General features: G+C 45.0%; 1 protein-coding gene across 1 annotated transcript; it reads left to right on the top strand.

Moving 5' to 3' along the window:
• The first annotated feature begins 1,214 nt into the window (after positions 1–1,214).
• On the top strand, positions 1,215–57,255 carry LOC119449188 (uncharacterized). Its single transcript, XM_037712370.2, has 3 exons — positions 1,215–2,738; positions 30,678–30,889; positions 57,080–57,255. The coding sequence occupies exons 1-3, from the start codon at positions 2,593–2,595 to the stop codon at positions 57,253–57,255; spliced, it is 534 nt and encodes a 177-aa protein (XP_037568298.1). The 5' UTR covers positions 1,215–2,592.
• Positions 57,256–72,089: the final 14,834 nt, after the last annotated feature.

Below are 72,089 nucleotides of genomic sequence, written 5' to 3' on the forward strand. Positions count from 1 at the left end.
CCGAGAGAGGCCTTCTTCCTGCATTGAGCATGAATAGGTGAACGATGATCGCCGATAAAGACGATCGATGACGTGAGGGGAATTACGAAATTTACTATTCGCGAATATTTCTCTTATATGGCAAACAAAGAAGTAACATCAGAAAATAACGTCGTTTATGTGATTGTATGTGATGTGTAAATTTCGACAATCGTGCCGATGCAAACGTAATTAAACCTCTGATCAATCGGAGAATAAAATAACGCGCGTCGTGATATAGCCATGAAAATAGCTTCATACGCCCGCTGCCAACGATATTGCTGATGAAGTGGTACGTATGGCCTGCATTTCCGTACCTCCTCAGATCCCAAAGGGGTCACATGCCAACCATCTTGTTTAGACGGATTACTTGTTTTTTTATTTTCATACACAAGCGTGATATTATGCCGCGAGCTCGCACCTTCTCCCACGACCACGTCTAATGCTCGCTGCGCAGATGTTTATTCGAGCAGAGCGCGGCGCGCGGTCAAGCGTGCTACAAATCACCGCTCGGCCCCGGCGGCGGCGCGAATATGCGTAAACGAGATGGGGCTGCGCACGGCCTAGCGATACGGTAGCGCCGCATTCGTGCGAATCTTGCGGTCCGGCTTCGCTTCGTGTATTCGTCTTCCCTCCTGCAACAGCCTCGTGCGTCAAACAGAACCGTTATTCACTTTCGCCCTCTCATTTCAGCACCTCGCAAGCGCTCTCCCAGTCTCCCGTCCTTCGGCATCGAAACGCCACCGCGTCATGGCAGCAGTTTTATTTCTCGCGTGAAGGCGCTGACAAACTGCCGCATTGAACAGCTAGCTGACCGTCAAGCTCTCCGCCTCGTTCGGCTCATTTTCGTTATCCCCCAAAGACTTTGCGAAGCTGGCTTCTCTGTTCGGCCGTGTCGCAGTGCCGTGGAGCCGCCGCTCGAGCTTGCTAGGAGTGCACATTGTTCTATTTCGTGTCTCGACCGCGGTGCCCTATTCAGCGTCGCTAACGTCGAGAGTGACGGAATTTGCGCTGGGCTGCCGCTCCTCCTCCAGCCGGTCGACCCGGCCGCGGCTGGAACCCTCCCCCTCCCCACCTACGTCCCGAGCGCCAGTAGTGGCCGCGGCGACTTCTGCGCCATCTAGCGCGGAGTTCTGCAACGTGGGTCGTCTGCTAGCTCTGGGAAACGGCGCCATTTTTGGCAGGCCCCCGCCGGTACGGCGGCACGCTTTCGCGCGTCCCATCCAGCCCGTCTCGCGCGCGGCTACGCGAGTCTTCGGCACCGCCGCGCCTGGCGTATCGTGACGGACGACGTTGGGCCGCGTCGCGAGAGGGACACGCTAAACAAAGTCATTAGAACAGCGGCGTGGCACCCTGCAACTGACCTGTGCGCAAATGCGCCGCTCGCTGTTGTTTAACCGCTTGTATCTATCATTTGAGGACCCGAAGGATCGTCTGCTCCTCGCTTTCAGCGTCGCATTCTCGTCCGCTGCTGCAGTGACTCCGACACCACGACTGGGGTCGCTGCCAGCGCGATGGAGGCCACTGAGCGCGCACGTCGTCAGCTGCTTGATGTTGCCAGCGTTGGCGTGTGTTCCGGCGATGTTGCCGCTGCGCCGTTGACACCGGCAAAATGAGCCACTCCAAGTTCGCCCGGGATCGTCGTCGTCGTCGGTAGCGCGCGGCACCAGCATGCGATGCCGGCGTAAGCGGCACCGGATTGCGGCCGCTGCATTCGCGGCAACTCGGGAAGGTCGTCTAGAACACCGCTACGAGCTACGTCCTCAACCTTAGGCAGAAACGGGAGCGGTTACAACAGCGTCTTCCATCCTCGGAGAGAGGTGCGCGCCCAGGATTCGAGCTTCCCCGACGGGTATACGTCAGCGGCCCACTTGTTTCCCCGAGTGCTTCCGGGAATAAACTGCGGGCCACTTGTGCAGTGAGTGATCGTGCTGTGTTCACCGATAAGAACGTCGACGAAGTTCAACGTTGAAGCTAATCACAGCAATTCTGCTCTGCCGCGTTTTCATCTATTTCGCTGTGTATTCGCTTCTAAACGCCAACTATGTTATGCGCTTCTGCCTGTCAGCTACACGGGCTTCAATTTCTTAACCGAGCCTGCCGTAGTGATAGTTCGTTGCCGTTTCTCCAGCTTAAATTTCAACTTGAAAACATGGCAACTCCGGCTAATTCATGGCGTAAACTGTACGCAAACCACAAGGCAGCGTTTTAAAAGGCTCTTCCACTACTCTGAGCATCGTCCTTTTATTGGAATCAAACGGAATTCGTGCGTCTAACTGCCAGTTTGTCCAGCACGCCCCACGCTGGGCGCGCGTATTTACAACTGTGCGCCGAGCCCCGTAACGTGCCGCCAGCGGCTGTTGGTGTTTCGGTGGGATACGTGCCCGCCGTCGGTGCTGTGTTCGTGTCCGTCGGTCGACGGTGTCCGTGTCGCGCGGCTGTGAGCCCTGAGCGGTGCCGGCGACAACGTCTGCGCGTCGGGCGTCGGCCGGTGCTCGAGGAGGCGAGGCTACGGCTCTGCGCGGCGGCCTCTGCCGCTGGCTGAGGACGGTGGTGCGCGCCCTCGCCTCCAAAATGTTACGCGGGATGCCCGGCGCCGGGGGCCTCGGTGGCCCCTGGGACAAGCTCATGTCCAAGTTCTACCGCCACCAGCAACAGCAGCAACACCAGCAACATCAGCAACAGCAGCAGGGGTCGGCTTCCGGATCCAAGGATTCCAGGTTCGAATGCTCATTCTTGGACCTTGTCATTCGTGCCTCAATCTTGCAGTGTGTACCGACGCGCCTTCCGATGGCACATAGCAGAGCACGATTCGAGCACTTTTCTTTATTTCAGTTCGACAAAAGTTCCTACGGCGCGTTCACAACGTTGTGCGTCCGCCGCTTGCCTTACGTTCTCTTCTTCTTCTTCTTCTTTTTCTTTTTGACGACTCAAATACTTCTTTCCTGCTGCTCCTCTCTGCAGAGCAAAGTTTCCCGAAACGCTTTTTGCGATTTGCATGTCAATGCACCGGTAGGGTTCGGGTATGCCACTGTAGGAATTTCGTTGCGAATTAGCTATGTAAGGAGTGAAATCCGATTACCAGCTCTGCAATGCAGCGGGAAGAGTTTAAACGCTGTCAGCTTGGAGGTATGGAATTACTAGCTTAGACTGATTGTTATCGTCCTTCAACCTTACTTGTATGCCTTATGCAGTTCAAAATTTACAATTTGGATATTTTGTACTCACTTCCCGCGAAAACCGTCTGTACTGATATGGCGTATTAGTTTTATTGCGATAGCATTTATATGGACACTCCAAAGCGGATTTCTGCCGTCGCCGTGAGGTTCCGTGTGACGTCAACGGCGATGAAATTGTCGCCGCGCTCCGGACGCTGTATGTGCGAGTGAAAGGTTGCGAGGGACGCGCGTTTTCACGGGGAGCGAACGCACGTCGGAGAGCAAACGCGCGTTCTGCGCCGTGCTCCCTGAAGGGCTTCAGAATTAAGCGTCTCTTTCCTCCTTTCCATATATAGAGAGCAAACGCAACTTTTTCCGTCGCGCGAAAGACTGTGGGGGGACGGGAGGGAGAGAGGAAGGGGAGGCGAACGTTTAGCTGCGGCACCAAATGCATATTTATATAAAAACGCCGCGGGCGTTCAGTGCGAACGCGGGCAAAACGTCGACGGCGCCGACAACAGTTCTGCGCGTTGCTGGTGCTGCTGCATGTCCAAGTTTATACAGCTGATAAATCTACTATCCTTACTCCGTCTAGCTCTCTACTAATTTGCTATCGCAATTGATGCTTCGTCTTTCGGGTGAAACTGCAACAATTGTCACCCCTAAAATAATAGTGACGACGGACGAACGTTCAACTTGCTGCGTGCACCAACTTCTGGAACCACACCGGATACGGGCAAAGCGAAATCGTTTGTATACAACAGCGCGCTCCAGCTGGGTCTGTCGATAAGTGTGGTATTGTATGATAAATTTGTTACTACGATGTTTGAATAGTCAGATAAATACAAATCATGAAGACTATATAGTTTGAGTTTCCGTTGTGCAACCATATTCCTGCCACGCCAGATCATATGGTTCATTGGGCATTGAATGGCACATTCTGTGGTTTGATCGTCACTAGAACATGATTGTAGCATCAAACAGCACCTAAGTGGGATAGAGTTAGACCAATGTGGCGGAAGCTCTTCACAGACACGGATACAGCGATGTCTGACAGCCATTATTTATTACAATGCGAGCGCATGATACGCACGTACGTGTTTTGTAACTGCAATTTTCTGTGAAAGTTGTCATGCTTACTAGAGGCATAAGTCTGTGACCATCCATGTTTTTAGGATAGGATAGGAATAGGCCTATTCTCAGAAAAGCATTAATATTATTTGATATTACAATTTGTGCGCCTGACTGGTAAGCCTAGGCGAATAACAGTTTACTCGAGCTAGTGAAAACGGCTACAACATTTATTTGTTACAAGAGTCACGCAACAACATGTCAAGCAGTACGTCTGCAGCAAAGGTATTACTAATCTTACTGATATTACCAACTGGTTTCTTTCGCTAGCGACAAAAGTCACTAAATGTAATGCTGCGCACAGCTTTTTTTCCGACAGAAATCTGAAGATTTGTTATCTCCGTTTCGAATAACAGCAAGTTCAGCAGTATTAGCTTACGCAAATGTTGGTAAGCGTATTCGCACTCCTCTCGCTGTTGCTCAGTAACTCGTTTCCTTACATTCTCGTATTTTTAATCCATCCGCACCAAATTGTGCGAAACGTCGGTATATTTCTCGTGCAGTGCGGAACTCTCGCGTTCGCTTTAATTCATATGTTTAAGTATGGTGGCATGGGGCAGGCAAGTCTTCCAAGTTCAAGCATTTTAAGGACGCTCAGGGGGCATTTAAAATTTTTAATCTAGCACAGTTAGATGTCTGATTTTTTTTTGTTAGTATGAAGAGTCCTCAATCTGCCAGTCATAGAGTAAAACATCTCGTGGTTACGCAATGTGTAATCTTCCTTCATGCCGGCGTCATTATTGGTTTTCATTATGTCCGCCCTGAGCTTTCTCTCGGGCACGAGTGATGCACTCAAACGTTGTCTACGGAGAGTGTAGGTATATATAATCTTTATCGGGACGCGTTGCTTTCTATGGGCCATCCGCCAGTAGTAAATCGTAAAAAATACATTTTTTACCATGGCCTCCATGGACACCTGACTTTGATTTTCCAGGTATATTACTTTCGCTTTGAATTCGTGCTTGTCATTGTTACGGAGATTTGCTGCATATTGTCATGTATTCTGTAATAAGAGTTGTCCTTGCATAGCACGCTGTGCGCTACCTTTGGACTCTAAAGAAAATACGAGCTGTAGTTGCTCAAATTTTGCGTGAGCCTACTTATGCGACCGGCTGTGCTAGTGTCATCTAGTGTTATTTCTGAAAATAAGGATTAAAAAAGCAGTTTTAACTTGTATCGAAAAGCCAACACAAACCATCTTGCTTTTCGCACTGTGCCTAGAAAGCTTGACTATCATTGGAAGCGCTACGGCTTCTCAGACCAGTGCTATGCTTCACGCGTAGCTTAACACAGCAACTGAACTAAAATACCGCCGCTGGTATGGCCTTCGCCAAATTATATGCAAATACATGCTCCGGTTTTCGTCCCCACTTTTGAAACTTTTGCCCTTGGAATGAAACGAAGAATATGGATATTTGGAGAACGGCTGTTAGATATGCTAAAGAGTAGTAAAACTTGCCGTTTCGTCCATCCCCGACGATTCTTATAACGCAGCCTTTTCGGTGTTTGCATATTCCGGTTTTTCTACAGAAGGGACGAGTGAACATACTAGGTCCCCCACGCACAGAAAAGAAAAAAAAAAGGGGAGGGGGCACAAGGAACTTTGCAAGCTGCAAGCGGTCTTTGTCAACGCCGTGTCTCCACTGTGGTTCCTATTCTGACGGGCTGTGTTGCTTTCGCTCTTTCCGGCTCGCTGTGAACACGAAATCTCAGACCAACCTGCGAAATCGTGTTCCGTTGCGCGTTAGATGGAGAATATTGTCGGAATATTTGTGAGGGGGCCTTTGACGGGAGCCTGACACAAGAAATCATATCGAGTGAAACAGCCAAAGGATTCCCGAATGTATTCACTGGTATGAACGATTTGTGATTGATTGCCGCTCAGAACCTATAGTTACTTATTTCAACGACATCGATGTGACGGAGACTGAGCGTCTTTGTTTGTAACAGAAGTGTATAATAAATGTAAGTTTAAACACGCTGTTCTCCTTCTTTAGTGTTTTCATACAAGACGCGGAATACTGTGTGACAGCCTTTGGTTGAGTGGGATACTTTCTATAGCCTGGGTACTCCTCGTTTCTTGCGCGCCGAATATCAGCCGGGACGATAGAGATGCTGACTCATTTTCTGTTGAGAGTGCCACCAAGGCTGGTAAGGTTTTTCACGTTGCGCCACGTGTCGTTTAATTAAAATATCTACTCTTCAGGTGCTAAAACTACGATCTGGCTATACTTGACGCCGCCGTGCGGCGCTGCGGAATAATTTTGATGACATACGTTTCTCCAACGTGTACTCAATGTAGGGCGCGCGAGCGTTTTGACATTCCGCCTCTATCAGAGTGCCTCTTCCTCGGCCGTGATCGAACACGTGATCTCGAGCTCAGCAGCGCAATTCCATAGCCACTGAGACACCGTGACGGGTGCGTGACGTATCTAAATACGTCGGAGGGAACCACCAGCAAATGAAAAAATAATATATCTAAGCAGAGCATGCAAGGTCGATCCAAATGGGTCACGAAGCTTCGGGCGAAAAGCGGTTCAGAACAAATTGTCAACGACATCAGAAAGGGTGGTTTTAGGAGCAGCGACTGAAGCGCAACTATGTGAGGAGGAAGCAAACACTGGGAAAGAATAAAGCATTTGTTAAGTAAAACGAGAGACAGTTAGATTCATTGAACGAAAATAAAATTCCTAATCAGTTTTATATATGCATGACGTGAAAAGAAAATAAAACTCTATTTTACTTTATTATTATCAATAAATACCATTTTTCAGCGCCCGCCATAAGAGAGGGTGTTGACACCGCTATCACTTCCAATGCAATGCAGCACTTGAAGTTTGCAGCAAGGCGCGCTCGTAAAATTGAGCTTTTAGAATAGGCCCCCACACATGCTGTGTGGCTTTTCCTGCCGACGTTTGTCTCAATTTGGTGGAAAGGGCAGTTTCATCCTTTCTTAACCTGTTCAGACAAAAATAGGGAATTACGACCACCAGATAATTGTTTACTTTAGCTGTTTTCGTGCGACTGCGCTGGCCGACGGGCTTGGCGTTGGACGATGGGAACAGCACCCTACACCCAAAGATTCCGTCTGCCCCCAAAGAAAGTGGGTTCTGTGCAGGGGTGCGATTTCGACACCCGTATGGCTGACCTTTTGCTTCATAGCTTTCGGCGTTGAGAGCTCGAAACGCCCATCAAGTTGAATAGCGGGGCATTTGAATATACAACTTTAATGGCAGGCCACCAAAAAAAATTCGTGCCTTCGAGAACGAAATTACGTCACTTCTGTTTTTAATGGATACGGCGTGACATTATTTTTTCTTCCGCTAGAAGTGTTCCCTCGTCACCCAGATGGCGCCAAGCCCCATGAACCGCCGATGAACCTCCATGTTTTGAATTCATGGGCTTCTATGGAAGCTTCGCTAGCAGGTATATTTACCTTGAAGCGTGGCCGGCGGCCTGCCTATTAGAATGTAGAATAGACAGGCCGCCTATGGCAGCTACCTCATTCTGGCTACGTCACGAGGGTGCGCAGTAATGTTGACAATTGCACGGTATCGACGCGGAGTGACGTCACAAAAGAAGCACGATAGATACATTGCAAGCTAAGAGAGTAAACCCCATAGCGTTAAACCGAAATGGAGAGGGCGGTTGGGAATTGGCGCCAGAGGAGCAAGAGCGCTTGGATGCGGAAAGCCCGTAAATCTGAGACGAGCGACGAGCTACACAGCCCAAGATTTAGCAGCGACGAGACAGCTGCCCGTATTATGGGGATGAGCGTATACACTTGACGCATCGTGCACGCCCATCGCATAAGACAACAGTGAACGGACACTAACGTTTCCCTGGGGTGTTCGAGTGCCGCTCCCAGCTACACTGCTGTCGCATGCTGTTAAGGAGCTGAGCATTCTTTGGGCATCGCAGATCTAGACGCTTTCCTTTTCATGTTTGGTGGGCCAATCATCCCCTCAACGGCAATACATAGTTTTGCTCTATACCACTTGTAGACATTTGGATGTGGTTAATTACATTTTTACGAATGATGTGGTTGAATGGTTTTGGTACCCTATAACATATTTTATTAAATAAGGCGAGGCATGTAAGACGAAAACAGGCAAGTAAACAGGACTGGCGTTAATTCGCAACTGCGTCCAGCTACCAACAGCGCAACGGAAACGTACAATGCGCATGCACGCATGACGAGCGGAGAAACACCAACGAGGTAAGAAAGAATGCGATCGACAGCCACCCAAAAGCTTGTACACGTCTCCCCGTAAGGGCAGAAAATGTGAAAACTCTAATATGCCCTCTGTACATACATTACTCACGTGAGCTGTCAATTCTTACACAAATAACACATCTTTCCTCTCGCTCACATTTTTTTTTCAGTCTTTTAGCACTCTCCTTGTTTTCTCTTCTTTCTATCCCCCCCCCCCCTTTTTTTTGACGCACATGACTGAATGATTTGCGGTCTTTCGTTATGGCCTGGTGCATACCCAGAAAAGAACTGTTTACCACTGAGGGCCACAGAAGGTTCACTGACGCAATCACGGTCTCCCTTTTTTTTAATATGGTAGGCGATGAGTATAATTCTTTTCTTTTTCCCTTTATGTTTATCTAGCAGAGTAGTTTTATCCGACATTGAGATACATCCACACCATGCAGTGTGGGCAGGCAAGTGCGAATACCTAGCTATCCGTCCTCTGGTGCTATCCTAAGCTAAGGATGACGCAACGGCCCGTCTGTCCAACCTACGCATTCCCACACGACAGGGGCACCCGATATACTACATTAGTAACGTACGAAATAAAACGGTTTCAGTGCTTAACATGGTACGGCAACTTCTTCCCTTGCTGGCTTTCTGCATTTTTGCCGTATAAGCCGGAATATAGGTCGACCCCTACATGAAGTGAAAAAAAAAAAGAAAACGACAAAACGAGCTTATTTTTACAACGGCATCTCGCTTCCACCACCGGACCTGCAGTCTCTTTCATCTGAACTTGCAGAAGTGTCGTCAGAAGACTACCGTATGTCGCTGGCCGCCTTCCACACTGTATCGTCTTCGCTCGCATCAAGTTAACGCTATATCATACCGGTAATGACGTTTTGAGTGGGTTGCACGCTGACAGTTTTTTTCTTTCCGTGCCAGCCGATATAGGAACGCTTTTTTGCTATAGTAATTATAAGAATACTCCAAGCGCAATTCTGCCGTCGCCGTGAGGTTCTGTATAAAGTCCAACAGCGATAAAAGCGTCCCCGCGCACCGGACGCTGTGTGTGCGAGTGAAAGCCTACAAGGGTGAGCCGGGAATCGCGGCTGAATGTAGCGCACGCGAGGCAGGAAGTCAGGCCGGAAGCGCGCGGTCTTTCGCGTGCGAGGCACGGGGGCGAGGTGACGGAGAGAGAGAGAGGGATCGGGGGTGCGTTATGCTCCGTCGGCTGCTGCTCACATCGCGGGTGCCGTTTCTTGAAAGCGATCTGCGACGTGGGCGAAGTGCGCGACCGCGCGGGCCTTATCTTCAAAGTGATCTGCGACGGGTACAAAGTACAAGCGCCGAGGGCCAGTAGCTTCATATGCGCTGTGCTTTCGACGTTTAGTTCGCGTTGAAGCGAGACGAGAGACAGCGCGAAGGTCAATTTGCCCGCTGCTGCTGGCGCGATTTCTCACTCCGGCGTTTCCACAGCGAGTTTCCGCGGTCATCGAGCGAGATGTGTTCATATTCACCTGTGCGCGTGTGACACCGTGCTTGCCTATTTAGTTAGTAAGCGAATGTTGACAAATTTATACGGCCCATTAAACTACTATCCTTGCTGCGTAGAGCTCTCTATTAATTTGCTATCGCCTTTCGCGCGAAACTGCAACTTTTTTTTTCGAAAACGCCAAACTGGTGTTGAGTGGCCATGTTGCCGTTCGCTTCGGCGAAGTCTACGACTTTTATCTTGAGCGCCGCTGAAAACTGTCTCTGCGTGGTAAACAAATCATACACGAGGTTACCTGGAACAGTGCACACGGGAGGACACAGAAACAATAAAAACGAAAGAAAAAATGCCAGCAACCACGTTTGCATATGGATCCGTGTTTGGTAAGCGTTCGCCAACATGCACGATGTGGGCGGCCAGAGGACAACCCCCAATATATTAGAGACCATTATATAATGCGAGCCTGCTTTTTTTCTTCAGGAAAACATCTCGAGTTTTATTCCGGTTTATATGGTACTTTACCACAGATGCTATCCACTTTGTCGCTGAAAACACCACCGGGATGTCACATTTTTCAAGTAGTCAACCAACCTGAGGACATACGGGGTTACGGCGAATTCATCTTTCGAATTCATTTCTTTGTCCTCACGATCGCCTCTTGTCTTAAACGACTTTACCACCTTTTTGCAGGTTTTCGCAATCGCAAACTCTGGGCGGCCTGTATTTCTTCATCTATGCGCATCGTTCCTGGCCTTACGCGTGATTCCTTACTGCGCAGATTGGTGCAATTGACAGGCTCTCTTTGCATTTTCGTTGCACTGTCGTTGCTGCCATATTGCTTGGTTGTCACTTACTGCGACTAATCGTGTTGCGCGTATCTGTACCGCTTTGCTGAATTCTGCGCAATGCCTACTGTTGCTGAGGTGACCAAAAGTTCTTGAGCTTAAAGCCCGACTCGACGAGTGTCCTGATGATTTGGTTGACGCTATCCTTAATAGGTTCATCGTCATAGCATAGCTATCTTGCGTGAACTTGTCTGACATCAAAAAGCAAATGGATGAGCTGGTAGCTAGCGCTGAGCACATTAATGACCTCGTGGAAAGCTTGCAACAGGATAACGCCTCTCTGATTGGGGAGAACAAGGCGTTAAAGGCACAAAATGTGGTGCTATCTCATAAAGGGGCGCACATGGAGCAATATTCATGGGTAAACAACGTCGTGATCAAGAGAATCCCGGTAACGGAAGGGGAAGACTGTGCAGCAATCATGCAGACTACAGGTGAGAAGATTGCTTGCAAACTGGAACCCTCTGATCTTGACGTTGTTCACCGTGTTGCGACCGTGAAAGTGGGCGCAAAGAATCATGCTTGCTCACTTCTGCCCCCGGACGAAAAAGGCCGAATTCGTGAGCAAGGTGCGGAAGACTAAACTGTGCCTAGAAGACATCGAATTGTCTGGAGCCGGCAACAGCCGTGTCTACATTAAAGACCTGCCTCACACCCGTAAACAAGGCATTCCTTTCTCAGGCACTCTCCCCCAAAAAGGTTGAACGATTGGAAGTTCTTATGGACCGACAACTGTTAAATCAAAACCAGAAGGACTACGGAGAGCAAGGTGCTCCGCATCACTTGCGAAACTGATATATTCAAAATCTGCTAACAAATCACATTTATTTTGAAATTTTCGCTCTGTTGCAATTAAGTCCATCCACTTATGCTTACATACTTCTCAACAGACCAACTCAACAACTTTCTTTCGCCTGTCTCCCGCTCTGCTATTCATATGCTCATATTCATTATAATGTTCATAATGTCATGCAGTTCATAATGTCATGCGCAACCTGAAAACCACAAGTGCTGGTCTTGATGGTATTCACCCCACCCACATAAAAATGATTGCGCTTGCTGTTTCTGATATTTTCGTAACCATTATCAACCTAGCTTTCAAATCGGGCATCTTTCCTGTAAAAGAAAAAGTGGTAATGTCGTTCCTGTTATAAAAAAAGGTGACTACACGCCAATATCCATCTATCGACCCATTTGCATACTAACTTTTTTCAGTAAAATATAAAAAAATTACTTGAAATTCGCCTTACCAAATACCTCAATAAATTTCAGATTCTATCACTTTCCCAATTTGGTTTTCGTGAAGCATATTCAACTTACCTCGCTTTGTTATTTTTAACCGAAAAGCTGAAGAAAGCAATTGACGGGGGCCACTACGCAGGTTCTGTGTTTATAGATCTCAGCAAAGCATTCGACACTATCAACCACCACATTCTTTTTATGAAGCTTGACGCAATAGGTATAACTTGTCCCAAAGTTTTATTAATAAAAAATTACTTACTCGACAGAAGTCAGCGTGTTAGTCTGTTAGGCTATAAATCTAGACCTAAAGTAACAAATATAGGAGTACTCCAAGGTTCTATTCTCGGCCCACTTTTTTCATAATTTATATAAATGATCTGCCAACTTGTCTTACTTCTTCAGAATGCTTACTATATGCAGATTACACCACAATGTTTCACACTGATAAATGCCTCCAATCTCTTACATATAAACTAAGCAATGACCTGGCAAGCTTGGCGGCTTGGTGCTTCCATTATAAATTGCCAATTGGCTCACTAAAACAAAGTTCGTTGTCTTTCACTCTCACCAACGTGTACATAATTATATTCCGTCAGTATTCCTAAATCAATTTGCAATTGAAGCAGAACAGGGTACTTTTTTGGAGAATTAAACTGGACCGTCACTTGAAATTTGACTCGCATCTTGCTTACCTGCGAAGAAAAATGGCTTACGGCATACGTGTTTTAATTCAATCGCGTGGTATATTTTCTCAGCCTTCATTGCTTTCGTTATACTACGCTTTTATTCATTCCCATATTAATTTCTGTATCACATCTTGGGGCAATACCTACAGCAGCCACCTTATCTCCCTTGAAACTATACAAAATCAATTCATTAGAGAAATTAATCCGGAGACCTCCATTACGGCGTGCCTCATAATCAGAACTGGTTTTGGCACGTAAAACCCCAGAGAGAAGAAGAACAATCCATTAGAATACTTACCCGTATTCCTTATCACAGTGACGCGAAAGCACTCCTACATGCCAACAACATCCTAACGGTTGATAACACTTTCAAATACAAGCTAGGTATATTGTTGTTCAAGCAAATCAGCAATCAGCTTCCTCTGTTCATTATCCCTCAATCCAACCTAGTGAATACTAACTTGACTAGGTTTGCGCGAAATAACTATTTTATTTTAACTTTAGTTTATACTAACTATTGCAAACAAACGGCCTACTTCACCGGTATCCGTCTCTGGCAATAACATACCACTGGCAATCAAAATCTCTCAATCAATTGGCAAATTGAAAAAAGAAGAACTGAAAACTTTCGTCACATCAATGCCATATTCTGCGTAATTGTGGTTACTTCTTTTTACTTCTATTTGTTGTCCCGCTCCCTAGCATACCAACCTGTTCACAACCTTTTGTCGATGAAGCATCTCATCAAAGGTTGTTTTACATTGCTAAAAATAGATGTGAGTTAATTTTGTTTTCTTTTTTTCGTTTATTTTTACTACTTTTTGCCCTGTAACCATCCGACAACTGCTTGGATTTGTTGAATTACCTTTGTTTCTTATTCTGTCTAATTATTGCTGTTGTTTTCTTTTTCTGCTTTTCTTTTTTTTCGAATACTTTGTTTTGCCTGCGAGGTATTTTATTGCTTGTTTTCGCTAGCGCTGTTTGCTGCCCTAATTTTTCTACATTAACTACTGTAGGAGGTCCCGATTCAGTCACTGACTATGGGACCTCCTTCTGTATACACAAATTTCGTAATTCATTTAATGCCCAAATAAAACCACTTCTGACTCTGACCTTTATACTTGGTCAATAACACTAGCACCTCCTGCGATTATAGAATGCTTGGAAACAGGAGCTTCCATGCACAATACAAAAATTCTGCATTTGACAATGTTAGAAGGGGCCGAGATAAAATATTAATGGGGCTTCTCCGCGTTTGGTGCATATTTCCAGCACACATGATCCGGGCGAAATTCTTTTAAAAGGTTTAAAAATTGAAGCGTCTCTTGCTTTGGGACTTCGAAAGTGAAATTAATCACCTGACGAGTCAGGTGATTAATTTTGTTTTGCGAAATGCAAATCCCCGTCGCAGAGATATCTCTTTTTTTAAAGGTGGGGGAGGGCGGGAGGGACAACAAACAGCTCTTAGGCTCAGGCCGCACCAAAGCCGACGAACTGTGTCCTGTTGTAAGCAAGAAAGTATTACCACCCTGTTGTCATGACGAGGATAGAGGGAAACATATATAAGAAATGTATAATTGAAGGGGCCGTGACTTGTTTTGAATTTTCGTACTCCCTTGATGAAAATGCTTTTATTGCGATAGCAATTACATGGACAATCTGGGCGCATTTCTGCAGTCGCCGTGATGTTCCGTATAAGGGAGATAACGTCGTTGCCGCGCCCCGTATGCTGTATGTACGAGCAAAAGCGTGCGAGGGTGAGTCGACGATGTTGGCACAATCTCGCCCGCGCAATGGTGGAAAGCGGGGAGCGAACGCACCGTCTTCCGTCGCGCGCAAGGCGGAACGGGGGAGGGGAGTCAGCAAGAAAGGGGGCGTTCTACTCCGGCGGCGGCTGTGTATGGCGCGGGCTCTTTCGTGAAAGCGATCTGCGACGGGGACGCATAGTGCTGATAACTTCGTGTGCGCTGTTTTGTCGCTGCTCTCTCACCGCGAAGCGAGAGGCAGCACGAAGGTCAATTCGCTCGCTACTTCCGCCGCGCTTCCATCCTCTAGCGTTTTGACAGCGAGTTTCCGCGGTTATCGAGTGAGATGTGTTCATGTTTGCTTGTGCACTTGTCCACATAATGCTTGTTACTTTAGGTAGTAGGCGAATCTTTACCTGTTTATACGGCCGATAGAACTCCCATCCTTACTTCGTATAGCTGTCTACTGATTTGCTTTTGCAATCGATGCTTCGCCTTTCGGTCAAAACTGGGACATTTTGTAGCCAACGTCGATAGAAGATTTTGTGCGTTATTTGATGGCCTTTTTCAATCGTTAATAAAGGAACATATCATTACAGTAACACAGCCGGAAACTCTCGCACGCAAACACCCAGGACACGCCCAACACACACACACACACACACACACACACACACACACAACGCATGTGCAATGATTGGTTGATTCACGGGGTTTAGCGTATAAAGAACACTGGTGCTATGACGGGCGCGTAGTGGAGGGCTCCGGATGAATTCTTACCACGCAGGGTTCTGTGAGTGGACCAACATCTACGCACGCAATTTTTTCTAATAATCGTTCGGGTGAAGTTCTCTGAATAGAACTTGTTATAAAAGCTTGAGTGGTCCGTGGAATTCTAAAACGACTAAAACATAACTGGTTTCAAATGTGCGCGAACACACTACGGGGAAACATTAGCTAGTTAATTATACATATGATTATATACAATAAATAGGTTGTACAATACTTTAGCCTTTGGTTGGTTTTCAGACAATTAAACTACAGCTGTAACATGACAAAATGAAACAATCGAGGAGGTGATGCAAATGCAGCATCTACATTATGCGCTTGAGCAGTATGCTCTTGAAAAACTATATTACCGCGGCCGATGCCAAGCATTGTAATACATCATGCGAGATCTCCGAATTGAGTCTAGACCGAGAGGCATGAATAAGTATTGCGGGGGAGTAGCAGTTTTCCTTCAAGGCCCCTTGGGGAATTCCTTGGAAAGTGTGCAGCGCATCCGATGAACGCGACCGCTTGCCGCTACAACAGCTCACGGGACACGGCGGCTCGCGGCGCAGTGCTCGAGACAATTGGAAACACGAAGCGACGTGAAACAAGCGAAGGGGAAGAAATGCAGTGTTCCGCTGTTCTCCTGAGGCACAAACGCGGATGGCACTACGCCTGAGAAACAGCTCGAAAGGGTGCGTGGCTTGTTTCATGTCCACGAAATCTGTCTAGGCACGGTGGCTACGTTCGTAGACGCCACATATTGTTACTTGTTCCAGGTATCAGCAGGGGAAACAACTGCTACCGTAGCTTGAATGGAAATGCTGCTTCCTGGTAACTAGAGTGTACTAGAATATGGTCGAGTGGGACGAGCGGCTGGGGCGGCGCATGCTTTGCAGTGAGGCGCCCGACGTGGAAAAATACTGGGGCGGCGCTGCGGTCGAAGTGGATTGGGCCGCATCAAGGTCGCGCCGTTGGAAACTGCTGGCGAACTGCTCGGCAGGGTCATTCGTACTACTTCGCGCGCTGGTATTTGCGTTCAGACCGATCAAATGGGGTTCATAATTCCATATGACATGTATTTATGCCTTAAAAATAAATTCGTTTAATTTCTCCTATTTATTTTTTTAATTATTTTCTAATGCCGCTCGGTGATTGCGCGTGCTTTGCGGCCGCAGTGTCGGCTTTCATTCTATGTTATTGTACGGTTCCCTTTGGACAAAAAATTTTTTTCTCGTTCTTCAAGCAACATGCATCTCTCGTGTGTATTGTTGCGCATATAGTTTTCTATCAGTAGGTCTTGCGAAACGCAGACGAAGCAACATATGTAACGTTCCTGCTTGCCGCTTCAAAGAAGTAAAGCATATCTGCCCCATCCGGCGTCTTGTACTCAGATTTACTGGAAGCAATGGTATAGATTTAAAAAAAAGAATAAACTGCAGTGCAACATTCCATTCAAGTTTCCGCATTTCTCGCGTAACAGAATGCGGAGTAATTGGTGCGGGGTCATTTATTGCAGTCGCACCTTGAGCGCCGAAAACGATTTTAGTTAGCCATTCTATTTGCTAATCTTTGGCAGTGAGCCGTACGTGGAATTTTTTTCCCAGTCGATACTTCAAAAAAGAAAATAAAAAGAAAGAAAGCCTGTGCGGTAGCCTAATTAGTGCCTATATCGTGGATACGGCGTTGCGCTGCTAATTCTGGAGCTCGCGGGTTCAATCCAGGTCGCGGAATTCGATGGGAACAAAATGGAAAAGACTCGTGTACTTCTATTTAGGTGCGCGTTAAAGAACGCCATGCAGGTGGCAAAAACTAAACCGGGTGCCTCATATCATATCGTGGTTATGCCACGTAAAACCCAATAATTTGCTTATATATATATATAAAAAAAGCAGGTGGCTGCGTTCTTCGGCTTATTTCTGGGGGTGTAAACAACATAAATTATTCTCGAGTCTGATTTCCGAGAAACACATGTTACGCTTATCCTATACTTCATGCGTAAATGTAATGCCGTTCCCAAATGTATGACCGCTCAACTCTGTAGCATTCAGTTATCCGGTGCACTGTCATAACGACCATAATGAAACAATTAAAGGAAACGGCATGTCTCGCATACACGTAGAGATATATATGTGCAGATCTGTTGCGTTCATTGAAGAAGATAAGTGTGGTACCACATGGGGCACTCAGTTTTAATGGATTGCAAACATGATGAGACTGTCAAAAATTCTTGTATGAATCAAGTTAGCAGATTTACAGGCTGCCCCAAAACGGGGCGTTTGTATTGAATGAGAGCTAGGAACTTGTTAAGCAGGACTTATTGACAGCCGTCCGTTAATTCTCTCAGGAACTGCGCCTCTGTGCAACAGCCACGACTATCTGGCAGCAAAATTATTCGGAATAACAGTTCTCACTTGCATGCAGTCACTCACCTTTGAGATTTCAATAGTGCTGTTGTGCGTTACATTCGAACGGAAATGACTATTCCGCGTCGTACAGTATAATAATAACACTTGCACACACACAAACACACACACACACACGAACGCACACACACACACGCACGCATGCATATATATACAGGGTGTTTCAGCGAACACTTTCAAAATTTATTTAGGGTTGCCTGTGGCAGATAGCCCGATTCTAGTTAATGAGCTGGTCTACTGGAAGAGGTGGACATTACTTGCACAAAACATTGAAATGCATAATCGACTAATTACCAAAAATTTATTAATTCAGTTTTTAACTAATTACCTGATATTGCAATTTACAAATTGTAGCCGTGGAGTTCGCAAAGCGGATCCACTTGGAATTAATTATCAGGATAACACCAGTTTCAAGATATTAATTCCCAAACTTTGCGGAGAAATGCATTGGCGTTCCAGTTAGTTTTGTGCATCAATGCGTAAATCGACGTTTTGTTCAGAACTTAACTGGAACGCCAATACATTTCTCCGAAAAGTTCGGGAATTAATATATCGAAACTGGTGCCATTCTGAGAATTCGTTCGAAGGGGATCCGCCTTGCGAATTCCACGGCTAGAATTTGTAAATTGCAATATGGGTCATCAGGTAATTAGTTAAAAACTTAATTAGTAAATTTTTGGTAATTAGTCGATTATGCATTTCAATTTTTTGTGCAAGTAATGTCCGCCTCTTCGAGTAGACCAGCTCATGAACTAGAATTGTGCTTCTCCGCCACAGGCAACCTTTCAGAATTTTGGAAAGTGTTCGCTGAAACACCCTGTATATATATATATATATATATATATATACAGTTTTGCCTGCTTTGAATATTATTTCTGTGAATGAGAGTTTTATTACGAGTATTCACTAATAAGTGTGTTTGTTACTGCAAACACGTGCGCTTATTCCCGGTCGGGAGTTCTCACTTTTTCAATTGTTGCATTTCGAATATTTGTTATTTTTCCCTTATATATATATATATATATATACCTTTTGATTTAATTGCGTAGAAATACATTGGTCATTCTTTGCGCCACGCAGTTAATAAACCTGGTTTATTTCACTCTAATATTGTTTTCTTCGATCATTGTCCCTGATCAATATCCACCAACAAGAAGCGCGTGTAAAATGACACGATATCAGTAATAAAATTTTCTTACGTAGCCTTCATGGTGCGGAAATACCAGTTACTTTTAGAGGACAGTGGTAAAAACAGCAGTTCACCTGGCTAAAGCTACATTTGGTACCGGTCGTCAAGAGTCATGGGCGCACCGAAGCAACTAAACCATTAAAAAAATGTACTGCACAGAGGTTCTGCGAGAAAAACTGGGCGTGCGCCAGCGTCCGCGTAGCGAACGCGCGCTCGCTAGCAGACGACGCGCTTGACAACGACAGCAAAATTGAAGACGTCGCGTTGTATAATCTCTGCCTCAAATATATATTTTTGGCAAAATGGTGTAAACATAAAGTTGCAGTTGAAATAAAGCGCTAATTTAAGAGCGTACTATGCGCAATCGGCCTCGGCGCCCGCAGCGAAAGTACGTTGAATATGCCGCGGAGCGCGTCTCCGCCCCAATCCAGTTCGCTCGCAGCGCCCTCGCACTATTTTTCCACACGCGGCGCCTCACCGGCAGAGCGCCGTTCGGCCCACTCGACCATAGTCTAGTACACTCTACTGGTAACGAAGAACAGTGTCATACGTCGCCATATTGCCGGCAGTACTGCCAAGTAACGTTGTTTAAAAAAAAGGCTGTACCGCGTCCCAAATGACATTGAAAGTGCTCCTCTGTATCATAGAGCTGGTCACTGCTAGGGTTCTTGTATCAGAATGCCATAAAGTTGTTTCTTTCACCAACCATGAAATTGTAGCGGACATTTTAATTTTTCGTGATGTAATGGACCATCTAGTACAGCACAATATCTGGAATCAATTACTTCATTTACTTGCAATGACGATATGATATAGGTCACTCACATATTGACTGCATAGACGAATGTTTTACGTGCCGACTGCGCTGGTGTTTCCAGAAAAGTATATAATCATACAAGATCAAACAACTGTAGTTGTTTGATCTTAATGATGAAGTGGCAATGTATAGAATATGACCACTAAAAGAGACGGACGAAGACAGTGCGCAAAAGCTGCAGCGAAGCGCAGCACGAAGATGGTGTGTTGCTGCTGAAACAACTTTACACCTTTCCAGCGTTCATTTTCCTGGTATGCACATTTATCGTAGTTGGTTATAATGAGTGCTGGTTATTTTAAGATGCTACTAATATGACAAATAAATGGATGTTGAGTACACTTATTTGTGGGTACTTCGTAATAAGGAATGGAAAAGGTACGACAGCCACTGACGGAAATGTGTAGCGTATCCGATGCTCGTTTGAAGGACACGACTCTAACTCATGCCAAAAGAAGTTCTTCTTAGGAAAGTTGGTCTTGAGATTTCTTAGGTATACTTGACTGTGGTGCGAAATACATTTCGTGAAAAGGGGACAGAAGAGCACTTCACTGTCTCCTTTCTTCTGTATACCTAGGAAAGTATACCTAGGAAATCTAACTCATGCCTTTTGTTAGTAATATGGATGAAGGGGCAACTCAGCTGGTTCTCGAGTACCCCAATCGCTTTCTTTACGTATAGCGGAATGTAAGCGCTAAAATAAGCGATGACGTAACAGCCGCAGGAGCAGCCCTGACAGGCTGCGTGGGAAGGCACTCTGTTTATGCCTAATGTGTATTCCCATGCATCTTCCAATTAACAGGCGCACCCTTGACAAAGCAATGACATGGAGTAACCTGGCGATTAAGGCGACCTCTTTCTTCCAAATATCGTCTGTCTTAAATTCCGAAGCAATTCAATTCTTGCGCCGCTTAAACGCCGTCACACACTAGGCAGGGGGGCCCACCAATTACGTTTTATGGCTGTAGGCTTATTAACATACAGGGTTGTATACTGTCAGACGAAACACCGAATTATTATTTAGCAGCGCTAGCCGGTGATGGGCAAGAAAGCCAAAACGAAAAATAAATTACAATTTTTACGAAGTCGGCTGCCGGGCAGCCTAAATTTTAAATAAGGATTTACAGAATAACTTTTGATTAGAGATTCCCTAATGCGGACTGCCTCTCGTTTTCTTTTTCATGAATCTTTGAAAGTCTTAAAGTTCAAAACGTTAGTGAAACTAAAACAAGTGGCTTGTGGGAGCCTTTACGCAGTTATCTGTAATGAAAAGCATTATATGAAAGAAATATTTAAAGCACGTCCAACTAAATATCTGTGCGCGGGCGTTTTTCACTCGGCTCCGGCTCTAGTGAGGCCAGCGTGGCTAAGAATCGATCGCGCAACCCCCTACAAAGAAGCGAAATGAACGCTACAATGACTGAGCCACCTAGTCACGGCATGTTTTCTGGGCTGTCTGATCAAACAGATTGAACTGTTTGAGCGAGATCAACCTGATGTTTGTTTATTTTCTCGTTTCTTTGGCGATCGATTTTGCAAGTAAAAGGGGGGAATGACCTTGGGGGCTTTGGCGAACACAACTACCGAGGCACGTTTGGCAAAACAAGGAATTATGAAATAGATATTCCGGTGATATATCGTCTGACCAATAACTTAGCATTAGCGAAAATAAATGAGGCTGCCGCCCGCAAAGTTGTAGTGTAACAGTCAAAAAACGAAGATGACGACCTGTCGGCTTCTACACGGAATGTAGTCAAGGAATCAAGGAACATTACATTCGTCTTTTCAGGTAACATGATGATGCAACTGCGATTGCTGACCGAGTCAAAGTGAGATAATGCAGAGAAATTTAGGACCTCGTACGTGTTCCTTGGTCACGTCTCTGTGTTTTCTCGCCTTGACTTCGTTTCGTCTCCTTTCGTTTCCCTTTACTGATAGCTCGTTAGTGACCGCAACTTCTTGATCTTCTACACGGAATCCTTTTTTGGTCTCTGTTCTGTTTCATTTCCGTTTATTATGACAATTTTTTTAGAATGACACTTCGTGCGTGTCATCTTTACACTTTGCGGCATCTTTATTAACACGTAGCATTATATGGCTACGTGTTAATAGCCAGAAAACCCATTTCCTAATACAGGGATAGAATGCGCAGTTTAAGCGCATTGTGTGTGCGATTGATAACTGGCATCTGGAGTGCTGTGACAAACGTCCGATTGTCCACGATAACAATAGGTGCACCGGAGCAAGACAATCTACGTGCTCGCCCGCTTTTGCCGTTCCCCATACGCCATACATTGAAAGGAGGCGTTAAATATAATTAGAAATGTCTAAGCCTATACTAAAAGGCGGATAGCAAGCAGTGTGGGACACCCTGGTAATCACCCGACCAGGGAGGATGGGAAAATGAAAAGGTGACAAAAAACAAGACGATGCGCCACCTGTGCATAAATTAAGCATGTGCACGCAGCCGTCCCCCCTCCACTGTCTATGACGGCATTAACGCGTTGGTTATGCCGCATCGGGCGTCGCGCAAACAAATTAAGCGATGATCTTGTGTCCTACACAAGATCATTCACCAGATAGTACACCACGGCCAGTACTCAGGCAAACCCCTTATTCATTTTACTTGTTCCCTACATCACCCAAAGAAGTATCAGATTCAATCGCTAGTTTACGAACTACAGGTCCCGGCCTTGATGATTTGCAACCATCTAAAATCAAATTAGTATCATCTCATATCGCCGATGTACTCGCGCACGTTATTAACTGCATGTTCATAACAGGCGTTTTCCCCGACGAATTAAAACACGGTAAAATAACTCCTATATTAAAAAAAGGTGACAAAGAATTAATATCAACTATCGCCCTATCTGCATGCTATCTTTTTTTAGCAAAGTTATTGAGAAACTACTTGTACACCGCTTAACAAACTACTTTCACAAATTTAATCTTCTCTCGCCTGAGCAACACGGGTTTCGTAAAGGGCATTCAACTGAAATAGCTATAACATCATTCACTGACAAAATAAAACATGCCCTTGACAACGGCCATATTGTTGGTTCAGTTTTCGTTGACTTCAGTAAAGCATTTGATACCATCTGTCATAACATTCTTTCTTACAAGTTAGAAGCTCTGGGCATTCGTGGCCCAGCTCTTACGCTCATCCGCAGTTATTTGACTAACAGAACACAAGTTGTAAATTTCGGAGGTTCACTATCACGTACTAAATCAGTCACTAAGGGTGTCCCACAAGGCTCGCTTTTAGGCCCTTTACTATTCCTGGTGTACATTAACGATCTTCCTCACTGTTTAACCAGTACTTCATCTATACTGTATGCTGACGACACCACTATATTTACTAATAGCAAATGCATAAATACCGTAATAGACCGACTAAATTCCGACCTAAGCAACTTGTCTGCGTGGTGCACAACTAACAAACTTCACATCAACCCTTCGAAAACTCAGTTTATGCTTTTTCATACACATAAACGCGTCATCGCGCCCGCGCCACCACTCGTCTTACAAACTCATGTTCTCTCACCTGCACATGAAGTTGTCTTCCTTGGCGTCAAACTGGACCCCCAACTTAAGTTTAACTTGCATGCTGACATGCTGTCAAAAAAATTGCCTTTGGAATAAGAGTACTAATTCTAACACGTTCATATTTTCCACAAAACGTAAGAACTTCACTTTATTACGCATTTATTCATTGTCACTTGCAATACTGCATCTCAGTTTGGGGAAACACATATTGCTCGCACATAATACATCTGCAACATTTACAAAATCAAGCCTTGAGGATCATCAATATCTCCAGTTACATGTCACATGCAGTACTAATTTTCAGTACCCTAAAAATACTACCATTACGTTACATGCTCCAGCTCAAATTGGTTTTACTAATATACCGCACACTAAATCATGAAATCATTTTAGATACATTTAATAGGCCTGCTCTTACCAACACTAACAATACGAGATTTTCCGCTAACAACAATTTTTTACTCCCTCGAATAAACACTAATTATGGAATGTTTACTGCTCTTTTTACTGCCATTAAATACTGGAACAAACTACCCCCCCATATTAAAGCCTGCCGCACAACATTAACATTCAAGAGAGATACGAAGAAATATTTACTAACGACACTACTGGCCACAGACTCATTACTATGAGTCTATATTGTATAAAGAATTATTTTCCAGTTTTCAATGTTTTGTATTTATCTAAAGTATTGATTGCTTTTATTTATTTTTATTCAGTATCTTCCTTTGCCTTCTTTTTTTTTCTCCTTCTCTTTAGTTGTTTTATATTTTTTTTGTCACATAGTCTATATAACACTTATACTTTGCGTATTGTGAGCATATATTTGTTTCTAATTATCTGTTAAATTAACCTCGTGTTCTTTGTTATGTGTCATTCCTATGTTTCCATAACGTGTCAATTTATTTATCTATTCATACGCTGTATGTATTTAATTTGCCTATATTTTGAACTTCAATTATTGTAAGCACCTTTCTTGTATTTGATTATTTGCTTCACTAACTTTGTGTATTCTTATGTCTGTTGCTGTTATGTTGCCATAATGTATTAATTATTCAATTGTTAAATTACTAATAGGAGGCCCCCCTGACAGTTCTTGTAACTCCGGGACCTCCTTCTGTACTAATGATGAATGATGTGTACTGAAGGGACTGGGCCATGGTGCTGGTGAAGGAAGAAGAAGACAAGCAACGCTTGCTCGCCCGCATCGCCATAGCTCCCTTTTGACTTGTTTCAGTCTGCCGTTCTAACGCCAGATCGAGTGTTGCAAGGAAAACATCCCCATTGCATCTGGTGGAGGTGCTGGGGAGCTATGGCGATGCGGGCGAGCAAGCGTTGCTTGTCTTCTTCTTCCTTCACCAGCACCATGGCCCAGTCCCTTCAGTACAGATGAAATAAAAAGAAATAAAAAGGATCCTTCCCTGAACGAGAGCTGTCGATGATATGCGTAGCATTACACGTTGGTCGGCGTGGTGCGGAGTGTATATGTTCGGCAATGAATGTAAATATGTGCATCGCTCTCCTGGTACTCTCACGCATGTGTAAATAAATAACGCATACTACATCCTGCATAACCACCGTACACATAAGTATCACGCACAACACATTCCGCAGCACGCCGACAGCCATATAATGCTATGCATATCTTGGACAGTTCTTGTACAGGGAAGTACCACTGTTCTTAAATTATGTATTTATTTATTTATGCTGCACCCCCAGCGTCAACAAGGCGTTACAGTAGACAGATGGTGGAGGTTTTACATGAAATCTTAAAGACGTCTGGGTTGGCTTTCGCACAATTTTGTTGAGAAAAATGCAACATGTCTTCCACACACAACTAAGTAACCTAATTGTCACAGTGGAGAGAGAATGATATAAAAAAGAATGAAACACGGCAAACTTGTGTGACCGTTAAGATTGACATCGCAATTTCCAGCGAAGCTCTTTCTTTGAAGAAGTTGCACTGAAACCTAGAGGTTGCTGTAATTAAACCACAAACTTTGAAACAGTGTCCCCATATGGCTCGCATCTTTAAAACTTGAGGGTATATAACGCCTTCGACCACTTGCTAAAGAAACTTTTGACAAAGTCTGCAGTTTGACCAGACACGCTAAGCTGTGCATTCTGATTTGACTTAAAGTTCACCGCATTTTTACTGAATTTGATCTCGGTGCTACTTACCAGTGCTCCGAATGCAGTGGTTTGGATTATGAGACGTTCATAATACACTTTTTAACGCCCTGGAGTGGCTGTATAAATAATTTATTGCAGAGATTGCAACTATAGCCCACACACTTTGAACTCCCCGTACGCATCACCCTAAAATGTCCCTTCTTTCAACAAAAATTGGCTGAGGTTTAACTCCTGTAAGCCTAGTTATCACGAGCGAAAAGTCTGTTTGGCTTGATTTGACAAAGACTGCAAACAATGTTTCATTAATACACGCTTCCGCGCTTGGTAAGCTTCTCTATAACGTGCTAATCTGGCCTCACTTTGCTCCGGTGTTTCAGCAGCCAACTTTGCCTTTGCTTGAGATTTCGCAGCCTGCCGTCTAGATATTTCTGCAGGATGACTGGATTCAGCCTGTCGCTTGCGCTGAAACGCACGCACAGACGGCCCAGCCGGCACGCCATCCATGGCGAGACTGAGCGACAAAGCGCCGGCGAAGCAACCGTTAAATCCTCGCCTAGTCACGTGGTACCGCAGCGGTCAGGCTCCGAGCGAGTACAGCTTCGACGCCTCTCCGCAGCGGATCACGTGGCGTGACATCACGCCTCCCACACTTGCGCTCCGAGGCTCGCGCTCGCTCTGGCGGCTCAAGGTCATTGCGACGCGATGAATGGCGTAGTAGAGCTTTCGTTCTAAAATGTAAACAACCGACGTGTTTTATTTCATCGAGAACGCCGGCGTCACGTTGTGCGAACTCGTATAACACATGAAAATAGAGAAAAAAAGACAAGGCATCAGTAATTATTTGCAAAGCTGCTAAGTAAACCAGAACCGCTAATTTGTCGCCGTTCCATTCAGTTTATCATGCCCAGTTTTTTTTAGCATTCTGGGAAACATTGCTGATAATGGCCACATAGATTTGTCGAACATTTCAATAAGCAATTTCCAACGAAAGCTATAATTAACCTACATCGATAAAACTTTTGTCTGACGTCATGCATAACATGATATCTACGTTATGGAAATATAAACAATGTACCTCGCATGGTACACCATGGATGGATGGATGGATGAAGAACTTTATTAGTGTCCTTTAGGGCGCGTGCTAGCGCGCAGCGGGCCGCTCCCACGTCGGGACAGAAAGGCCGAGCCTCTCCGCCGCGTCGCGGGCCCGTTGGACAGCCCATAACTGTTCTTCGAGGTTGGGGCTGCGTAGAACCGCATCCCAACGTGAAGAACTGTTGCTTTCATCGCCGCGTAACGCGGGACACCGCCAGAGCATGTGAGGTAAGCTCGCTAAGTCATTGCATAGTGCACATGTGTTTGTTGTCTGAAGTTCGGGGTACATTTTGTGAAGAAGTAGGGGGTTTGGGTATGCCCCCGTCTGTAGAAGCCTTAGTGTTACCATGAGACCGAGAAAAATACCAGATGACGACAGTAGCAGCCCACACTAACGTGATCTTGCTGGGGTCCTCCAGGCAGCCATATATTGCATCTGATCTCGCGGAACTGGCAATATATTAGGCAGGCAGGCAGGCATGCAGGCAGGCAGGCAGGCAGGCAGTGAACTTTATTTTAGGTCCTGAGGAGCGACTCCGAGAACCCCTTACCGGGGAGGAGCCACCGCGGGCCGCTCCCACGTTGGGAAGGGCAGGCCGTGCCTGACCGCCGCGTCGTGGGCCCTCTGGACAGCCCGTAGCTGAGCGGTGAGGTCGGAGCTCTTGAGCGCCTCCACCCACTCTTCTTCCTTGGTGAGATTATCGTGGTCCCGTAACGAGTGACACCGCCAGAGCATATATTAGGCGCAGCAAGTTTTTCCGGTGTATACGCGTGCAATTTCACACTCAGCCCGACTGATTAAGCCAGGACGTCCCACTTAGCAAATGTATGTAAAATAACCCATAATACGGTTACATATGCCGCTTGATCGCAGCGCTTTAGAGCCATCTTGGGCAGGTGCCGACATGGTGCTCGAGCCGGATGCAGACGTGTTCACCTTTGGCAACCATAGTATACATGTTTCACACACCAAGTGTAGCAGCAGGTCATACTGGCTAGTGATCCGAACAGTCTGACGCAGTTGAGCTTTTATTACTTATTGCCTTCGTTCGGCCTCTTTTTCCGCAGTGCCAAACCTTGACGCGGTCTCGTTGTGCCTCAGCCTGTTAAGCTCTTTTGTGCTAGATCGCTACCCTCGCCTATTACACTCGACAGCTCTGTCGGGACTGATGATCGATTTGCCTTATTGGTACCACGATGCAAAGCTGCGCCAGTATATCCCCCTTTGTAGGCCTCTAGGAAGGGGGGTAAGCGAGTCCGACCGACGCGAATTAGCGACTGTTAAGGCGCTCCCTGGACGTGCTCCTTGCCGCCTCATCTTGACCTGAAATGAACATGGCCCGTATGACTAGGTTTCGCTCCGATCGATACCCGCCCTCGCTTTGATTACACCCAGTGGTGCCCAGCGATGTGAGATCGGCGAGCGGCAGACATGAAAGGATGTTACAGGCCGTGCTGCCCCATCGTTAGAGACCCGTCTCAGTCACGGCTATGGGTACACAGTTTGTTTATGTAGTTCTGTTTTCTTCTCAAACCATCAGAACCTGCGTCTCTCTTACCGGCTCCTTTAGGCAAGGTCCAAACACAACGCGTCACCCCGCACGCTACAATTTGGAACGTATATATCTACGGCTACACATATAAGACACCGCCTCAGCGCATAGTGCATACTCAGGTGTAGTGCGGCAGACCGCATGGCTCGTACATGGTGCGTCGTTACTTTGTCTCGATAGAGATGCGGGTGTGCCTTTCATTTGCATAGTTTGTACTACCGCTTTTAAACAGAAACTTTTTTTGCCTTCCATTCCATGGTTTCGCCTGGGTGGTCGGTCATAGGCCGGGTTCTCGCCGAGTAGATTTTCACTATCATGAGCGATTCCACTCTGTGAAGGTGGATGATCCGCGAAGCTGTTTAGAACATGACACAAAGGTGGCACAGTATTTGGATCAAAGATACGAACACATTTATTGTCTTGACAGGTTGTCATCGTGAAGGTAGACACATTCTCGTATGACCTCCGTTATGAATATATTAATTCAATCATATTCGCGTATAGTCCGGACTCCCAAGTAGAAAAGAGCCTACGAAGAGCGACGGCAGGAACGGAATGCAATCGTCGCTGGCGGGCGGGAAACACCACCGATGAAGATGGTGCTCAAAACGCCAAGCGAATGGCAACTTGTATTTCTTGTTGTTTATATGCATTCGCGCGGCCGCGAGTCCGCCGCCCCGCGGAGCCGGAGGAAACTAGACACGCGTGACGTTTCGACGACACTGCCACCACGGTATAGCGGAAGGAAAGGAAACTAGGTGCGCAAGCGCTTGTAACGCCAACAAAGAGAAGGCGGTGCGAACGTGGACATGGCTGACGCGGGTCGGCCTTTCCGGCTAAGATTCGATCGTAATCTCAGTTCTTACTCTTGTGCCTGGGACCTCTTTGGGTCGCAGGCATGAGAGTAGTTCAAAGGCGCATTACAGGTCCCGGAGCCCACCACTCGGAGATCACATGGATATGCGCCCCTGCGCTTGGACCCTTTCTGCGCTATCAACAGGATCGGCCCACATTTTTGCACACGCACAACAAAAATGCACGGAAGCCTAGCCATAAATAGCTTCGCTGTAAAAACATGAAGCACGTCTAGCAGCAGGATTCGAACATCTGCCCTCTAGAGCGTCAGCCCGATGTTTCAAACCACGACCTACTGTATATACTGACCTGCTCAGCCAGCGGCGCTCTACGGAGCCGCCTGCGCCGGTTCTGATTCCAGACGTTGCCGCTAAGTTACCCCTCCCGAGCATCGACGGGTGTATGGTTACAGCACATGCGCAGGCGCTGTACAAGTGCTTCATTCGCGCGGCGTGCTTAAATTTGGCGTATTTTGATTTATTGTTATGTTTGTGATAGTGAGAATGTTTATCTGCACTTCAGCTAACATTTCAAAGCGTGTATTTGCAAAAGAAACAAGTGCGCTAAAACTCGCGCACTATTCGGTTCTTCAGAAATAACTACTTTTGAGTGCATTTCTTTCTTTGTTGACCGTTCAAGGGAGAAACGGGCTTACTTGTCGTGCGTGAGCTTAGCGAACCTTGAGCCCTATAAGGTAAAACTATTCTAATCTCTTTTTATTCCAATCTCCTGAAGTCAAATTTACGTAACCACCGGCGCAAGCGTCGGGCCGTGACCAGCATCGTTGCCAGGATAGCCCAATCCAACGCTCTCCTTGTTTATAGGAGGTCAACTTTGTTCGCTTTCAAAACGAATAACATTGCCTGCACTCAGCGGTTTTTCTTATCTAATTGGCTGACACGAGGCGAAGAGTGCTCTCTAGTGAAGAGGGTTTCGATGGGGCTGAGCCAGCGCAGTGAAAATAGATAATCGGACGAAGAGGGTCGTGCCGACGTCTCCGATTGGCCCGCTTCCCCTTAATTAGCTTGAGGTGGCTGATCGAAAATCGCGGAGGCGTGCAACCGAAGTTTAAGAATGCCGCTAAAACGGATCACCAGCAAGGAAGAATTGGCAGAGCGATGTCGTATAAGTGCTGAAAGGGCTCGATTACGTTTTACTGCCACGCAGAAAGATTTATCATACGCAAATAAATATGCTCATGCCAGGTACCAGTAGCGAGTGCCTGACCGATCGACGGGCAGCCATCTTCTATTCCTTTCGGAAGAGGGCAGTCTCTGGCTATTCGGGAAAAGAAATCAGTTTTGTTGGGCATATTAATGCATCTTTAACGCGTACACGTAACTTAGACGCGGCGAGTTTTCGCGGTTTTGTGACGTCGCATGACAGATAGGCGAAGTGGGCGCAGCCCGAAAACGTTTTACCAATAGGAGAGGTCTAATGGCGAAAAGGCGTCGTATAAGGGATAATTATTTTTGTTTTGTTCAGTTTAATCATGCATAATCAGTGTCGACACTTCACTGTCTAAACAAAATCTTATGGCCACGCTCCCATACAACTACTTTTTCTTCTTTTTTTTTCTCGCACAGCATCAGACAGGAACGCTATTCCCCACCACGTCGCTGAAATCACTTGCCCGACATCGTTTGTCGAAAATGCGTCTTTGTTGGCTGAAAAATAATCTGTTCTTTCATGCGTCATTTCATTTTATTTTTTTCGTTCTCACCGTGCCACATCTGCGTCACACGATGTACGCTGATGACATCACACTCTGCAGGACCAGAGCTCCGAACCCTGGAAGGAAAGAAAGCGCCCTACAAGAAGCCGTAAACACCATCGAAAGCTATCCTAACTATGGCCTCCACGGCGCCCCCGAGAAGTCTGAGCACCTCGTCCTGAAGCAAGAACGAGAGGCAGGCCACCCAGCTACGAAAAGCCCGACCCCTGCCTCACCCTCAACTGACACCAATCTTTTCGTTCCCTTTCGTGGTACTTTTCGTTCCCTTTAGTGCAACTTTTCCTTCCATTGCGTTGTACGTTTGCTTCCCTCGATGCATACATTTATTAAACGTTTATGTTTTATTACCGTGACATGTCTTTAACATTACGTTGCCCTGATGAAGGTCAGATACACACGTGACAAGCTTCGCTTACCCCCATTTTCTCGACAGCGGAAGGGCTGGTTAATTTTTTCTTACAAAATACATATGTTGTCATGTCGAAGGAACGGTTGGCTGTCGAGACTGGCAAGAGCACAAAATTATATACTGTACATTCATGCACATGGCGCAGCTCACAGCCTGAAGAATCGGTGTGTTGCATTAAGTGCACGTAATGACGCGTAAATGCCACCGCCAGGCACAGTTGGCGCAGAACACTGGCACTGCTGTGCTGATTTCTTGACAGTGGCCTAATTGTTATAGTAGAGTCTTTGAATAGACCTGTGGCGATTTTTAGGATGGTTGCCAGTGCTTTTTCTGCGACATTCTATATTAAACTTTAGAGAGTGTGGTTGGCTTCCGCTATTAAAATTGGAATCATAAGCAATTGCTGGCCAGTTCATTTCCATGTAGACCACAGTGACCGTGAATTCGTTAAAATGTTGAATGATCGCTGCTGTTTTCCAATTGAGTGCGAAGTTCTGCTGTATGAAGAACCAGCACTCTGTAGAGGCTTTCTTTCATTGCACCTATACTGTTATGTAGCTGAAGAGCTGATTTCGCGTTACTGAGTACTACCCAGGATAGGGGGAGGTTGCCACGAGATGTGGAGAACTGTATCTCAAATTGGCACTAGTTCAGTGGATGCTGATGCTGTTTTGTTGCGTAGTTAACACCGTCGAATAACACGATGTGCCGTAAGTCGAAAGCTGATGCGGGAGATCGCACCGAGCTGTCTATACACACATGTACCGATGATCCGTACTCTTTAGCCATAAATTAAAGCGGGCTCTCACCGAGGCCCACGGTGGGTGTTCTGAGTTTCTCGGAAATACCGGAACTGAGAGGACCACCCATACTGTGCACATGACCCATTAGGGCCTGTTTGGAATGTCAGCAGGGGCAACGTATTACGGTAATGTTGTATTCGTCGCTCTTTACCGCTTTGTTTAGTTACTTTAGAATTTCAGTCCGTCTACATTAACACCCACCCTTCTAGCAGCTCGTATTGTTTTCTTTCTTTTTCTTTGGTACATCACATTATTGTAACTCACCCATCACTGTATATACTTTTTTATCTTTTTAGATGTATTTAAATGTAATTGAAAGTCTGCTATAAGACAAAACTTGGATCAAACAATTAATTCGATACATGTAGTGTAGACCTCTAATCGTTTTTCACTCACGACATCAATTCCGCGCAACATTCAGAAGAGCAGAGAGTTGGGCAAGTTGGTTTAGATTCATGGTTGGGGACAGTGAAGAATCAAGGACGAAGAAAGCGAGACGACCATCAGTGCCGGGAGTCGAGCAGGAATTGACATGATGGAAGCTAATATTCCACTGTAAATAAGACATGCGATTATAGTTTCGTACTAGCCAAATAAAATGAGCGCGGTAATTTTTAAACCGCTGCGAACGAGAGTCCTAATGCTCTCGCTGCCTTTATCGAGTACGGATCCAACGAACCTTTGGGCGAGATCACGCGAGCTTTAGGACGCGTCGTGGTGTTACCGAGCAGAGCCTTTGAAATCACGAAATAGTGATACGCGCAGATATTTTCCACCCGTTTTTTTTTTTCTCACGTGACGGCGTTGGCCTGCCTCCGGAAGCAACGCGACCTCTTCCGCTGCTTTTCGCATCGCGCGCCGCACGCGACAGGCTCGAGTAACGCCGCATCGGCCAGACACGGATAGCGTGCAACCGGCCCATTAAAGGTGGGACACGACAATCACATAAAAGAGGGACTGGGTATCCACCAAAATGCTTCGACGTATATAGGGCGGGAAGGCTGGCTGCGTCGCACGGCACGTGCCTGCGCCTCCGATGTTCGCGCCAAGTGCGTGCGCGCTTCGGCCCGGAGCTTTGGAGCGCAGCCACGCGCGTGTTATTGAGTGGCCGCCGGCGCTGCCAAGTTCTAAGCGGTCGTTAAGCTGCCGACGACAGCGCTTTGAACGGCCGATGATGACGACGTGCGACAATGCGATGCCTGCCTTTGCTCCTCCGTTTCTCTCGGTGCCGGGCACGTTTTGCCGACAGGCGGCTCCGACGTCGCGCCGCTGCGGCCTGGGCCGTGGCCGGTGCCTGCATTGTTTCGATTATTTCGCTGTCTCGCTTTGTGACTCGAAATCGGGAAAAAAACTGGCTGGAAGGTGCTCAGGTCGCTTACGATTCTGGTGCTCGCCAAGGGTAGCTGAACACGAAACATCAAGAGAAATGTAGGAGTGTTCGTAAACTGAGATCAAAGTAAGAATTCTTTTTGCGCCCACTGCCGTTGGGATTTATAAGTGAACGTAGCTTGAACCGTATATATACAAGAAAAGAACCGTGCACGTTTTAGCGTCGTTGCCGAAACGTCATCTCAAAAAAAAATTAAAAAAAGAACCGAGTGAAGTAAAAATGTAAAAGAATTACTCCGTGGTGCATTTATGCTTTTACATTTCTTCTTGTTGTACAGCGCTATTTTCTATGTACTACAATGAATTTATAAGAGCGGCATGTTGTAATGTTACTTACCCACGCGAATTTTTTCTGCGAACAATTCATGCTTTCTGGTTTGTCGGGTGGATGCTCTGTCTCCAAGAGTACAGCAGATTGCACATTATGCTTGAAGCAATAACATTATACGAATGGAAAACTGTCGAAATTGTTGTAATTAACCTTGTAATTAATTTTTTGGCGTAAGTAATGATGCACAGTCGGAGTTTCCCGCTAGGCGGGGCTCGTCAATTTTATAATTGTTTTTTAAGCAAGAGAGATATATCGAAGTATTCACTATATAAATTTGAAATAAATTATTTGGTTGTGACGCTCCAAAATACTGGCGTACGATCAGTTGCCCATGTTCCATTTGGCGGACAGGTGTCCGAGCTACGTTCATAGATAGCACTAGCCGTGGCCGCATGCGATGCGGTTAAACTTCGATGTGGCATTAACTCATGCGGCAAACTTTGCACGATACTGCGGGCCCAATAGGTGGTTTCATAGCCTCCATCTCCCATGGATGAATGGATGGACGGATGCTATGAGCAACCCCTTTGAAACGGGGTGGTGGATTACGCCACCAAACTCTTGTTCTTATTTTGCCTAATGTCCTACCTATCTTTGTAAAAATAACATGCTAAGAATTCCCAGCATCAAACTTTCTGAACCACTATTGGGAATTTTGTTTTTGTACGCATCCGTTATTTGTGGTCTCCCTACTTTTCTGCCACCAAACCTCCAACTGCCTGCTATCCCTGAGCCCAAGGGTTTCAGGAGGCGAGCTGAGCCTGAACCTACCAGTGGGTAGATATCTTCACATTCTAATAAAGTATGCTTCGTCCTTTCCCTAGCTATACTGCAGCAAGCACGAGATTGTTCTGCGTTGGTGTACCTCGCTTTATAACTACGTGTTCTAAGGCATCCCGGTCTCGCTTCGAAAAGTAACGAGCTTCCCCGTGAGTTAATATAAGTTCTTTCTTTCCTGATTTCGTCTTTACCTCTTAGGTAGTTACTCACAGCAAGTTTCTTTTCCATCACCACCACTCAGAAGATTGCATCAGCATCTCTGACTTTAAGTTTGCTGTTCTTTGTTGCCATGTTGCTTACTATACCGGTCGCATACTTGCTGGTAAGCTCCCTAGCTTTCTTCCTCCACTGTGAGTCAATATTTTTGCTGTACAAATACTTGACCATTTTCGCAACCCATTTACTTTCTTTCACATTCCTCAGTCATTCTTCGAAATCAATTTTACAATGAGCTTCCCTCACTTCAAAACTTGTCCAGCCCATATCATCCTCTACAGCTTCATTTGTAGTCTTCCCGTGAGTGACAAATGCAAGGCGTCCCACTGACCTTTGGTTGCCATCCAGTTTTTATTGTACGCCTGACTTCAAGCAAACAACGGAATTTCCAAATGTAAGTCCGTCAACCCTTACACCTGATGCGCCGAGAGCAACACCATCTGGTGGTTGTTGAGGGAACCGAGCTCTGCGTCACGTGACCGAACTCTTATCTCTGAATCGAAGCACTTTCTGGCACGCTGCTCTGCTCTATTTTTGCTGTCCTCTCACTCTCGCTGAGGACGACTATGAAGCTGAGGAAAAAAATAACGAAAGCAGACGCTTAAAGACGACAGTGAACACGACGGGCTACGGTAAAACAAATCGAAGGCCCACTAACATTTAAAATTGGTTTCTATATATAGCACTACAAGTGCAACCACACGTGTCGTAAACTGGAGATATATATATACATCAGATAAAAGGCACCATTAAAAAGAAAACCAGAACTACTGCAAGATCATGCTGGATTTCTAAAAGAAATACAAATTCTTCATAAATAAAGTTATAGAAGGCATGCTGGCACATGATTTCCCGGGCCTCTACTGGTCTGTATAGCATTACGGCTTCTATAATAGCCCTTGTCGTCCAAGCAGCAGAGCTGCACAAAACGTTAGTTTCTTCGAACGACACGAGATGACTTATTTTATACAGTAATTGTTCAATTTGTCGTTTCAGTTATTCGCTTGCAAGGCATTTCTTGTTCTACGTGATCAGGAAATGAACGTTTAGATGCTGAAATGCACGTTTCTCGCGCAAACGCTAGACTTCAACTACTTAATTTACAAGTCGCAGGAACATTCTTTACGTACACAAAACACGTGAAACAGAATCAACAAAACAGACGGGGCTACGCGTGGCAGCAGGCATGTCTTTAAGGAGATACCGCATCTCTCTGTCTGTTAGAGATATTGACGCCATGCTTACACACGTGTCTGCTTCTTCGTGGGTACTAAACACTTAGAATGTTTCTCTTTCAGATTCCTGTGCAAATTGTAGCACATGTCTAGCTGCAAGGTTCGGAGGGCACCTGCATCTGGAGATATACCGGAGTTGCTAGTCCGCCTCGTGATATCGTGTTGCAGCTTCCTGTGTCTTAATTGCATTCTGGGGCTGTTTACGATGATCTCTTCTTTGGGAACTTAAAAAGAAATCCTTCTGTATTACTATTACTTTGTAACTGTAATAATGTATAATAATAAATGATTGATTGCTTGAAAAAATAAAAAATAAGAAATGTCTGCGTGTCAAAAGCACGATATGATTATGAGACATGATTACATGATTATGCCGTAGTGGGGTGCTCCGGTTTATTTGGACCACCTCGAGTTCTTTAACGTGTACCCAATGCATGGTGCACGAGTTATTTTGTATTCCGCCCCAATCGGAATGAAAGAGCCGAGGTCGGGATTGAACCCGTGACAACTAGTTCAGCAGTGCGACGCCATAGCCACTGGGCTTCCTTGGCGAGATTTTTGAGAACTTACTTAGTTTTCCGTTATACCAAACAGGTAATGATAATCTGCTACGCAGATTAAGTTAAATCTCGGACCTCGCCGTAAAATTCAACGCAGAAGGACAAATTGTGCCTCCGCTTCACGTTGTTTCTTTTTTCTTCAAATCATTTCACATTGCAGAGTGATAATGTGCAAATAGTGTTTCGTTACAGCTTTGTGCCTTTCGCTTTGCCTGAAAGCGGTTCAAGAAATTATATCACGGTGAAAAAAATTAATATAAGCTAGTGACTCTCACGCGCTCAGTTCCAAACAGCGCTCGCAGGTGACATTCGGCGTTTATGCATGCAATTTTAAGGAAAATCTGCGTTAAAACAACTGCATGAGAATGTAGGGCCAGGAGAAAGAAAACCTTGCATGGGTTGGCGATGCCTGCATTTCGACTTTTGAGATTTGTATCGTGCAGTGAATTAGAAATGGGCCGGTGTGTACAGGACAAGACAGTGCTCACGTTAGATTTCTATTCTTTAGAATGTGTGGTGTATATGTCGGATCAGGAACATGAAGCTTATTTTTATTCAATAAACAAAAGGTAACAGACCATGGGAGAGCAAGGCTAAATGTGTAATTCATACCTTACTGAGGCCGGCCCTCCTGAAACAATAAAAACGCGAGCATTGGCAGTTCATCGAGTCAATATCAACCAGCCTCCGGCATTTCATTACAGCTGATGTGGCGAGCGCCGCATAGCACAGATGTCGCAAATGACCAATCAGTGTTCCCACTTGCACGGTCAAGGCACGGTAATCGGCACTGGTGTGTCTCAGAAGCAATGCCATGGGCCCCTGAGTGTCGGCGTATCAGCGATTGTGAAACTGGGATCTAGAATGCAATTATCATTTTATTGTCTAGAAGTCCTCTATGAACTCTAGAGTTTAGCAGTGATTCACGCAGCTGTGTGGAATGCAGTAGTTTTATTGCGAGAGCAATTGTATGGACACGCCAGGTGCATTTCTGCCGTCGCCGTAAGGTTCCGTGTAAAGTATAAGGGCGATTAAATAGTCGCCGCGCGCCGTATGCTATACGTGCGAGTGAAAGCGTGCAAGGGTGAGCCGGCGACTGCGGCTCACTCTTGCGCACGCAAGGGAGGGAAGAGGGAAGTACGCGCGCCGTCTTTCGGCGCTTCCTGTCGCGCGTAACGCTTCGGAGAGAGGGTAAGGAGTGTGTGTGTGTGGGGGGGGGGGGTGGATGTACAGACAGAGCGCCTGCTCGGGCCGCTGTATCTTGAAATCCATCTGCGATGGGGCAGAGTCCGCCCTGCGCTGTGTTTTCGCGGCCTCGTTCGCTTGATGCGAGCGGCAGCACGAAGGTCAGTTCGCTCGCCGCCACGCTTACTCACTCCAGCGTTTGACAGCGAGTTTCCACGGTCATCGAGTGAGATGCGTTCATGTTTGCTTGTGTGCGCGTGACACCGTGCTTGTTAATTCAGTTAGTAAGCGAACGTTTCCAAGTTTATACGATCGGTAAAACTACTATCCTTAATTCGTATATGTGTCCACTAATATGCTATCGCAATCGATCCTTCGCATTTCGGGCGAAATGGCGACTTTCTTTCACGTTGCAATCTTACTTCTCTTGACTTCCGCCTCCAGTAAGGCTCAGTAATACGAGCAACTTTCGCTCGTCAGAAATTCTTCAGAAAGTTCTTTAGGACGCCTTCATGAGGGCTCTACTGACGACGGACTTCCGTGCCCATTTCCTGTCTTCTTCCGCGCGCATTTTCTACGAGTCGGACGGTGCCCCTTGGGGGCTAAGATCCATCTGCAGCATATACGTGGTGGATGAAGTAGGTATGTACGAAGCGGCGAAACGCTAACGTATTTTATCCGACCACACAATGTATTACGGCTCGGTTTTACTTGTAGTCTGATTAACCCAAGGATGACAAAACAGGCACACTTTATTTAACTTTCTTTCTTGCTCAAGAATTTTGGAAGGAGTGTTGTAGAGGGTAATTGGAACTCATTTATGACAAAATTTAGCAAACGAACTATAAGCATGTCTTATACCATGCAGTCGAAATTAAATTGCACCGAATTAGGTCTCAGATTTCTAGGTTTCATAAATAGTCGTGTGGGGAATCACGGTTAGTTTATCAAACAACTTGAAATACGTGACAGTTCAAGGGTTACCGTGAGGGCACAGGGCGAATTAAAAAACACCAGAAATGAGCAATTCATAATTAATGGGGTTTTATGGCGCAAGAGCCAGGGAAGGGCAAAAAGCGGCAAAAAAATTATACAATGTAGTCGGTGGTGAAAAATTTGCACTTGGCAGGAGACTACAGCTGAGAGGAAACGCTCGGTTTGGAGCGAATGGGAAAAGTAAACATTACCCCCTAATTTGCGTAATTATGAAGTTCTTTTGAAAAGTTTCTACACGAATAAATTAATTGAAATGCATCGCACTTGCTCCGGCGTGTTCTCAGGTTGGAAGAGAAGGTGTCGCAAGGGGCGAACTGCCGTTAAACTTCACATCCGCTAAATTGCGTTAAATGAGTAGCATATACGTATCGAAGCAATTTAGGCAAAGCTGCAAGACTGGTCTAATTTTCTAATTAGCAGCCTTGAACTAGCGCCTAAGCTGATGACGCGTGTACGTGGTTGTTAGTGGATATGACGGAAATACCACCACGTTGTCTCCGCGATTCTGAACGCATTGTGGGGGCCTTCTAATCTCGGAGGTAAAGCCGAAGAGCCGTGCTGGTTCTAGATCTTCTTTGTAATGTCTCTTGAGGTGAACGCTAAATACTGCGTATTTTATTTCAGTTTCGTTATCGATGATGTCTATTCTTGAGAGCTGTTCGTGATGTATCCTTTTCTATTCAAAACGTAAAATTTCGCACGGAGGCCTGCTTTATATCCACAATATGTGAGACTAGGCTTTTTACGTGGTCGAAAATTTTGTTTTGAGTTGTTGACCAAATTCCTTCCTATGCAATGTCTGGAGCAAAGCCATGGTCCAAGAATAGTTTGTAAACAAAGCTTACGACTCACCGGTGCTCTAAACTTGATCTACGGTTTGTTTATTATGGGCATAAAGGGTTACAGCGCGTACAAGGAGCGGCCCCGGACGGTTTACTTCGAAGTAGACTTCGAGCGAAGCCAGCCGTAACTTTTGCTTTAAAACGTTGACGTGGGTGGCGTGACGCCTGCTAGTGATGCCATCAAATGACGGCGTATATACTGCGACTCGTTGTTCTTACATTTTCCTGCGTTCCTTAGTATCATATTTTTTTCAGGGTTGTAACCTAGTCTTCCACGGCTGTTCAAGTCGAGCGTATACTGGGAAACCCAGTCCGGCATTCTCAGCACGGTCGCCGCCCTTCCGGTGATTACATTCTTGCGTGAGACGAGGCAAGACGCGGGCCCGGGTGGTCTGCTCGATTTCAGTGACGCACAGTCGGGGGCAACGAACACTGTTAGGGAAAAGCGGATGAGAGCGCGGGAGCAACGCGGCCGTGCTAGGGTTGGTATACGGAACGGGGCCGTTATCTGATTTCGCTGGCATCCCTGTCACACTTAATGCACCAAGAGGGGGGGGGGGGGGGGGGCAGCTGTGCAGTAACAATAAAAATAAGAGAGATTGTAGTTCTGTCTCCCATTCTGTCTTACGAGAGAGCGAAACAAAAGAGGCGTAAAGTACTGCATGCTCGACGTTGCCGTAATCACATTCTATTTGCCCGACGTGAACTATGGGCCCTTATTTACGGCGCAAGAGCTGCAATTCGACATGCAACCGACTGTCTTGTAGGCCGAGTCGCTGCGCTAACTTTCTCGAATGAGGTGGGAAAGGGAATTGTTTTCTGTTTTTCTGTTTGTTGTACCTTGTTTGGCTACACGCCTACAAACCAAGAAATTCAGACGGGGCGGGGCGGAAGCCGTAAATTACTGCAGCACAAGGACGACTTTGCTCTTGCTGATAAACTGCCCGTTAAATAAGAAGTTTGATTCGACTATCCAGCTGAACGCAAATTCGTATAGGTGTGACAAGTGCGAGTAAGTATTCATCACGAAACAAATCAACCGAAGTTTTGCTTGATCGAGTGAGTCCCCATGTTGATCTTCTCGGCATTGAAAGTGAGGCCTTTCTCTTTACACTATATAATTAATAAGAACAGGTCAGATTGCGGAATAATAAACTCGTCGTTGTCATTTTGCTTATTGCTTATTGCATAACTCTTATATAGTGCGATGTTACTTTAGAACTGTGACGTTGTTTGTGTAATCAATAAATCAATCAATCAAACAAATTTATTAACGCGCCCAGGAACAACGTGGTGGTCTTTGTGCTGGTGCACGTAAGATATGGTATAGCATACACAGATATATACACAGGGTGTCCCAACTATCTACAGTTTAGACACCATAGTTATTTTTCGCGGTATTTATATACTAACGTTATTGAATATTTATGTACAACCAATGGGACAACTTACAAGCTTGAATAAGAAAGTTGAATCAGTTTTCGTGCGTCGGTGGTCCAGATCTTCTAGACCGAGTGAGCAGTAAGAGCGAGGCTTTTCACGGTGGACCTGCCTGGGGCACTGATATCGATGTATAGAGACCAATTTCCCGTGAACTCTGTCTACTCGATATTTGTTAGACGGGCAAGTACTGTTCCAAGCGACAGCGGTATATTCCAGCAGAGGTCGGCAGATGGATATGGGCAGCTTAAGCAGCACACCTGCATTTCTGAACTCTCTAGAAATTTGGCTTGCTGTGCCGAGGGTGCAAGCAGACTTAGCCATCCGATTTTTGTAAAAATAATTGAAATCACAAAATATAAAAAATGAAACTATCATCTTTACAACTGTACAGCTCATATATTGAACATATTTCACAATTCTGAAAATGACATTTACTCTTAACCAAAGAGAAACCGAGACATCCACCCAAATGTAGCAATCTGCTACAATGGAAACCCGACCGGGTTCCTCGAAAGAAAGCCTCGCAGTTGAAGAAAAATTCGTCCTGGTCCGGGACTCGAACCCGGGACCACCGCCTTTCGGGGCAGCCGCTCTACCATCTGAGCTAACCAGGCGGCTAGCAGATGGCAGGGCGAAGTCGAATTTGTCGACAACTCGAAGCAAAGGCCAGTGTATGACGTAATAGTTCAGTGGAAATCCGCTAGGTGGAGATAAGCAACCAAAGGGAAACCGAGACATCCACCCAAATGTAGCAATCTGCTACAATAGAAACCCAACCGGGTTCCTCGAAAGAAAGCCTCGATGATGATTTATTGGTGATGATTTATTGGCATCCCCTTTGAAACGGGGCGGCGACAAATAGTCACCTAGCCTGCTTGAGTTAATCAGGTATATTATACATGTTCTTTATCCATCATTTATGTATATACCTCTCATTATTTTTATTTTTCAAAAATTTACCTTGTACCGCTGCCTATGATTTTCAGAGATCAGGTCGTATCCATCTTTTACCTGCTTTTTTTCCACCTGTATTCTAATCATCTCTTGCTGATCTCTACGGCTGATCTGTTTATGTTTCCTTCCACTTTAAACCCAAGCGCTTCTGGGAGTTGCACGTTACCTACGGTTCTCGCTGGGTGGATCCCGTCGCATTCCATTAGGATGTGCTGAGTGGTATCTGGATCTTTTCTGCAGCATACACATGTCTCATCTAGTTCCGAATATTTGTTCCGATATGTTTTCGTCCTTAGGCAACCGGCTCGAGCCTCAAATAGCAAGGCACTGCCCTTTGTGTTATCCTACAAATTTTCCCTTCTAATTTCTTGCTTCTCATTCTTGTAAATCTCCATTGTCTTTTTTGTTTCCATTCTTTGCATCCAATTCATGGTCTCTATTTCTCTCACTTTCTTTCTGATGACCCCTGGTTGTCTATTTACAGTTTCGATTATCCTGTACTTGGTTGCCAACTTCCGTGACCTCTTCCTCCATTCTGTGTCCACGCTTTTCATGTAGAGATACTTGTGCACTTTAGCCGCCCATTTATTTTCATCCATGTTCCTGAGCCTTTCTTCAAAACTAATTTTGCTCTGTGCTTCTCTGACTTCAAAAGAGGCCCAACCCATGTCACCCTGCACTGCCTCATTTGTCGTATTACCGTGTGCTCCCAAAGCCAACCGGCCTACTGATCTTTGGTTAACTTCCAAACCCGCCAATATATCCGATTTTAAGCATATAATGGCATTTGCAAATGTTAGCGCTGGCACCATTACTCTTTTCCAGATTCCACGCACCACCTCATACTTATTGTGGCCCCATAGTGCTCTGTGTTTCATTATTGCTGCATTCCGCTTCCCCTTTATTTTCAGATTATCTTGGTGGTTGCTTGAGTAATTCTTTCCTTCGTTTATGTGTATGCCGAGGTACTTATATTGCTTCACTATGGGTATTACTTGCTGTTGAATTGACACCACGAAGTTACTCGTGTGTTCATTAAAGATCATAATCCCTGATTTCTCTGTGCTAAACTTAAGACCTAGATTTGTCGCTGCGTTCCCACAGATATTCGCAAGTATCTGTAAATCTTTTTTATTGTCCGCTAGTAGCACAATGTCGTCTGCGTACATCAGTCCAGGGACCTTCTGTTGCACCATTTGTCCATTACGCATGTAGGATAAATCGAAACCTAATTCGCTGTTTTCCAGTCGTCTTTCTATACCCTTGACGTAAAGCGTGAACAACAATGGTGACAGAGGGCATCCTTGCTTCAATCCTTGGTGAATTCCCACCATTTCATTTCCTTTTCGGCCTTCCCATACCACTTGTACTTGGTTGTCTCGATATATCTCCTTTAGCAGCTCCACGAAATCGTCATCTATGCCTTCGTATTGAAGAATATCCCACAACAATTCCCTGTCTACGTTGTCATAAGCTCCTTTAATATCTAGAAATGCTATCCATAAAGGTCTTTTCTGAGCTACTGAAATCTCTATGCACTGAGTTAGTACAAACATATTGTCTGCTAAGCGTCTGCCTGGCCTGAACCCATTCTGTAGTTCCCCCAATACATCGTTTTCCTCCACCCACTTCGACAGTTCTAATTTTATGGCTTGCATTGCCATTCTATATATCACCGACGTTACTGTAACTGGCCTGTACGAGCTCGTGTTATCCTTATCTCCTTTGCCTTTGTAGATGAGATTCATCTTGCTTTCACGCCATCCATCTGGAATATTCTTTGTTCTAATCACTTGCTCTATGGCATTAGTCAGCAGTGCCTTGCTTTTTGGACCGAGGTTTTTGATTAGCTGTATTGGGATTTCATCGGGTCCAGCTGCCGTGTTGTTAGGGACATTTTCTGCTGCCTTTTTCAAATAAAAGCTTTCTATGCTAAATTTTGATCTCTCAGGCCTCTCTGTTGTTGCTGGATCTGTTGTCTGAACTACGCTTTTTCTCGTGCCGAAGTTATGCCTGATAACGTCTGTGATGTACCGCAGCGCATCATCGCCTTCATAGATGTTACCATCTTCATCCCTTATAGCCGTTTGCGAGTTTATAGTTGGAGCTCCGAGTGCTTTTATATGGTTCCAGAATCTTTTCGGGGCGCCTTTGTCTCTTTTGTGAATGTTATGCACCCAACGTTCACTTGCGCATTTAATTTTCTCTTGCACGAGCTCACTCGCAACCCTTTTCTTTTCTCGGTAAGTATTCCATCTAAGGAGCACCTCTTCTTCTTCTAATCCCAACTTTTTGGCTTCTCGATGAACCCTAGATGCCTTTTTACGCTCTTCTATAGCTTGTTTAATTTCCTTGTTCCACCACTTACGTGGTTTCCTCTTTCCAATCCAACAATTGTTTTGCCGTGTCCGCCTTATTTCATGCTGCATAACCTCCACCAGTTCCTTATATTCCCAGACTGCTGTAGGAAAAGCCTCAATTTTCTTCTCTATGTTGTTTGCGATCTCTGTTATTTGCTCGTCATTCATTTTTAAAAACTCTGAGGCTATTGGTTCATGTTCTGCGCTGGTATCTCGCCCAAACATTAATGCTAAACATCTATGATCGCTTCCCAGGCTATTTTTTCCATTTTCGTCTATTATCATTTGGTCTAGTTGTTCGTAGACCATTTCTGAGACTAAGGCGTAGTCGATACATGACTGCCTGTTTCCGCATTGCCACGTTACCTGTCCATGACACTTATTCTCCCTGTTAACTACTATAAGGTTCTGTTCATCACACAGATCCAGCACTAGAGAGCCGTTGTAATCAGTATAACCGTCTAAATCGTCCATGTGCGCGTTCATATCTCCCACTAATATCACATGGCCCGATTTACTGAACTCATTAATATCGCTTCTAATGCAATCAACCAATTCCTTATTTTTTTCTCTGCTATCACTACCTGTCCATAGGTAAGCTACTCCCAGCCACGTCTTTTTACCTTGCCATGTCCCACTAATCCATAAATGCTCTTTACATGTCTCGTTTACCCTTCGCCACTTCAGACCTTGCCTAATTAGTACGCCTACGCCTCCGCCTTTCCTTGACCCGGTAATTCTGTTGCACCCTTCCCATACAAAGTTGTCAATAACAGGCGGCTGCTCCAAATCTCGTAGATGCGTTTCGGTCAAGGCGTACACGCTAATCGCTTCATCATTCAATTGCGTTTGAATTTCCAGCCATTTTTCCTGCTTGCGACCACCCTGCATGTTAATGTAGCAAATTTTGCCTTCTCTATTCTTATCCTTTCTGCGTCTTTTCCTGACTCCTGGTCGCCTAATTCTGCCCTTTACTGCTGTTTCGCTATGTTCAATACTTAATACTGCTTCCTGATTGCGTGGGGCCCGCCTAAAAAAGCTACAGCTCGTGCCGCGAATCGACGTCCGACCGGTGTTGCTACACTTTCACTAAAATGTATCCCGTCACGCACAAAAGCGTCTTCGCGGCCTGCTCGGCGCACTTCTCGGTTGATGTCAATGACCGTAAAATTAATTGCTTTAGCTAGAGTCCAAATTTCCCTGTTTACTGCAAGAACTGCCCTTTCAATTTCATAACCCTGCCTTTCAACCTCTGGCACCGTGCACACCGCGATTTGTACTTCCTTTGAAACATTCCGCAGGTCGGTGACCCCTTTGACTATTTGCTTTGTGATCCCTGTTCCTTGTCCGTGCAGTACGTCAATCACTGCACCCATTATCGCCACTAGGTGTCTCTCCTCCATTGTGTCCCACATGCGTTCCTTGGCCTTCGCTATCACCTCTCTAATCGGCTTTCCCGGAAGCGCGCTAACCTGGACTCGTTCGCCTGCACCTACCCTCTCTGTTATCGCCGGTTCTACTTTACGCATGTTGGAATCCCCAACAAAGACAACTCGACGCTTTCCTTTCCCCTCACCGCCGAAAGCTGCCCCCGAAGTCACAATGCCCTCCCCTCCTTTCTTATCCTTGCCCTTGGCTTTGTTTTCTTCCCCGGCCGCGTCAGTGGTATCCCCTTCGTGACTATCACTGACGTTTCCGCCACTGCTTCCCGGCGTGGCGGGTTCGGCTGTCTCTGCACTCGCATCGGAGCCAGCTCTGTTCGCAGTGCTCGCCTCGATGCGTTCATCATTGCTTTGCAGAATGGTGGCGCTCAGCTGGATTTCTGCGTTAGCTAGCTTTTCTTCTGCCTCCTTCCTCTGCTTCTGCTCGATTTTAAGTTCCTTTTCTAGCTTTCCAACCCGCTTAGCTAACTTATCCTTGTCTTGCTCTAGGCGGTCTAACCGCTACCGTAGCACACACATCCTACAGATAAAATCTGCACCATTCGCTTCGCGTGCTGACTTAAACCGCGTTTCTTCCAGCGCGTAGGAACGCTCGCCCTCAGAACAACGCACGCGTGGGTTCCCCCTAGTACCAACCATCATCTCGTACTAACAAGGCGTAGATGTGGCAAAAAAAAACACAACAATTATTCTTTACCTACTTTTATCTAAGCGAGAAGACCGAGAAAGTGAAAAAGCATTAAAATAATTTATAAAGATTGCTTGGCTAAGCTAACCCTCCTAAAAACGAAACCAAAAAGTGAAATATAAAATAACAAAACTTATCTCTTTGGCACGCTGCTCCTGCTGCGCTGAAATGGCACCTCAACTCGACACGTCCGCTCCCGTCGGCTTCACTCGTGAGAGTGAAGCCGACGGGAGCAGTTGAAGAAAATCTCCACCTAGTGGATTTCCGCTGAACTATTACGTCATACATTTATTCTTGCATCTAAAGCCGACAAAATTGATACATTATACATCCCGGTGAAATATGCTACTAATTTGTGAATATCACTATTACTACACGGTTGTGAACATTGTAACCAATCCATGTGGGCTCTAAAATATTGTACTAAATTTGTCTGATTTAGGTGTTTTAACGGATGCTGCTTGCAGAACTGCGACAACTGTTTTTGGTGCGGACCTGCAAATTTGCTTCATGCTTCTATTGTTTTCAAACTTACCCATTCTCGGCAAGTTTGATAAAACAATTCAAATACTACGTCAGAATTCCGCTTTCTACACTCAGTAGAATTTGACTTCCTCTCTCAAATGCTACAGTTAATGGGGTAATTGATTGGGTGAATCGCAGAAATGCTCTTGAGATAAATACTGGGCTACTTTTAAGGAAATTTGTTGCATTTAAGAGAGAACGTTAAATTCTAGTGTCTGTTTAGGTGCGGAATTTCGGTTAATGGCCTGAATTTTTCACAAAGATACCAGGGGTTTCACACGGGTTGTGCAAGAGTCCTACATCACATATTGCTGTACTTAAATTCCGTGTATAGTATGTCAGTTTTGTCCACTTTGGATGTTCTATCGGATGCAATTTGCAGAATGGTGATATAACTATGGTTTTTCCTGAGTTCAGATTTCTAAACTTGCTAGTTTCGATATCGACGGCCTAAATCAAACATCCGCTTCCAACATTCACTAGATTTCGAGTGTTTCTTTGAAATGAAACGAACCTCATCCAACTCGGTGCTGTGGCTGCCGAGAAAAAAGATTTCTCCTTTCCCAAGCATTCAGATATCGGGCTAAAGCTTTCATTTAAGAAAGCAATTCGATATTCATGAAAAGAAAATTGGGATTAAGAATCAGTTTACTCAAGAGCTTATAAGATGTCTTAATGAGAGGTTTCGAAAAGTGTAGAAAAATAGAGAATATAAACTGAAGCATGTTGGGGGGAGAAAGCAGCCGCGTTTTAGGGAACAATTTTCGAAATCCACGGTGTACAGATGGAAGCAAATCATATATTTTCGATAAAAGTTCACCAATTGCGCCAGCAAGACATGCTGATATAGTTTCAAGATAATACTGGCTAGAATATTGGGGCGATAGTTATCAATATAATGTTCATGCCAAGTTTGCTATCATCAAGAGAAGGGCTTGGGGGGAGTGAAAGAAAGAGAGAATATAGAAGCAAACTGGACAGAGTCTTCTTCTTAGCTTCCCTGCGCTTGCTTTCTTCTCCCTCTCTCTTATTTCCAGACTGCACGGGGAAAGGGTACCATAAATTCAAGCACAGCGCTGGAAGGCACGTATCTTGGCTGAGCTGAGCTCTGTCGATAAAATAGCGCTGCTGTGAGCGTAGTACCACCACATATATATATATATATATATATATATATATATATATATATATATATATATATATATATATATATATATATATGTATAGTTCCCTGCATCCTAGCATATGAGCACGCGTTCGTGCTCAAACTCAACTCCATAAATTTCTCGTTGCTGGGTGCTATAAGTGCTTGTATCGTAACTAAACTGCAGCTTATCCTGTCCTCTCTTTTTTGCTCCTGGGCCCCTTTGACAAAAACACAATGGCTTCCAATTTCACCATTTAAACGAATAGCCCTGAAGGAGCAAAGTAGAGTAGTTGACGGTTCTGTGTAGTTTTTTATGTTATTTACCTTGCTCCAGTTTAAAACGAGCTGGGGAAATGCGTAGCCTTGGCTCACGAGTCAACGGCAACGTCGCCGTGCTGTTTACGCTAAACAGTCATCGACCAGCACCTGGGGCGAAAAAAGTTAAGCGAAATGGGTGCCGTGATGTGACAGATAAGACAGCGCAAGCAAAAGCCGTCGTTCTTCAAAGCAGATTTTCTGCGCGTTGTTGTGAATTTGCTTTGTAATGTACGAGGCGCGAAACACTTAGTTTTGTTTAGGATAATTATTTATTTAGTTAGTACATACTGCAGTCCGAAGACCAAGCAGGACGGGCGAAAAAATGAAACTGCACAAATTATACAACAGAGTATAGCAAGCATTACCACTCAGAGAGAAGCATAGACAAACATGATTTAAATATATTGGAGACAAAAATGCACAACTCTGTAAAATCACTTTTATGCGCACAGAGACAAAGCAAACACAAGTTAGCTCATTAGTTGTCAAATAATGACAAGAGTACGGCGTTATCAACAATGAACTTTACACGAAAGGACACACGTGTTTTTTGAAGTCAGGAAAGCCACGTTCTGAAAAAAAGAAAAAATAGAAAAAAAAGAACATTTGAAGGCAGTGCAATCCATTTCCTGATGGTTCGCGGAAAGAAGCGAGTGTTTGAAAAGGCTGGTACGTGCGAAGTATGTAGTCAGGTCGGGATTGTGACTATGTCTGTTCTGCCGGGGACGAGTGGCTGAAAAGTATTCACCAGGATAGACATTAAACTGCTGAGTGTGTAGCAAGAGACGAAACTTCAACCTGGCGATAGCGCTGCATTGTTCCAAAAGTGGGATATCGTTACTAGCCATCAGTGATGAAGGCGAGTTAAGATTGCGATAAGGTTTATAGATGAATCGTACTGTTGTACTCTGAACCATTTTTAGCTTATAAACATCCGTGTTTTAATACGGGTCCCACGACGCGCATGCGTACTCTAGACGGATCGAATAAAAGTGTTCGTTGCAAGAAATTTGATCTGGGATGGCGTGTTCTTTAGTATGTGTCTATGAAATCCCATTTTTTTTTAGAAGCAGATGAACAAACATCGTGACTATGGCTAGCCCATGATAGTCGACTGGTAATCGTGACTCTCAAGTATTAAACTTGTCGACTTAGATCAAGGGATTGCTATTTAACATATACCTAAGTATGCCTGGACTAATTTTATTTGAAATTTTCGTAAAAACTGACTTGGTAATGTTTAATTCCATCGACCAGGTGTAATTACACTAGCTAGAGAGATAATGTAGGTGGTTCGTTAACCGCTCTTGGTTCTTTCCACTTTTAGTTAGCTTGTAAAGAATGCACTCATCTCCAAAAAGCTTTAAGTTGATGGCGGAGGCGTCTACTGATGAAAGATGTCATTGATGAAGATAAGAAACAAGGCAGGGCCAAGGACACTAACAGGCGGAACTCCCGGGGTTACAGGCTGAATTTCAGAGTTGCAAGATTCGACCCGCACAAATTGTTTCTGGTTGGTGACGTAGGAGCGGGTCCAGTTAATGAGATTAGTGGTCCGACCAATGCTAGAAAGCTTCGCGAGTAGTTTACCATGACAGCCATAATCGAGGGCTTTTCTAAAATCTAAGATGGCATCTATTTGGCCAAGCTATTTAAGTGCTAGTGCAAAGTCATGAATAGTTGGGACCAGTTGGGTAGTGGTCGAAAGCCCTTTCCTATAACCTCGCTGGAAAGTAATCAAAATATTTTCTGCTAAAAGAGACATTATGCAATGTGTAATAATATGCACTAAAAGTTTACAGGGACGGGGAGTTATCGATATAGGCCGGTAGTCTTCAACATCCAGGCGATAACCTTTCTTAAAGGGCCCCTAAACCACCCAGAGGTCAAACTGTAGTTGTGGTGTTGCAGCTATGCACGAGTCGAGACCGACCACGTAGCCGCAAGATTTTTTGGATATGGTGCCGTAATAGCGGAGTTACAAGCGTTTGATGATCGAAACACGGCCCTCGCTCGTTTCGCTCTTTCCTTCGCTACTCTCCTCGTCGGCTGGTCTCTCCTCCTCGCCGAGTGCTCCTCCAAATGTCACGTGACATATGTCATCGCCAACGCACTTCTCAAAACACTGTCAGAGGATAGATATAGCTCTGTTGTTAGTAACTGCACTCTAGCACCCGCTTTGGGTGTGGGCCCTACCTTGCTACCTTCCAAGCGCTAGCAAATTAACGTCTCTCAGTTATGTTTTATAAATAACTTACTAAACAGCCTTCAGGCAAATTCATTGATTTCAGGTATCTTATATTAATAAGAATATTACCAAGTTCGTATGAAACTCCAAGTTTCTTCTGCCTATGGTTCATTCTAATTATGGAAAAATGACATCGTCAATCACGGCTATAAAACTATGGAATGCTTTACCGAACACAAATAAATCTTCATGCATGTAAATATGCCCTTAAGCTTTTTTACAAGTAAAACTAAGTTAACATAGCTCATTAAAGTACCTTTGCCATTTGCATGTGTGGGCAGTATCATTATGTACTATGGGATCCTATACTGACAATTGTATTTCATTTGTTTAATTTTTCTTTGTTGTATTTTACGCGATTGTGTTTGTTTTACCTAGCTTGAAAATTTTCCATGCGTCTCTCAATTTTTATTATTATCCGACGGTCCCGTTGCAGTCTTTGGCTTTGCATGGGACCCTTGTCTGTATGTTCTATATAACCCATTCACTGCCGTAAAGAATAATAAAGTGAAAGCTGAACGTATCGCAGCTCGCTAATGCGACCGCTTTGTTCTCCAAAAAGCTACAGGTTGTCGATGGAGAATCTTTGTGTGTGTGCACCCGCGCAGGTATTAACAATTTACCGATCTGTGGAAAACGTGGTAATCCTTTATCTTTATTAGATCTCACCTTACCAACAGAAGCTAGTATGTATGTATCGGCACGCACAAATCATCCTTACTAACAATAACGACACGCTTACCGCAAGCAAGCGTACTGGGACCGCTTCTGTTTATTCTTTTCATAAATAGCCTAATTACGATTGATTCGACAGTAAAGTTCATTATATATGCAGATGATTCCACCGTGTTTCTTTCTGGTCCTGATGCGACCAAACTGGCACTTGACTGTAATCATATACTTGACATAGTTGTTAGCTGGTGCTCCTCAAAGTCGCTTAAAATTATTCCTTTAAAAACAAAAGTTACGTTTTTTTTTACCCAGACACAGGACTATGAGGCCAGAGCACATCATTAAATGTGGTAATGATGCTATTGAAATAGTTGAGGAACGCACTATTTTCGGCGTAACAGAACCTTCAGATCTTACATGGGATTCACACATTTTAAACCTTTGTAAAAATATTGCATCTGTCAGCGTTGTCGCAGGCTTCTTTTAAGTGTTAAAATTAAAATATGTTAGGCATTTTTTGCTTCTCGAATTAAGTATTGTAGTTTGGTGTAGCTAACAACAACTAAAACGAACATATAAATTGTTCTAATGTTGCATAAAAAAGATAGATGACAGATGGCCAACCTTGAATATTGTGAGTCTAGTGTGAGCGCTTTTCAAAACTTCCGCATAATTCGCATACAAAACATGTATGACTATCGTGTTCTGGCGTCTTTTTATCATTCAAATAAAATATTTACGCAGTTCTTAGAAACAACGGCGAGCTAACATGTAGACAGGCCTGTGTTAAATACGCGCAGCACCGACACGTGGTTTCTGCCACGTTTTCGCACATATTAGTTACTTCAAATGCTACAATACAATCTTCCTTTACTTCTGAACAAATACAAAGAAACGCAGTGCATGTCGAAATCTCAGTTGCGAGCATTTTTTTGGAAAAGTGTTGTAACAAATGTTTTATTGTATCAATGTATTTTTTATATAATCCTCAAATTTCTATCTGCTTCTTGTGCATTGATGACGTAGTATTTTTATTTTCCTAATATACTATATTTATTTGTTGGCTTTGTTTATCAGCATATATGCTTAAATTTTCACTTTATGTATTGTTGCTAAGTATCTTGTTTTTGCCGTTTCTCGGTATCTGCCTTGTAACGGCTACCTGGGCCTCTGTCAAACTGTCTACATAGCTTTTAGCCCTGGTAGCCATCCAGTACTTTGTGGTGAATAAACTGATATTTGAAATGCGCGGGTGTTCCGATGCTTGTGCTCGGCGTGCGGGTCCGAAAATCGCGGGAGTGCGCGTGGCTGGTGCGCGTGGTCGATGCGCGTGCCGCAAGAGACCATCTGGAACGACGGGGAAGCCAAGCTGACAAAACGGGCAGTGCGGCGAGATGGAGCCGATCGAACACCGGCCCACGTCCCGGCATCCCGGTCCTGTATTGCAAACCGGGCGCCGCCCCGGCTTCTACCATCGTCGTGGGTCCTGCTGAGCTGAGCCTCGTCTCGGCTCGCACAACCGCTGCCGTGCTGCCAGGCTCGGACTACGTCCCAGAGCCCTGGTCCTGTTCTTCAAACCGGGCGTCGTCCCGGCTTTCACCCCACTGCTGTGCTGGGCTTCGTCCTGGCTGTCACTTCACCGCTACGCTGCCGAGCTCGGGGCTACGTCCCAGAACTAACGCTCCGGAACCGGGCTATGTCCTGGTGCCATCCTGACCTTCAACCGCCGCCCGTACTCACCGCCGTCGGAGCCAAGACCGCCGAGCCATCGCCATGAGGCCTGAACTCCTAATGGGAATTGTGAGTGCTCGAGCCGAACAGTCACCCATGTTTATTTGTATAGTCCATGTGTTTCCGTATTAGTCCCATGTGCCGTTTCGTGTTATAAAGCCATCTCTTTGTGTCTCTGGGTGCCTTCTTGTGCGTCTGGCTGACCTGCGCCCACACAGTTGCCCACAAATTTTGGCGAGCCTGCCAAGATTGGCTTTAACATCTTGCCAAGAGATAGACGCACGGGAGGAAACCATGGATATTTAGAGACTGTACGCGATCGGTAAGGACATGGGCTTAGCTGGCGCCGCTCTTCGCGAATGGGTTGACGCGGAACGCGTGACAGAGAGGGACCTCCGCGCGCAAGCTCGTGACGATCTGCGCGCGATCATAGAGCTCGAGGAAAGACGGTTGCAAGCCGAGGAACGCGTTTTACTGATGAAGCTCAAGCTTGAAGAACAGGCAGCCAGTTCCAACGCGCTACCGGTGAGCGGCGACGCGGCTTTACCAGCTATGATAGATGCCTGTAGTCCACACAAGTTATTGCCACCATTTAATGAAGCGCAAGATGATCTCGACGCCTATCTGCAGTGTTTTGACCGCATCGCAGCTTCTCAAGAGTGGCCTCGAAATAAATGAGCCCTATCGCTCAGTTTGTGCCTGACTGAGTAAGGAGCTTTGGCTGTCATTAGTCGGCTTTACTCCGCTTCCGCCTCAGACTATGATTAGCTGAAGGCTACGCTGTTGCTGCGATTTCGGTATTCCGCCGAAGGTTACCGCGAGGAATTTCGCAAAGCGAGACCAGAAGAGGTGGAGATGGGTCTCCAGTATGCTTCTCGCCTAGCGGGTCATTTCGACCGCTGGATGGAAATGGGGAAGGTCGAAAAAACTTACGACGCTCTTCGCGGCCTATTTCAGAGCAATTTATGAAAGGATGCTCCCCTGCGTTGCGAGTATTCCTCAAGGAAAAAGCTGTAAGAAACTTAGCACGCTCGCACAGAATGCTGATTGTTTCTTAGAGGCCCAGGATATTTCCAGTCTGAGCAAGGACAAGTCGTATAAAGACAATGCAGAGATAAGTCGCCAGACAGAGTCCACTAAGAGACCGCCTAGAGGCCACACTCAATGATTATTGTGCAACAGAACAGGTCATCGTGCATCTGAGTGTTGGTCTCGGACGAGAAACAGCCCGTCAGCAGCTGGCTGGTCGAGTGGCAAGACCGGTTCTCCAGGCGAAACAGGAAAGACGCAAGAAAGGCGACAAGCGTCATGCATGCTGTCTACCGAAGAAGGCAGAGAGACCGGGGTACCAGAAGAGGGATACGTCGTGCTTCAAAGCGGGGAAACCATCCCAGTCGTGAACACAACGTCGACATGTACTTCAACCGTGTCTGAAGTCGGAACTTTGCCAGTAAGGAAAGAATTTCTCGAGGCCAAGGCTGTCACAGCACTTCGAGATACCGGCTTTAACACTGTAGTTGTACGAGATAGCCTGGTTCCAAGAGAAAAATGTACGGGAACTACAAGCCCAGTTTTCTTGTTGGACCGGACTGTACATTGCTTGCCGGAGGCAGTCGTCTTCATAGACTCGCCTTTTTTCACGGGCACAGTGCGGGCTAAATGCATGCAGAACCCCCTCTATGATGTGGTGCTGGGAAATGTTAAAGGTGCCCGACCTGCGGAGCAGGGAATCTTCCTGGAGTCACAACCGCAACTGGAAACTAGGCACTTAGAAAGCACTCTGAGAAGCATGAACGACCCAGCCAGTCTCTCGAAGCACACCGTGACTGAGGACGCCCAGCGTTGCTCGCGAAATAATCAGTATCCATGAGTGACCGAACGCGACCGAGAGGAACTGCCGAAGGAAGGTGCTGCAATGGCGGAGAGAACATGCTCCGCCTCCAGCCTCCCTGTGCTAAAAGCCACCGCCACGAATGTGGATAAGGCGGCTCTCGAGGAATTACAAAGGAATGACGCGTTGCTACGGCGTTGTTACGAAAATGTGGGCCGCACTATAGTTGTAAACAGTCGCAAGACCTATTCTGATGGCATCTTTTACCAGATACACACGCTGCTATCGGGGAAGGAATAGGAGCAGCTGGTCGTTCCAAGACAGCTGAGACACGCATTGCAAGGTGGGAGGCCACACTCAAAAGTCATTTTTTTGCAAATATTTTTTTTATATTTTAAGATCCCCCAAACATTTAACTACCTATTGCAAAAAACAGTATGTTCCTATCACGATTAGTTTGGGCGTTATAGGGAGTTTTTGAACCCGTATCCTCGTATTGCGAAACCGAAACTAAATTGCATTGGTTTCGGAAATCAGTTATATTTCTTTCTGTAATTACTATGCTGAGTATTTTTTATTATCAGCTGTTTGTATTATTAAATTGTATTCTTATGCTTGGTTATGCGTTTACTATTCTAAAATCTCTATAAGAACGGCGACAAGGGGGATCCTGACGCTCGAAGAACGTTTGTTGTTTACCTTGGTCAGGCGTCGCTTAGCTGCTGTTTAAATTGCAAATTGCGTTTTTGCAACGCTCGCAGTTGTGAAGGCATAAAAAGTAGACCACTTAGACCACTTTTTAAGTAGTATGGCAAAGGTCAGAGTGCACAAAAGACGCAAACGTAAGTTTGCCGGGAACCAACACACGACGAAGCGTCTGTCTCCTGAGCTAGTGGACGCGGGCGTTTCAGCAAGTGCCAAGAAGCTTGGGAACATCGAGAAAAGCTACGAAGCTCTGTTGCCAGATCCTGCTCTCCAAGGGAACAGGATAGTTGACTTTGATATCCTTTGTTCAGTTTTTTCAGTCCTAGCATGCCCTGAATGCAAGAATTCATCACTGAAGCTGGAAGAACGCTCTCATCAAGGGATTTGCTCTACCTGTGCAGTTGTGTGTGCTGTGTATGGCTTCGAGCATTCGTTCAATACATCGAAAAGAACGGTGCGTGCTAATGATAACAATGTTCGACTGGTGTATGCAATGCGCCAGTTAGGGAAAGGGAATGTAGGTGCTACAACGTTCTCCAAAGCGATGAACATGCCTCCCCCTGCGCGCCATTCCGCCTACGACAGAACATCATCTCAACTATCTGCAGCAGCTGAAAAAGTAGCATCGAAGTCGATGACTGATGCTGCTGCAGAAGTTTGTCGTGTCATAAGGAGTGATGAGTGCGGTGTTTCAGGTGACGGAACGTGGCAGAAGCGTGGCCATTCTTCTTTGAACGGCTGTGTGTCGGTGATTTCTGTTGACACAGGAAAAATTATTGATGTTGAGGCACTTTCCAGCACATGCATGGCTTGCAAAACCAAACGAAAGTTGAACCCAAACAGTACTTCATACAAGGAGTGGAAGGCAAGTCACACTTCCTGCCAAGCAAACCATAAAGGAAGTGCAGTTAGTATGGAGACGGTTGGTTTGTACAGAATACTTGAGCGATCACAAGCAACACGAGGCTTGAAGTACCTGGAGTACTATGGTGATGGTGACTCAAAGAGCTATCTATGCCAATGTAAAGGACATGTATGGAGAAAACAGCGTGCAGAAACTTGAATGCATTGGGCATGTTCTGAAGCGTGTCGGCTCCCGCCTGAGGAAACTCAAGAAAATAGTGCGGGGACTTGGAGGTAAAGGAAAGTTGACTGATGCCCTTATTAACTGCCTGCAGAACTACTATGGGATAGCTATAAGAGCTAATGTGGGAAAACTTTCGGAGATGAAACAAGCCACCCTGGCCAGCCTCTTCCACTGCAGCTCTACAGATGCGCAACCAAGACACGGCCTGTGCCCAGTAGGACCGAACAGCTGGTGCGGCTACAAAAAGGTCGAATCCGTCGGCCAAGGGAAGTACGTCACAAAGTAGGACTTCCGAATGATGTGATGAGCAGAGTAAAAGCTGTGTACAGCGATCTCTGCTCGGATGAACTTTTATCAAAGTGTCTGCATGGCAAGACACAAAATGCAAATGAATGCTTCAATGGACTTATATGGCAGCGGGCTCCCAAGGAGGTGTATGTCAGCTTGCCTACAATACGGTTTGCCTTACATGACGCTGTTGCACATTTTAATAATGGTAGCATAAGCACCCTGGACGTACTGAGGCAGGCTGGCATTGAACCAGGGTACTACACGACAAAAGCTTGCAATGCCAGAGACCACCAGCGCATGCAGAAGGCTCTACGCAAATCAACTGACGAGACAAAATGGGCTAGGAAGAAAAGGCGAGCAGCAGCACGAACAAAAGGAGACTCTACTGCATCTCACGAGGGTCCCACCTACGAGCCTGGTGCATTTTAGGCCTCTATGTGTTGTTTTTCACATGTTTCACATGGTTTGAACTCTTTATTTATGTTTTTCTCAAAACAAGATTTTGCTTCACCTCATGTTACGCAAACGGTGATAACTTTTTTTATATGAATATTTTGAAATTGAATTTTGCACACTCATTCCTCACATACAGATGTGTGAAATGAACCACGATGAAAAACACTGATGCAATAGTTATGACTTTAGAGCCCATTTTGCAAATAAATGTGACCAAAACTGGTCATTTTTCGAACTTTGTTTAGTTTTTGGAGGATTTCCTTTTTAGTGTCTATCACATTATGTTTATCCTGGTTCATTTCATAGGGCATACATTTAGCTACACATATGCCAAAGCTTTCCTCAATTCCTCATTTCAGTAGTTACTTATCATTGTTGGCGCGACTACCAATTTTAGCACATTTCTTTATTAGAACTGACTCCCTGAAAAAAAATTGAACTCTTTTCTGCACTTTAAATAGTGAAATATGTTACTTAAGACGTGCTTAATCGGACAAAAAATTATTATATTCCTGGCTGCTCAATTAAAAAATTTTTTTTTGAGTGTGGCTTCCCACCTTACTGGCACACGAGGGAAGCCTCGCAGGGCACCAAGGCATAACTCAGACGACTGACCGCATTCTAACTGAATTTTAGTGGCCACGAGTGCAGTCCGAAACCAAGAGATATGTGAAGTCCAGTGGCGTTTGTCAGCGAAATGCTCCTCGACATGTAGTCGGCCGTGCCCCACTTGACACGATGCCAGTCATCGAAAGCCCATTTTCTTGCGTGGACATTGCCATCAACACCGTCGTAAACCGACATCGTCGACATCGTCGGACGAAATGCCAGCGACGTGATCTGACCGCAAGACTGACTCACTGACGAACGAACTCCGTACTCTGTGTTTTGTGTCACGTATTCGCCGCGTCCTACCTCACCACCGCGTCATTCTTGAACAGGGGGGGTGGGGAGCGAAAAAAATAGGGCAGGTGCAACGGGCAGAATCCAAAGGAATAATATTTAGGAATGCCCTCGGGCAATTGCATTGTCAGTTGTTACAAATGTGTGTTGTGAACAAGTGTATAGATGTAGAGAGTTTGGGACAATGAACTAGTGAACATTTCAAATATCGGCCCCTCACACCGATTACAGGTCGTCCTCCTACCACAGAATCAATCAACTGTCGCCTGTCGTCACCCTTTCAGTTCTGTGCAAATGTCTCAAGAGTTTCATTCAAGTTTTAAAAAAATCAAATTCGCTGTATTCCGAACTATTTCAATTTTGTTGAATAAACAGGCGCTTTGCATTGGCGGTAAAATTCGACACTCAATTTTCTTTGCAAGCTGTTATGTTTCTCGTCACCTAACATCCGTGGCCGTGGTTGTAGGTAATATGACTTCAACATCCTTTAGTTGAGAACCTGTTCTTGTGGTTCTGTGTTTACTCAGTTCATTTCGTTCAATTCATTATTTCATTTTTGGATTGTCAATAAGGAGCCATAAGAAAACCATTTCCTTGCGTCCCTTCTACGCTTAAAGATTCCTCAAGCCGAATGCAAGAGAAAATAAAGTGGAGGCATATAACGCATGTCACCCTATATTTGCTTGAATGTGGTCAAGAGGGGTTGAATGTGTTTCGTATTCTACGCTTAGTCACAAACTAAATCACGCTCCACAAATTTATTACTTGCTTAAAATTTGTTCCGGGACCCCTATATTGTGAAATGCCGAGCTTGCAGTTGAGTACGCCTCACAGAATTGGTGCTATCGATATAGGTTTATACGTAGAATGTAGAATTGCTTCCGTCGTGTTTATGTTCAAGAGGTGAGCAACAGCGACAACGGAGGTGCAATGTTGAGCATTTCAAATGACGGACATTGTGGTGCTCTCGGACTTGTAGTAAGCTGCTGCAGATCATGCTGATTATAAGGTTGGTTTTGAGTATTGCTGTGATTTTACAGTGGACCTCCTAGGGGCAGTTCTGCAATGGTCCTTGTGCGGCAAGAAGCGAATTTCTCGCGTTTAAATATACATTGTGGTGCTCTCGGACTTGTAGTAAGCTGCTGCCGATCATGCTGATTATAAGGTTGGTTTTGAGCATTGCTGTGATTTTACAGTGGACCTCCTAGGGGCAGTTCTGCAATGGTCCTTGTGCGGCAAGAAGCGAATTTCTCGCGTTTAAATATAACACCTTTTTGTAAGTTCTCGCATGCATAGCAGGCATGTAGAGCTAACTAATGATGTATCACACATATTTCTAGGCCGACCACCAAAGCAACGTTTTTGACCTTGAACACGAAGATTTTTGCAAAACATTGGAACATTACAGTTTTTATTTTCAGGCGATCTTCTGAGCCTTCAAGGCTTCAAATATTTTTCGGCTAATATATGATAACAGAGCTACCATTTCATGCTTATCTTGTGCCTCCTGGATTTACCTGTGTTCCGAGAAAAAAATTTAAACTTTGCAATTTTACCGGCTTTTGCCGGTGCCAAAAGCACCCGAAGCGTTCATATATTTGAAATATTGGTTATTTTGGCAGTCACATATTCATTGTCTTGCCACACATACCATTTTCATGGCTGGATCACACAATATTCCTCTGAAAAAAATGGGGATTGATGTCTTCTGGCACAGCAGGGCAAAACAACAAATTTTTGCCAAAATTCTAGAAACTCTTGAGGAAGAAAAATTTGTTTTAAAATATGTGAAGAGAATGAGTTTCGAACTTTCAAAAACCTGTGGAAATTTTTTCAACTATATCTGTGACGGTTGAAAAAAAGCTGGTTGATTTGGCGTGCAATGACCCTAATGCTGCGGCGGTGAGAGCTGCAGTTTGCGTGTGAGCCTCAAAGCAGCCGTACGAGAAAGGCGTAGGCGTTGGTGATAAATCATCGCTAACATTCAGCAACACGGCCCCGCGACGGTCATAGGAACGCGCAGCCAGACGCCGGCGTTCGTAAGCCAGCGCTCAATACAGGAACATGCGTTGGATATAACGCTCACAATAAAAGTACTAAACCTCGATTTATTGAAGCATATGAAAGGGGTATAGGAGAGCGTTTGCAAAGTCTTGGGCGGATTTCGCCTGTGGCAACGCAGACCGCTAGCAATTTCGATTGGAGTGCGGACTCACTCATAGATAGAGCTCCAATGTGTTCGATGTATGAGCTGCTTGGATTGGCATACATCCGCGAAAGTTGTTTTAATGTATTTTTCATCGACTATCAGAAGAAGTAGGACGGTTATGTATCTTCTCATGCTCTCTTCGGAGTGAAGCATATGCAGACGCCATCGCCTTCTAAACATAGTTCGGGACATCGTTTAAAAGCAACATGTAGCGGGATACCTACGGCCATTTAACTGTTAACAAATTGCTCTTTCAGAAAAAAAACTACCAGTACTACAGGGCAGTGATCTCGTAGCAATGTCTTCCACTCGAGTCACTGCCACTCTTATCATCCGCCGTTAACGAATGGCTGATCCCATTGATAACGCGGACGGAGCATCGCTCGAAGCATGAAAAGAAATAGCATCGAAGCAGGAATCGCTAAATAATTGCGGCCCAGAGTGATGTAGTCCAAGACCCTGGGGGTTATCTGATTACAGTATATGTCAACGGGCGACTTTCGAGTCTCTTGCCTTTCTTGCACGCTTAACGTAATGGTCACGGGTTGTCCTAGATTTCTCGCTACTCCGCGATGTTCGCAGCCGCCGGTTTGCGGCCAAATTGGACTCAATTGTGGGCATTTACGACAACTCGCAAACCCCTTAACGTCGAGCAGCAGCCCTTTTGTCTCAAGAGATATATCTATCTTACATTGAAAAGGAAGCAGGGGATAGGTATATCTGACATATCAAGTGGTATACTAAGGTTATGTCGTCACAGAGGAAGGCGGCAATCTGTAATGGGAAGAATAGGGATTTATAAAGGATCAGTGGGCTGAATGAAACTTGCAACACAGACGAGCATTTAAAGAGTGAAAAAAAAAAAACATGAGCACAAGCGCAACGGTTCGCTTTAAAAGACATGCCGTCAGATTTTATAAAGGATTATCAGGCTTCTCCGGTGCTATACGCTGAAGTCAGTGAAAACTTCAGTAAAATTGAAAGCACCAGTTTTCAGGGCTACAAAGTGAGATTACTTCCTATGATATATAACGCGAAGCATTATGAAGTAAGTACGAAATAGAAAGAGAACAGAACCCGACTACAAATGAAATGAAACGTTTAATTATGGTTTATGGTTGCAATAGAGAGCGGAGTCAAGGGGAAAAGCCGCACGCAGGAGCTTGATCGAAAGTCCCGTCACGCCCCACATGACGACAGTTGGCGAGGAATAGCTTAGGCATTGGAAAATTACGCAAGCATTTGAGGCGCATGCTGAATTTTTAATAAACAAGAATGCAATTCATATACACACTTTTTTAAATCAGTGCAGAAGATGAACATTTCATAATTACAACAATTATACCATAACATGTATGCTCCAAATAGCCCAGTAACTAGTAGTGTTCAGTAAAATTATGATGTTCTGTCGTTTTTACGGGAAATGCTTGGCAGCCGATCATGACGGAAAAGTAAAACAGGGGTGCTATAAACGTAAAATGATTCCAAACTGCTTTGATTCCGAACTCCTGACGTCAAATTTACGTAACCACCGACGCAAGCATCGGGCGGTGACCCGCAGCGTTGTCTGAACAACCCAATCAAACACTCTCCTCGTTTATAGGCGGCCACCTTTGTTCGCTTTCAAAACCAATAAAATTGTATACACTCAGCGGTTTTTCTTATCTAATTGGCTGACAAGAGGAGCACGATCTAGTGGAGAGGGTTTCGATGGGGCCGAGCCAGCACAGTGGAAATAGATAACCACATGAAGAGGGTGGTGCCGGCTTCTCCGATTGGTCCGCTTCGCCTTACTTAGCTTGATGTGGCTGGTCGAAAATCGCGGCGGCGTGCAACGGAAGGATAAGAATGCCGCTAAAACGGATCCTCAGCAAGGAAGAGTTGGCAGAGCGATGTCGTATGCATGCCGAAAGGGCTCGATAACGTTTTACTGCCACGCAAAGAGGTTTATCATGCGTGAGTAAAGACATTCTCACCGGCAGGTGCGAGTAGCGAGGGCCGGAGCGATCGGCGGGCAGCCATCTTCTATTCCTTTCGGAACGGATCAGTCTGTGGCTATTCAGAAGAATTTTCAGTTTTGTTCGGCATATTAATGCGTTTTTTCCCGTACACGTCACTTTGACGTGGAGAATTTTCGCGGTTTTGCGAGGTCGCGTGACAGACAGGCGAAGTGGGTGTAGCCATAAAACATTGGACCAATAGCAGAGGGCTAATGGTGAAAAGGCGTCGAATCAGGAATGATTATTTTTCTTTTCTGCGGTTTAATCACGCATATCAGTGTGTACACGTTATATCAGACGGGGAGCTATCGCGGTTTTCGTGACGTCGCGTGACAGACAGGCGAAGTTGGGAGTGGCCCGAAAATGTTTTGACCAATCGTGGAGGCAGATTGCAGAAATGGGAATCAAAGCAGTTTGGAATCACTTTACGTTATAGCGCCCCAGCACAGTGCTTTTACAGTCGCCTTTATGCGCGTGCCGAGAATACTCAAAGCATGTGTAGACACGTATAGATTCCAACATCTTGGCAGCACCCTAGAATTTAAGGACTTATACCTAGAGACAGTTTTCGCAGTGACTGCGTTCGCGCCAAGGAATTGTTTTCGTTGTTTTACTTTTCGGGTTTTTCACTTGCTGCTCGCTGCCACAGTCTCGTGCACCCGTTCGGGCGAGCATAAGCTGTTGGCACGCCGTTAAACAAGGACTCGCCGATAGACGCACCCGCTCCGCGGTGTTGCGTGTAGGCTCACACATTTGGTACGACGGTCAAAAAATGCCGGACAAAGTTCACGTGAGCCAGGGTTTGGGTTGTCTAATAAAAAAAAAGAAAAGCAAAAAAAAGAACGAAGTTGTCCAGGCCAGATGTCGAACCCATGGACTTTCTTTCAGAGCTGGATGTCTCAACAATTTGAAACAAGTCAAGTAATACATCTTGATGACCGAGCTTCTTGCGTAGGATCCACAGCGTTAAGTATGAAGGCCAGTATAGGTGCTGAGCAACGCAGACGTGGCGAGGAGACGTGCCTCTAGTTCCACCACCGAAGCAGCACAAGTACGTGACCAGCCTTGTCCTGGCAAGCTTTTCGCATTGCAGCTTCTTGCTCTTGGAGGTCCTTGATAACGCTTTCGAAGCAAAACAGTTCTTGCCTCCTTATTCACATACCGGCGCAAAACGCAAGCCTGTTGTCTCTCCGTGATGTCACATACGTGAGTGAACTTAGTAGCTCAAAGCACTGCACACGTTTTTGTATCCTTTTGTTTCAATGGGGACATAACAGCAGAAAATGTAATGATTGCGTTCCACCCCTCAATGCACCCTTTTTGTCTGGGGTTGCTGTGTGTAATAGTTTGCCTGTGCTGATGGCCTCCCTGCTGAATCTTGACCGTATAAGACTTTCATAACTGCGTCTTCACGGTGCTTATTTGCAGAAAGTTTAAAAGTTCTTGTTCAAGATCAGGTGGCCTGAATATGACTAACTCATCGGAGGCTTCATTGTATAGTACTTTCAGAACACACACGGGTTGTATTTCTAGCAGGGGCGTTGCTACTTCGCGAAGGGCGCGGCGCACCCCGACGCCGCTCACGCCGTTTCACCAGCACGTTCAACAGCGGGGTAAAGAGAACGTTGGATGCCGTTGGATGTAATTTGGTTTCCTTCTTGCAATTTTATTCACTCTCTATTTATGGCCCATTGTGGATGTAATAACCTGGTACCTGGCAACCTGGGGACGGAAGGGGGAAGCCAACTGTTCCTATTACAATCAGTAGTGTCTCAAAACGTCACGTTTCCAGAATGAGTCAGTGCATTTTTGACGTGCACGCTTGAAGTGATATAAATGAGTAAATGACGAATGGTTTAGCGAAAATGAGACCAGACTCAACTGCCTCATTTCTGTAGTGACGAATTTTGTCTTTTGAATAGTAAGCGAGTGCCATGGGAGCTTTGCAGTTCAGTTCGATGTCGCAATGGGCGAAATAGATTTTACGCGTGTTTGCTAGACTACTCCAGTGAATTCGAGGAAACTAACGCTGCTAGTCTGTGTATTCTGTGAATGCTATGTTGCAAACGCTTTATAAAAAAAGAAATACAGCATTTCGAATATTTTAGATAATTTCCGAACTTGCCCCTGAAATAACACATGGTGCGCATGTCATGTAATAATTAAGAAACTAGCACATTCACGCACGCACACGCACACACACACACACAAGCACGCGCGCACGCACACACGCACACGCACACACACACACACACACACATACACACGCGCGCACGCGCACACACGCACACATACATACACACACACACACAACACACACACACGCACGCACGCACACACACACGCACGCACGCACGCACGCGCGCACACACACATTGCTGACGCGCAGAGAGGGAACTTGTATCCGTTCGATGCAAGCCGCTCGAGCACATCATCACAAATAATAAAACACCCCACTCATAATAACATAATAATCCCAAATCAGCACGGATTTCAGGGCGGACACTCTTGCGAAATGCAGCTCTTTGAATTAGCTACGGACCTTCACCTATTATCTTCACCAACTTTTTCAAGCTGACGCTGTTTCTATAGGTTTTGTCTAGGCGTTCGATCGCGTACCGCATAACATACTAATATATAAGATAGAAGTAATGACCATAGAAATAAAGATTGATAAATTGGTTAAGGCATATTTCTTGGACCTGCATCAAGCTGTTGTCATAGATAACACGCAATGATCCTACCAACCTCTTAATCTGGTGTTCCCCTGTATGGGCTCTATCTTCAGGCCCACGCTTCTTCTAATTGAAACTATCGATATTTTGCTAATGTAATTAATCAATACAATTACTTACATAAGACTGCGTTATCTATCGGCGCATAAACGACAATAGTGATTAGCTAGCATTAGAAAATGGCCTGAACAAACTTAGTAAATGGTGCTCTGAGTGGCAGATGCCAATTAACATATCAAAGACAGAGAATGCGTTACGCTACCCGCGGTATCAACTACACTTGCACAATATAATCCTGGTACAGTAGAGGCAGTAGAATCAGTTAATTATTTTAGTGTTCACTTGACTACCAACCTATCATGGCTCATACATATTGACTCCATCTGTAGTAGTACGTATAGGAAACTTGGTTTCACTCTGCTTGGTCAAACACTCAGCCGTGCTAACCACCAATATACGATCAAAATTAGAATATGTTTCAGTTATACGAAACACTCACCAATCATGCTTAATATACAAATTGGAAGCCTTAGAAAATAAAGCAGCTACAGTCAGCACCAAAGAATATTTTCACATTCAAGTATTTCGGCCATTAAGAATAATATCGACAAGTCATCACCAGAAGTTATAAGGACAACTTTCAGCCTGATATTCTTTTACAAATTTTATCAGAATTCAAATAACTATAGAGCGCCGTTATTTCAAGCAGAGCCCATTATATTTTCACGTATTGATCAGAACCAGAATGTTCAGGACCCGTTGGCACGCAAAGAACTCGCGCGCTTTGGCTTTCTTAAGCTGATCATTAAAGAGTGGATTTCCCAAATCTGTGGCCTCTAATAACGACCAGGATGCCATTTGTAGAGAAACTGAAAGAATTCTTTTGGAATAATAGTTAACTAACCACACCTAAACAAGTGTATGTGCCGTCTAATGCTTTGCACTGTTTCTTTTTAAAGACGATAGTCTTTCTTGGGGAATTTAAACGCTGAAAATTTGGTCTGTCTGTCTGTCTGTCTGTCTGTCTGTCTGTCTGTCTGTCACCCGATTCAGCCACCCGGCCAAAGTTGGACCACTTGCTTACCGCCCACACTACTTAAACTGGTACGGCTGTTCATACTTGTGAACATTATCGATCACAAAGTAAATATTACGCATATCTGAGGCGCAACATCACTAGGTAAGTATTAGGCGTGTTCTTTAATAGAAAATACATAGATACGTAACTCTAAAGACCCTAGTTTCTTAAGCTGCGCTGAAAATGCCATGCTATGCGCGCCGACGAACGACGTTCCCCGGCTGCGCGCCGACGAGCGCCCTCTGCCATGGAGGAAGGAAACCCTCTGCACAAGCTCATGTTTCCCGATGTATTGCCAGATGGCGTCCATGTCTCACGCAGCGCCTCCTCAATTTTATCAATGCCAGCCAGATGCGGCCGATTCAACATAAAGGAAGCGCTGTCTGAGGCAGGGCAAAACATAAATGGCCGCTTGATGAAATAATGCGGTAAAATGAAATCTGTTCAAACAAACCTTCATGCCAGGACGGAAATGGTACGAGAACAGCATCACGGGTGGCCGCGGATCAGACCAGCACTCATGTAGTATGGCCGGCAGAAGACTATCGTCTTTCGACGACATTTGCAGCGAAGCACGCAGATACGCGGCAAATTTTTCTCTTGTGCACGCGACGCGGCACTGATATCTGCATATTTGTATGCATAAATTTATTTTTTGTGCTTCACCTTTTGCTTTAGTATAGTGTGTCGTTACTGTGTTAATATGTTGCGTTCTTCTGTATTTATTGCCCCCACACCCTGTGGTTCGGCCCCAGGGGCCATTAGGGTAAATAAGATAAAACAAAAATACAACTAGATAGTACGACGGGGAACAGGGAGGTTAGCATAAAGAAGTTGAGAAATAAAGCCCTTGCGAGGGCCGTAGCCCCTCGAACAGAAGTGATCACGCGTCAGACTGTACGTTTCGTGCTTCTCACCATACATACACACGTATATACTAGCAATTCTACCTGCACCATGATACCAACAGCGACTTGGCATCGAGAGCTTGATGGCACCCGTGGCGGATACATAAATATCTCATGTGTTTGCCTGGGTGGATAATTCATACCGTTGAAGGAATAAACAAGTCAACTTAATTAATTCATTCTTGTGTATTGTTTTTAATTTTGGTTCGGCGTTTTCCTCTTTTCTCCTCATATGTGTATACCCAGATTGTCAAATAGACGCTTGATTCGTTTGATTTGCCTGCAATTGAGTAAGCAATGCCATACATGCATGGCTTGAATGTGGCTCTTATATTACGCAAAAAGGACGTCTACATAACGTAACCCAGTACCTACAATAATAGTACGTCACATGACGTCAGTCTCACGCCGTGGTAGTTCAGTGGTTGGGAGGTGGCGCTGCTGAGCTCGAGGTCGCGGATTCGATCGTGGCCGCGGCAGCGGCATTCTGATGGGGACGAAATACGTGAGCGCTTGTGTACTTAGATTTAGGTGCACGGTGAAGAACCCCAAGTGGTCTAAATTATTCCCGAGTCCATTCCTACGGCGTGCCTCAAATGAGATCGCGGTATTGGCACGTGAAACCCCGGAATTAATTTTCCTTTTCCCATAACGTCAACTACTTAGCATTGAGATTTACATCAAATAAACATAGCGTTTTCCGATTTCTAAAGTGTGTGATCCGCATAATTTTATTAATTTGTTGATTGAACCTTAAGTTGAAGGTGGCATCACATAAGGGGGAGAGGGTGAAGCAGAATAGTGTAATATCTATACATATAAATATACGAATGAAATAAAACGCATGCATTTGCATAGCGCAAATTGTAAATAGACTATTATGTTATGGAAAGCCAACTAGACATTCAAACTGTTGCACATAAGCGAATCAGGGGCAAGGAGAAATAATGTTATATACTTTCTAAAAAACATTAACGAACCATTAAAGAAGCATAGAAGTTATTCATGTACAAGATGTACTTTCAGTGCAAGATGCAATATTACCAGTAAGGCGTAGCTATTGTTTCCCTGTATATAATACAAATGATGAGCACTGACATTCTAATGTTCCTGTAGAGATAGGTTGGATTCTGTGTTCGTGATCACCCTAGGACAAAATGTAATGTGCTGGCTTAATACAACTGGCTTCAGATGTTTTGTCATTTTAATAAGGAAAAGTAAAAATGACGCCGACCACAGAACTAAAATGAAAGACAGACATTTTTGCTCCCCTGACGAAAGCCTAATTGTTCACAAATATGAGCAACGCTCCCGTCATTCATTGTGAACAAGGCACCTGGAAGGGGAGCCTAAACGTATTCCTTTCATTTTTTTTCCTGTGGTCGGCCTCCTTTTTGCTTTTTGACATGATCCTTCCTGACAAAACGGACTTCCGTGAAAATCTGGACGTCACTTGTCGCCGTAATATAAAGAATTAATGAACGTTAAACATGAATGAATGCGTGAATGCGTGAAACAAAAATGAATGGATGCGTGAAGTAATATTATCAAGATTAGGGAAGGCGTATTTTAGCAATAACCAACGCCTCCTAGATAGCTCAAGGCATGTGCACTTCGATCCATAACGTACCTTCGCCGACTGCTGTCAAATGTAATGGGGAGGCTCCGAAGTAAGTCGCGGTGATTTTGATGTCCCAATTTTTGTCACGCAGGGCTTGGCACTGGAAATTTCCGTCCATGCTGCATGACGTCATAAAGCAGGGTACACGGGCCTGCTATCTAGGAATAGTTGCAATAACACGCTCGTATTAGGTTAATGTGAAGAATATAGGAACCTTACCGCCTTATTCAGTACTGACGCGAGGTGCTTCTATAAGTAAAGCCACTCGGTTCTCTATTATCAACGCGTATTAACGTGATAGCTTTAAGGGCCCCGTGTCGTAGAAAATCCGGCGTTGGTGTCGGTGTCGGCGTTAACCATCGGCGTCTGGCGGAAATAATTACTTGCCGAACCACATCATCCCCGAACTACTCCTACCACACAGGCCCTCCGCGTGGCGCAAGGCGTTAGTGAACAAAAATTTACTTTCTCGAAGTAAAATTCGCCAGAAATATTGTAGAGTACGGACTTAACCACGACCTACAGGCGTGATAGCGTCGAAATGTAATTTGAATATACGAGAAAAAAATCTGATAAGCAGCCAGGGATCTATGAATGCTACCGCGTTCCACTCTTAAAGGCGAAGCTTAAACGTCCTCCAATTCTGATGGTATTTCGCTGTACTCGGTTCTAGACCACATTGGGAGGAATGTTGAAAACCGAGTCTTTCATAATTTTGATCGGGCCCCATGTCGCAGAAAAAACGGTGTCGGTGTCGGCGTCAACGGCGTCCAATAACACTGTCGCGTTCCACTCTTAATGGCGAGCTTAAGTGTACTCCAAGTGTTTGCTGTATATGTTCAGCTATACAGCAGCATACTGCAAATAGGAACAAAAGTAATGGAAGAGGGACCTAGACAACTATCAAGGAAAAATATGTACGAGAACTGCAAATGCAGGACTACACCGAGAGAAGCGAAATGCCGACACAATGGGCTACCACGCGTCTGTTCGCATTCAGAGGTGAGGTCTGTATAACTACATAGATACATTTGTGGATGCGGCGCGTACACAAAAGTTCTTGTGACGCACAATAGAATCGAGGAATTCAGTTGAAAAGCGCAAGGACACCATTCTCAACGGGGCTGCATACAAAGGAGAACATCATATAGTTTTCATTTTCACGCAGTGCATTCGTTGGGAGAACACTACTATGTCCGTCTGCTTTGAGCTTCCGCGTTTCCTCGCCATTTACTCGTCCTTTTTTCCTGGTGCGTACATTGTGCTATGATCATTGTCTTCCACGTGAGGATTTTGCGGTTGCCTTCTCTTTAGAATAGCTCCATGGGCGTTTGGGAGCTCATTTTCTTTGTCACCTTTGTTGTATATTTCCTTCCTCTATACGCCTTGCTCCACGACAAGCATGTAAAACAACAAACGTGGGGGAAGAGCATAGTTGTCCATCCGATCTGTGCATGCCCAGTTCGATGCAGAATATATATATATATATAATGTAGATGATGTAGTACTCAAGCACACACGAATTTGTACTGATTCATCCTAATGTAGTAGTCTGAAATGACATCGAGAAAAATATCATTTCGGGACTGTGAGGTTCACTGCCGTGGCCGTCTATGAAAAGTCAAAGATTTGTTTTAGCGGCTTTCATGTGAGGGACAAGACCGCTGATTTAACATGTTGGGTTTATTTGAATGCCTCCGTCTCTTAAATAGTCATTCATTGCATGCAGGGCTTCGTTAGGTCGGTGCCTTTTAATGGCTAGTGACTTGTGGGACGTCGATATCTTAATGCTGTATGCACATGCAGATACTTTTATTGATGCCTGTGGTTCCCTTTTCGATCATTTAGCAGAAGTGGGCTCTAAACACTTTCGTGTGAGAATGTATTGCTCACTGTGTAAACAGACTCTATCATCGCCTATGTGCCCAATTTCCAGTGTCGCTGATGAGCAAGGCATGCCGACTCGCTGTCCTCGCTCATGAGAGAGATTAGTTAGGCACATATTTGTAGTCATACAACAAGCCTACAGTTGCATCTAACAAAGTGGATGACAAATGCTGAACACTTACGCAAATTGTTCGACGTAGAAAATGAAAATAAGATTTTTGATTTATTCTGGGATACCGACAAATACATGTTAAACGTTGTTATCCAAGGCAAAGGACCTTTTTTCAGGAACGTCGAAATATCTCCGCCAAATTACCTTATGCTAAATTACAATACTTCCCTTTATTCTCAACTAAAAAGTACAATATGAACGCGTATAATCAGTCACCCACACTTTCATAATTCATTTCTGGCGTTATGCATCTCATTTGCCGTTCCATCGCTCATTCACCTTCTTTTCTGGTGAATACCTAAAGCTGTCATGCAGATTTTTTTCTACTTTTTATAATGTCAATCATCTGAATAAGTTAAAGGCGCTCTGTATTGCAAAAAGCTTTCTGCCCCACCGTGCGCGTTTTAATCTACATCTCTTTCCCTATTAGGTCAATTTGTCTTTTCTGCAAAATGATTTTCTTACGCGGACCTTCTCGTCAGCGCGTATGTATATGAATGGAAAAAGGGATTCATCCATGGACCAAATCGCATCATTCTTTAACTGCGAAGCTTTCTTACTCGAGACACCCTCATCGATTTCCTTTGTAACATCGTGCTGCAGTCGGGTGGACAACAATTTATCCAACGATGGTGATGATTTACTGGCATCCACTCTGAAACGGGGCGGTTACAAATAGTCTCACCTAGCCTGCTTGATTTATTCATGTATGCTATACAAGTTTTTCATTCTAGGCAATTTTGTGTACGTTTCCTTCATCTTTTTTCTCTTCCTTTAAACTTCTCCATCTACCTTGCACCGCTGCCTGTGCTTGCAACAGATCCGGTCGTATCAAATAATATCTTCCTGTTTTTTTTTCCTCCAGTACTCTAAACATCTCTTGCTTATTTCCACTGCTGACCAGTTGATGCTTCCAGCCCCCTTAAATCCAAGCGTTTCCGGAAAAGGCACGCTAACTACGTGTCTCACTGGGTGAATACCTTCGCGTCTCATTACGTTGCGCTAAGTGGTCTTCGGATTTTTGCTGCAGCATGCACATGTCTTATCTAGTTTCGAATATTTGTTCCGGTATGTTTGTGTCCTTAGGCACCCAGCTCGAGGCTCAAACAGCAAGTTACTGCTCTTTGTGTTATTGTACAGATTCTCCCTTTTAATTTCTTTGTTCTCATTCTTGTTTCTTGTAAGTCTTCATGGTCTTTTTCGTCTGACTCCATTCTGTGCATCCACTTTACTGTCTCTGTTTCGCTCACTTTCTTTCTCGTGACACCTGGTTGTCTATTTACAGTTTCAGGTA

This window comes from Dermacentor silvarum, chromosome 4 (assembly GCF_013339745.2).
Source record: "Dermacentor silvarum isolate Dsil-2018 chromosome 4, BIME_Dsil_1.4, whole genome shotgun sequence".
Taxonomy (NCBI): Eukaryota; Metazoa; Arthropoda; class Arachnida; order Ixodida; family Ixodidae; genus Dermacentor; species Dermacentor silvarum.

Bases quoted from the DNA above. Each gene is read 5' to 3' on its own strand.
- LOC119449188 (XM_037712370.2), top strand. From the start codon at position 2,593: ATGTTACGCGGGATGCCCGGCGCCGGGGGCCTCGGTGGCCCCTGGGAC. The intron at 2,739-30,677 runs GTTCGAATGCTC...CACACTCTGCAG, and splicing joins TCCGGATCCAAGGATTCCAG to GACCAGAGCTCCGAACCCTG. The intron at 30,890-57,079 runs GTACTTTTCGTT...GCATTGAACCAG, and splicing joins TCTTTTCGTTCCCTTTCGTG to GGTACTACACGACAAAAGCT.